The 72,089-nt window shown below is 39.7% G+C and overlaps 1 long non-coding RNA gene across 1 annotated transcript; it reads left to right on the top strand.

Annotated features, from left to right (window-relative positions):
- The first annotated feature begins 15,402 nt into the window (after nt 1–15,402).
- Nucleotides 15,403–63,484, top strand: LOC118563163. Its single transcript, XR_004931061.1, has 3 exons — nt 15,403–15,577; nt 39,236–39,421; nt 63,312–63,484. It is a non-coding gene; the product is annotated as an uncharacterized LOC118563163 (long non-coding RNA).
- Nucleotides 63,485–72,089: the final 8,605 nt, after the last annotated feature.

Genomic DNA, 72,089 nt, shown 5'->3' with positions numbered 1-72,089 from the left:
TTGTGTGCAATGAGCTATGTAGAGCTTCCATGTTTAATTTGATAAAATACAAAATAATCCGTGCCTGTTAAGATCATGTCTTCCGTGTTTTTTTGGTGAAACCTGGGTGCTTGTTTTCGTCTGATCAGATGAAATTGCAAACATCCCCGCTTAATAATTTCAAAAGGCATCCTGTTTTGGAAAACGCTGCTCTGCAAAGGAAACTGAGCAATGGCAACAACAACATGCTTCCCATATGGTCCTGCTTTTCCCGTCTTCTTTTTCTTTTTTTTTTTAGATCAGATCCAGATTCCTTTTCTTTTTATGAGATCATGAAGTAAATGTCATTTAGGTGTTGATGGCAAAACGGGAATATTGGCTCTCATTTGAAGTGCTTGTGCGTATCAAATGTCTCTGGTCCTCATTAGCTGGTGTCCTTATTAAGAGTCTCCTTGCTATACCCCCGGAGAAGCCTGGTGAGTCGTCCCCCTCCCCCTCCCCCTCCCCCACGTCTCCCACTCTTTCCCTTGTATTTCTCTGACGTGCCCTTTGAACTTCCCTCAGTCTCTAGCCTCACATCAAAGCTTTGATAGAAGCTTCCTCCTTCCTCTTCTCAAGGTGAAGTACCGGGTACATCTGCAAGTGCGTGCTTTCAAGACTGAAATGGCCAAACCATGTGTTTGGATCCATTCTTAACCATTGCCATTCTTCATTTTTGTGATGGAGATGATTGTTCTTTCATTTAAAGGTATGTGCCGTGTAGCCCACACATCTCATTGTTCTGTTTGGGAGTCTGGAGAGCCCGGAGGATTTTTGATAGACAGAAACAAAAGTGATTCTTTCGTTGCTCCATTAACAATGACTTGGCCGACGTGCTGACATTCACTGTAAGATGTTTTTTTTTTTTTTTTTTTTACGACGCTTCCTGTTTGCTGTTATTGTCATTTGCTGTTATTTAAAAAAAAATATAACACCAATTTCTCCAAATTTAGCTTGACGTTGAAGGGATAGTTTGGATTTTAGTGTGGAAAGTTAAGAGGAAGACAGACACATTATTTATTTTAGTAAATTGTCAGCTGCACATGCCTGATGGGAATCTTTGGTTTCAGCACATTCTAAAGGTGCTATGCTAGACTTAGATTTAGAGATTGTGGGGGCCATTAGGGTACAGTAAACTGACCTCTGTGCCATTATCATGCTGCAAGAAACCATCAGAAGATAGGTGCACTGTGGTCACAAATGGATGGAAACTGTTTGCATCAACAATCACATTGACCACAACGGTACTAATGAGCCCAAAAGTGTGCTTTAGATACATGCCTACATCATCATACCGACACCAGTTTGAACCATTGCCACAAGGTAAGATAGATCCATGCTTTCAAGTTGATAATGCCTACTCCTAAGCAAACCATCGGAATGTTACTGAAATAGAAACTCATCTGAGCCGGAAACAAAGCAATCTGTTGTCCGTTTTGAATGAACCCGTACCAATTGTATCCTCAGTGTCCTGTTCTCATCTGGTGGGTGTGGCATTTGCAGTGGTCTTCTGCTGCTAAGGTCCATTTGCTTCAAGATGGCCATTTTCTCCTTTGGCATTAACAAGGCATTTAAAAAGTTTGGTCTTTTTCATTGTATTAGACACAAGATATAATGAATTGGAGGCTTGGCTTGTAATGCAAAATAAGCTTTAAGGTTTGGTAGCTTATCAACCACACATTTGACTTCCATCAAAGTTTCCCAAGCACCTGCAAAGTCAGCCTCGAGTGACAGTTTGTTGGGAACAAGGTGCTAAATCATAGCTTATAGTTCACTACCAACGTGCCTGTGTTTCTAATTTTTCCCACTCAGTGACATGAGACACCCATTGTCAAGTGAATTCACAGTGAAGAAGGGGTGACAGCGAATATTCTAACTCCTGGGTAAGGATAAATGTAAGAACTGTAAGATTGCGTTGTTGCATCCACACCTGATTTAACCAGACAAAAGTCACTAAAATCAATGTTGGTTTTTGTGGTTAACTGTCCAGAAAACAGCGGCAGACTCTTTAATTTTCTCTATGCTCCTCATCCGGCCAATGCTCAGTTTGATTAATGATGGCATGTTTAGCCACATGTCATCCTTTAACTGGTAGTTGTCTAGGTGGAGTCAGGGAAAGCAACTTGGGAAAAACAGCATTTCTCCCACTTTGGATGAAGCAGCTCTCATTTCAGAATATTGGGCCGATTCATTTTCATTAATATGACATTCAGGGCCCAGACCAGGAAGCAAAACTGTGATTTGACACTGTTTGCTCCCAAGCAGTTCAAATTACAGAAGTAAATTAAAAATCTGCTCTGCAGGTGTAAAATCCCTAAATGTAATCAAACTTAATACTACATTTCTATAAGGACAAAGAAACATGACATTTCACCATGGACTGTTAAACACTGAGTCTGTGACTCCTTATTAGTACATGATTTAATCATTGACCAGCATATTGATTTATTCTGTCTCGCAGAGATCTGGCTGTAGCAGGATTAATCCGGTGTTAAATAGTCGACTATGTTTAATCATTATTAAATATGGAGCTTTACTCTCCATCCCCTCCTGCCCTGGCTGTGGATGGGGAATTATATGAGGTTACGATTCTGTACTATCTTCTGGTTTCTTTAATTGTTTTTTATGGAACCTAATTTAGATTAGATTGAATCAAACTCTTTGGCTAGAATGTGAACCTGCCTGTGAGTGAGATGATGGAAGTCCAATGAGATGGATTTTGGTATGATTTGCCTCCATATTTTGAAAGAGATTTGGTATGAGCTTAATTGCCTTTCCATTGCTTTAAGAGATATATTGCTAAATCCAAACTTGCATGTATGCTGGCATCTTTAGAACAAATAACCCAACTGTGAAACGTGGATAATAATAGATTTCTGCATTTTTACCCTCAGTGAGCAAAGTTTTACAGCCCTGTCAGAACCTATTTGGTCCCCCATGCAGCTGCAAAGTGTATGCACACAAGCTTTTAAATTACAAATGTAGAAATGATGTTCTTTTGATTCTAAAGTAAATAAACTGGCTGTGTGGCGGCTTTAGCAGCTGTTGCCCCTCTCTGATGGGAATCGCTATGAGATGTGCATGCTAAGATGAGGCTAGATTATCTTCGAGATTTACTTAGTTAAACAAATACAACCTCAGACGAGGAACATCCCATGGTACAGCATGTTTTTTCTGGTAATGTTTATGGAAGGAAATCTAAAGCAAAGATAAAAGGAAGTGTGTAAATCTAAGTTCATCCCAGTATTTAGCAGGTGTCTTTAGCAGCAGAAAGTCTATCTACTGAAATCGTCTGTATAAGACCAAATTTACTTCAAGTTAGGTCAAGCTTTTACTTTGGCATGTTACTTTGGTTTTTGAGTTACTGTATTTTCTTGGACTTCTGTTTTTGGGATCGTTTTTAAAAACGTACAATGACCAAACTTTAGCTGTTGGGAAAGATGAAATGTTGTGATCACATGCATTGGTTTAAACCAACTGTAAACAGAGGAAGAGGGCTCAGGTTTCAACAATCAACAACTTACAACACAGCAATAGGTTTGATCCCTGCCATGTTCCACCCCAATTCACACCTCCATGCATGTGACCATGTCCAAGCTCTAACGAGGCCTTTCTGGCAGGTCTATAAAGCTTGGAACTCCACACTACTCCAGACATTTTGAATTGAGAAAGCTTCCTGGATGGGAAACGAAACATCTTCAGCTGCAGAATAGAAGTCCAGTTGTTTTATTTTTTTAAACCTTTTTTTCTGGATTGATCAAGACCTGGAAGACTGAGAATCTTCACCAACATATAAGCTGTTCAGAATTCAGCTGCTCGCATTATTATCAAAACCCCCTCATTTCATCACATCACCCTTCACTGGCTCCTGGTTAGATTCACAATAGACTTCAAATCCTTCTGTACACATTCAAAGCCATCTACAACCTCACTCCTCCAACCTTTCTGATGTTCTCAACATCTCTACTCCCTGTTGCACCCTTAGATCCTCCTCTTGCGTTCACTGTACTGTTCCTCTTTCCCGCCTCAGCACCATGGGGAGCAGAGCTTTCTCCCTCTCTGCTCCCAAATTCAGGAATTCTCTCCCTCAAGACATCTGCAATACCGACACCCTCTACCAGTTCAAGTCTAAACTTAAAATATGTCTGTTCAAGAAGTGCATACTCTCTGTGATTGCCGGTTCACTGTAACATTTATTGTTTGTTGTTTTATCTTTATTGTTCTGCTTGTTCTGTACAGTGTCCTTGAGTGTGCTGAAATATACTTTTTAAAATAATTCAGTAGTATCAATTTTGGGAAAAAAAGTTTTTGTTTTTATTTAATTTTATTTAATTAAAAAATGGCATGCCCACAACTATTTGTAATTTTCTCAATAAACAATAGAAAAATCTTTACTGGCATTACAGGAATCAAATCCTTCTTATAATTGCTGACCAGCATTTTATATGTTTCTACTGCTATATCCTTATTTTGTACCTTTGTTCATGAGCTCTCTGTCTCTATCAGATTCAAGTGGAAAAAAAAAAAATGTTAATGCTACTACCAGCCAGAGGAAACATATTGTTCTGGCTTGCAAAATAAGTTAAAAGACTACTGGTAACCTGAGTCTACGAGGGGCATCAATGGTTTGGAGTGAAATGCATTCTAGCTATTTTTCCTTTTTTTCCCCCCAATTGTTGCTTTTTTCATTTTCATTTATAGAAAACTATAAATGAAAATGAAATAATTGCAAGATACAACTGACACTGACGTCTAACTTAAACGTCCTGGCAAACATGCAAACCTGACTTGAAAACAAACACAGATCCCTTATTTGTGGGCGACATCTTATGAAGTTGCTTGCAATTATTTAAACAGTGCTGATTGCAGATGTGCAGCTCAGTATGTCTGTTAGTGTTTCATACAAGCTGAAATCTTTATCTCTTTCTGTCTGCGTTTAAACTTGTGAGGCAGAAATGCCAACCTCATGTCAGTGCTGCAGAAATAGGTTAAGCAGACGCACGCGCGGGCACACAGATAGATGAATTACTCATTCTCTTTCATGGTCTATGTAGATGGAGGAAGCGGATGCCAATGCAAAAAGATCAAAACCCTCTCTCGGAGAAACAAGTGTCCTCCTCGTAGCAGCTGTGCGAGAGGAAGGAAGAGTCACTCAACAGGTTCGTGCCACTGCTCTAACTCTGCAGCTCCTCTCTTGCCTGTCCTCGTTTGCATCGTCCTGACAGGAATTTGTTTTTGGATCCTTTCGATATGTGAAATACTCTGTTATCAGTCTGGAGCCCCATTCCCTCTCCAAGCGTTTGTGGAAAGTGCAGTCAAAGAGAAAAATCAATGTATCCTGAAGCAATAGGAAAGTCAATAGCTTTCATAGAATCTATGTATAGCATTGACTGAGGTAGTGGCGCTCTATTCTGTTGGGCTGAAAGTTGGAAAATAAAGCTATTTTATACCCTTGTTTATTTTAACTGTTTTAATTTTTTCAATTTTATGATTCATAACCTTATAAGTGCCATTTCTGTTTTCTTATTAAATGGAGGCATATACATATATGTGCATAGATCTGGGCAGGTTTGTGTGTGGGAGGAGTTTCTACTCACAGTCTATCAGTTTCTGGAACAGACTGAATGCTCATACCAATTATAACCTTATCAACATGGCCAGGTTTATTTCTATTTTAATTAGGTGAGGTATATTACATCCTAGACTTATCTAATATTAGTATCACCTAATCTTGATTAATAATCTCATTTCATTTTGCTCTGTGATTAAAGTATAAAACCCTGATTATTCTGTATAATATATGCAGACAGCAGCTCTATTGTTTGGAGATAAATTGTTTCTTTTAAAATCCTAGGTTTTATCTTAAAGCCTGTGAGAGTTTCAGTGTGTATGTATTACAGCCAAGTCTTCCTCACTGAGTTAAACGCTTTGACCAATCACTTTCACTGCAGCAGAGAGGAGTCCTTAGCAACAACAGTAGACCTGTTGGCTAAATGGCAATGCTGGCTCTCTGCTCCAAGCTGCAGATTTTGCCCCATCCATCAAATACCTCGCGACCTGATGGAGCATCATTTATCAAGTTCTCTCTTGCCCCCACGATCCAGCTACTGCAGCACAGCCTTGGTGCAGAGAAAAAGAGGAAAATCATCTAAAAGCTTTCAAATTGAAAAGTCCCTTTGATGGGAAGAGGTCCGGGGAGTTGTAGTCTCTTTCCAAATTATACTTCAGATCTGACGCCAGTTTATAATTTCTTAGTAATAAGTGTGTCAAATTGTTGAATTTAAGCCAAGTCAACTTCAGGGCTGAATAAATCTGTGAAGATTTTTTTTTCTTTCTGCATCCAAACTCAGAGAGACATAATTATGAATCTTTATTTATGAATATATCAACAATCAAACTTGTAAAAGTGATAGAAGTACGTTAATCATTTCTGATAAATTCATTTTGATTTATTTCATAATGATCATCTTAACTTGGGTTAAAAATGTATCAACTACATCTTTATGCTGGAAAGTTTTGATGATTATAGTGAGGGGGTGTTTAATGAGCTTACTTTATGCACTGTCTTTGGAAAACCTCTAAGAGGTGATGATTTAGACTAATAAATACCATAGTTTTCAGTAATCAACTGTGACTGTGATGAATAAATCTATATATTGTGGCTGTTAAGGGAATGTCTTTAGTTGACTGATCAAATTAGTGAAAAAGAGCTCAGATACTTCTTTTAAAGTGCTGCCTTCCATTATCATTTATCTTGTTCCCTTGCCATCACAGTAATTTCCTTTTCTTTGACTTCTGGACCTGGTTTTGTTTTGGAAGGGGAGAGGGTTACTCATGTGGTTTGAAAAGGGGGAAATTATGCAGCAATAGAACATAAGTTATCTACTGTAGGCTTTCTGTGATGAAGACTCGCTGTTTAAGAGACTCTACCAGATGAGCTACCCTGCAGCCAAAACAGTATTTGATGTTTTCAGCTCTATTGATAAGTAGAAGCATTTACATTATGAACTGACATTAAGGACTATGTACAATGCCTTGTAAAACAATTTACATTGCTTGAACCTTTTCACATTTAGCCCTGTTACAACCACAATTTAAATAATTTGTTTTTCAAATTTTATTTAAAAGAGGCACCATGTAACTTTTAGCCACTAGGGGCGCTAACCTTCAGGTTTAGCACCCCTCAAGGCCACTGGCAACACTGCACTGTCACAAAATAAACAGTCTCCCTCTGTGTTTTAGAATCTGATAGCTGACCACTTTGGACCAGTAATTTGATAAATCATGAAGTCACTTTTAAAGATAAGGTCACACTCTACCCTTTGAATTATCCTCAGAGTCTCCCATTGAAATGGAGAGGGAGAGGACGAGGCAGAACCAGGTGGAGAGGGAGGGGAGGGGGAGTTCCAGGAGCCGTGGGAGAGGAAGACGGAGTAGACAAAGTTATCTGACTATGAAAGGCTGCAGAAATTTCAACAGAAAACAAGAGCTGCTGTGCAGGTTTGTAAACAATTTTTATTGTATTTTGTAATAATAACCATGGCCAAACTTTGACATGAGGATGAGAAAAGTAGAAGCACTTAATGTTAGTTCTCGTGTTGAAGGGAAGCTAAGACTGCCTTAAAGGGCCGCTCTAGGTCACATGACTCATTCAGAGCAGGATCCGACCCATTCAAGTTACATAGGCAAGTTTTTGAGAAGGGCAGGGCGCACAGTTCATCTATACATACCAAGTGCTGTATATTGACTCAAGTTAAGGTAATACATGGGCCAAACCTTACACAGTGCGGCTTTAAAGAGAGACACAAAGTACTACAGAATGGTGAAATGGAGGGGAAATGACACATGGTTTTGTAAATCTGGAAAATGTACTGTGCAAATCTATTCAGTCTTCTGGGTCTGTGTGTCTGCTAAAACCAAAATATTTGTCCATTCTTCTTTGCAAAATAGCTCTCTAGATAGGGAGTGTCATGGAAGATCAATTTATCAAGTCATGGCACATATTCTCAAATGCAGTTGGTCTGGGCTTGTTTTTTGTTGCTGAGGAAATGGTAGACAGTTTTAGAAAGTCTTGAATCTGTCTTTTTTCTAAGCAACACAAATGAAGTTCTGCTCACATTCATACGAAAACCAGAAGCTTTACAAGACAATACATTATTTATCACTTTTAGAGATATGCCTTTGCAAATTCTATTAGAGATACTTTAAGTTAATGTGCAATATTTTTTTAACATCTACTGTCTAGGAATTTAAAAGGTGATTCTCAGTGCAATTTCATTGTGTACAAGATGTGAATGAAAAAATTGGGACTTTTAGACCCACACAACTGCACATTTTATATGCATATAAAAAAACAAAAAAATACTCTCTGACCCACCCCTCATACTCCTGGGCAGGGTGTTTGGCTCTTCGTTTCTCAAGCTCCGGTCCTCTACCAGAGGCCCAGGAGCTTGAGGATTTTTCTTAGGATCTTAGCTGTTCCTAAGTTGCGCTTTTCTGGACTGAGTTGTATGATGTTTCCCTAGGTATCTGTTGGAGCCACTTCTCCTAAGTGGGGGAAACTGCCCAGAGTGCTCAGATTACCACGGGCACTACTGTTGCCTTCACCTTCCAGGCTCTTTCTAGTTCTTCCCTTAGCCCTTGGTATTTCTCCAGTTTCTTTTGCTTGTTTTTCCTGATGTTTCCATCACTTGTGACGGCCACATAGATCACAACGATTGTCCTCTGCTGCTCATCAATGATCACATTGTCCGGCTGGTTGGCTATTACCATTTTTTCTGTACCTGGAAGTCCCACAGGATCTTAGCTCTGTCATTCTACACCACCTTGGGAGGAGACTCCCATTTTGACCCGGGGGTCTCCAGTTGGTATTCTGAACAGATGTTTCTGTACACTATACAAAACTGGATAGTGTACAGAAACAGAGATGCTGGATGGTTTCTGGGGCCTGCACCTGGGATCTTGCCTGGTATGGTAGATCTAGGCCTCTATTACTCTGGTGTTCAAGGCCTGCTCCTGTGCTGCCATCAGTGCTTCAATTCAATTCACTGAGCGCTACATCCCTTGGGGCCATCTTCCTGATATATTCTTGTAGCTTGGAGGTTTCATCTTCAGTGGTGGCTCTGATGCTCACTAGGCCTCTACCTCCTTCTTTACGCTAAGTGTATAGTCTGTGGATAAAGGATTTAGGGTGTAATCCACCACGCAAGGTGAGTAGCTTTTGTGTCTTAAAATCAGTGGTCTGGATCTCCTCCTTTGGCCCACTTATTATCCCAGCAAGGACTGTGTATCTTAGTTCTCCCTTGCTCTAGTGGTGCAATTATCTCTTGGATCCCCAGTTGTAAAGCAGCTGCCGTTTGTGGATGTTGTAACACTGATTTACTAGCTATTTCGCTGTTAGTCTAGACTGTGGGTATCGAAGTATCCATGTTTCCCACAGTCTTTTCATGTAGTCCCACTGACAAGGGTTACTGGAGTAGCAGCATTTGAATAGTACCTTATTGTCTTCTCGAGTCCATTGCCTTTGTGTTCCAGCAGCCCATTTGTTGTCAAAGTGTCCTGGTTCCATTTTTATATATATATATATATATATATATATATATATATATATATATATATATATATATATATATATATATATATATATATACACACACACACACACATAAAGAAATAAATGGATGACACTGGTGAAACCAATATTCAACAAACAGATTTCAAAGGTTTATTGAAGGGGATGAGCCGTGGTAGGGGAGGCAGGCAAGCAGAACCAGAGTTGACAGGTGAATAATGGCTAAAGGTGCAGGCAGGCAGGGATGAGCAGGAGACCAGAAGATGCAGGTAGTGACAGACCAGAAATGGCGATGTGGACCGGACCACCAGAACGGGCAGATCGAGCGGCTAGAACTCACAGTGAAACAGATAGACTTGTGCAGCATGCATACACAGGCAAACTTTTATCAGAGGAGTTCAGCTGGCTGAGCACACAGGAACTGGTAGAGGCAGGGCACATCACACTAGACGAAACAAAATGAGACGAGACGTTCTGGCAGTGAGTGGATGACTGAGGCAGGTATATGCAGGCAGGTGAACAGGTGACCAGAGTTGACAGTAATTACTGGCAGCAGGTGGAGTTGATCTGGGCTAATTGACTGGTGACCGAGCTGATTGGATACTGGCTGAGTGATGACAGGCTGATAGGATGGAGGCTGTTCAAAATAAACACAAAAACCTAAATCATGACTATATATATATATATATATCTATATATATCTATATATATATCTATATATATATATATATATATATATATATATATATTTATATTTATTATGTTATTATGTTGTTATGTTAAGGATATTTTATACCATACCTGACAGTTTTTTTGGTGCAGAGAATGTTGAATCTAGTCTGTTGAAGAGCTGAGTGGATATGTTTATGTTCTTTTTGGGTCATATTCAGTTTTCTCTGTTTTCTATGAATTTTTTGGAAAGAATTATGTCAAAAGTATTTCTTGCAGCACTGCTCAACAAGGAGTACCGATTTCTGGAATCCACTATTTTTATTTTTTGGAGTGATCATATAGTCCATGTTGAAGGATGCTGAATCTCGAAGTGGATAGGTTGGATTGGTTTTTCATTATACTGTCCCCGAACATGCCACAAAAATGGTTGAACAGGGTGGAGTGGAAAGCTCTGTGACCTGTAGGGGGGCGGGGTGTGACTTAGATTTAAAGACACAACATAAACGAGTTACTCTCAGACACACCTCAGAACGGGGGTAAAAAGGGGGAACTTGGGGATAAATCAATGAGGAATTTAGACCGCAGCATTGCAGCGCCACTTTATGTAGACCACAACTGAATGTTGTTGTTCAATGTGAAAAGGAAGAAATGAAAAGCTTGATATGTCCCCTTTATGGAGAAGACTTGCTTCTTTTTGGCCTTTTACAAAAGAGAAAAATAGAATTATAGTAATGGTTTTGTTAAAATGTTTTTATATGAATTTAATCAAGTGGAATTTCTTTAAAGATCAGTTTAGTTAGTAATACTCTAGACATACAAGTTGTTCATTAGAGTCATCGACTAACATACTGAACATTATGTCAGTCATTGTATTAACTCTAAAAAACTAGCAGACTAACAACACATCCAGCTCAGGACAGAACAGTACGCAATGTTGGGCTGATGAGAATGATACCAGATGAGACTTTATCATAGTTATTAAGTAACTGCTTCAAAAATAGAGAAAAGTATTTATATATCACAAACTGAGTTTTAAAGAACACGTAATCATTACAAAGAAGTCTAGGTTGGACTGGTGTATTGCAGTTTTAATGCTTATTTAACTCTAATCTGTGCAGCATAAAATATCGGCTCCAGCTTTTATTAGTTTATGTATTCTAGATTTTGGACTAGAGATTATTAAATGTGGTCCCAACCCCTTAGTTTAGTTTTAATTAGATAGTCCAATACAGATGGCAGCTTCAGTATCCTTAGCAGGAAACTCTCAGACAAATTTTTATCTTCCTCCGAGTGTGCAAACCTCTACCAGCCCCAGCAAGATGTTCTTATTAGCTCTGTGAAAAACATAGGATAGCTGAATGATGGATGTCGTTGATACAATAGAATGTTAAGCTGGAAAATTTCCTAAAAGGGTTTTCTCTTCTTAAGATGTGTTGCTTGCTGTTTGTTAACTGACCATTTAGCTGCTGTTGTTAAATAGCCAACTCATGTTAACCAATTAGGTTTTATGGTCAAAATGTCAACAACTTAGATTTTTTTTTTTAGCAGTATATCAAGTAATTTAGCCTTCTGTACAACTTCATCCCTATGTACTCTCAAGCTGCAGTCATTTGTGGTCTTTCACTGCTAATAGCCTCACCCTAAATGAGATCCCATTTCCTCAACTCATCTGAGCGCAGCATGACCCACAGATAGACGGTTGTAAACCCCCCCCCCCCCCACCACCACCACCACTACCACATCTACCACCACCAACACCCCCATCTGGCTCCTTTTAAGTCTATGTCAGACTGTCCATAATCACTCTGTCAAAATGGCATCCCGTCACCACCCCTTGTTATGAAGTAGCACAGCGCAGGAGGCTGAGACATACCAGAGTTGGAGCAGTCTAGCGAGCCTGCCAGCCCCCATCATGTAACATGAGGAAATGAGTTTGTGTCAGGACTATTTTGGAGTTGCTTTGAAGTCTTATTTTACCCACTTTGCCTCCAGGGGGACAGCACAGAAAGCAAAGGGGGGTTGGGTCGTACAATGTGGGGAAAACTACTGAAATGCCCTGATAACCACAGCAAGTTCTCCTGATCTGCGCCGGTGCAGTCGGTCAAAGTACATAGAAATGCATCACTATTTGGGTTAACTATGTATATATCACTGTGTTGCACAGACATGTTTGAGTTACAGGTTTTATCTTTATATCGCATGTAAAACTAGTCATTTGATCAACATGCACAACCATCTCCTAAGGGAAGAGCTTCATTATCCTGAGGCCTTTTACTATTTTAGGTTTTATTTATGTATAATTAACTTTTTGTACTCATTATTTCTACATAAACTGCAACTTTTGTATGGCTTTGAAACATAAGGTTGCCTTCATACAGGCTGATGAAAATGTTAAAGGCCTTATTGCCTGTTTAAGTAAATGTTCTATTGTATTTTGCTGCTTTTGCAAAACGATTTTAACAAAGACAGCAGAGATCATGAAAAAAAACTAGATAAACAGACACATCACAAACCCACAACTAGAACAGACATGTTGTTATTATCACATTGTACAAATTCACAGATCAATAGGCAGCAGTGGATCTGTCGATATGAGCCCCGAGCAACAGACTCCTCAGTGGAAAGTATGAAAAGGGGAATATTCCTCAGGCGCCACAAACAATGATTTTTATTCTCTCTCTGGCAAAAAGAAATGTGTACATACACACAAGGGACTGTCTTACAATTGTTTTACACACTGAGGCAGATGCATAAAAAAAAGCCCAGAAGTGTCCAGTCAGCGGTGCTTTGACCTAGTACACAAGTTTATACAGATCAGTGATCAGAGTTTCTCGCCAGGGTCCGATTTGCTGCCATGCATGAGGAGGAACAACAAAGTTGCAATGCAAAACTACATTGGAAATCACACATGCGCAGACGCCGCACACAAGCACACAAACCCTTTTGCTAAAGATGATGGATGATTCGCACCCCCGTAGGATCCCCTGCAATGTTCCCGGAGCGAGGACAGCGAGCAGGGCATCCCGCAGTGCTGTTTTGGGCGTCCTTGCCAGCCTGAGACAACTTCACTATCCCTGCCCTAGCAGGGGGCGATAATCACATCAGGCTCCCCCCGAGGAGAGGCATTGAATTCAACTCCGGTCCCCTGAAGATTCTGGCACCCAGCAGTCTCTGCCAAAATGCTGTTGACATTACAATGACAAGGTTTGTGCTTTCTTCCCCTTTTTATTCGGTGATTTTGCTCAACTATCTTTTTAATTCCTTTTTTTTTTTTAAATCCAAATATATTCGGCAACAAAATGGAATTGTTTGCCACATATTGGAAACCTGAATGGACAGAAACTGCACCGTCAGTGCCCGGTGTGAAAAGTGTAATTGTGTTGCTGTGTTCTGTTGTCATGGCTAGCTTTTTATAAACACCTACATTTTGTCAGTTTATCCTCCCAGAAGATTTTTTGAAGATTTTTTTATCCCCCCCCCCAGAAGTTCTCATGGGAAAAACATCCGAAGGATTTGCAGACATTATTTTGAAGTAGTCATCAAAATCAGTCAGTTACTAAATGTAAAGATACTAAACTCTAAGACTTGAGATTACCATGACATGTACTTTGGAGGTTGGATTCAAGTCCCCAATACATGCTGAGCAGAGGCAAAACAAAAAGGGCCCTATCACTTTCAGATATTTTTATCTTAATTTTCATTACCGATAAGGTCTTCTTTTTTCTTGCTATATACACTGGCAATTATTGGTTTGGTCAAAGTGAAAGTAATGTACAAGTTGGTTGGTATTTATCTTTAAATTGTTGTATATGCTTATGTCAGATATCTATATTTTCAAAAAGACCAAAAAAAAAAAAAAAAAAAAGGCTAAACACATGCATGCTTTTGGGTTCTTCTAAAATCTATGAAAACTTCTAGGAATCCGAGAGAAACTGGTATAAGACTCTTTGTGGGCCTGCAGAGCTCCCCTGCTACCCAGGGAGCCTGGCTTCCAGCAGCTATGCCCCATTCATCACCTGCTTTCAGTGGCCACCGCCAAGCTGCCTCCGGCTTGAAGGCCAGGTAGGGTGCCGGGTGGGGTACAATGTTTGGGGGATTAGTAATCAAAGTCTTGAGCCCTCTGTCCTGCATCCGCCTTTCACTCCATTGCGGGGGGAGGAGAGCTCCAGCAGCGGCCAAGGTCATCATCTCCATCTCGGCAGGAGGTAACTTGGAGAAAAAACCCTGGGAACTGGCTAGCTATCATGGGCTAGCAGGCTAACGGCACAGCGGGTGTCTCAATCACAAAACATTCATCTGCTTGGGCGGAGGATGGCATGGCTGACAACAGAATAAAGCTTTGCTTTTACTTTATTCTCACTTTCCCCCTCTTTTATGTCCTCGCTTTATTTCTTTTGTTGCCCTTGATTTGTTCCTGTCTCATTCTGTGGGATTTAGTTTCCTCTTTATATTACTGAATGGTATGTTAAGTTAGCATGATGATAAAACCAGTACGATAGTGGGTTTAGTGTTAAATAAATTGGTTCTAAATGTTTATTTGAGGGAGAATGGTTGAGTTTGGTATTAGTGTCCACTTGTTTGTTGAAATTTAAGATTTGTAATCACTATTATCAAGAAAAAGCTGGAGCAACTCCTATTTTCTTTGATTGTTTGCATTCTTGCATGCAGGCTAAAAAGAAAGAAAAGTAAATCCTTTAAACTAGTTTGACTCAGAAGCCCAGTGGCGAATTTGCGATCCACCTCCTAAATTTCATGTGACAGCATAATGATTACGGTTATCGTTTTAAGCTGATTTGGCATCCTGTGGTGCGAGACATTGGGCAAAGAAATCCTGCCGAGACAGCTGGCTGTAGACTCATAGGTTCAGAGCAGAATGGCCCGTAAATTCACAGAGATCGCCGGCTGGGCAGATTAGCTTAGCCCGCTAGGTCTGTGAAAGGGGAAGAAACCAGCGCTGTAGTAGCGATGATGAAAGATGAGTTGTCTGCTTGTGCCAGTCGAGGCGAGAAAGCAAACATGACCCGCCACCCCACCCTTCTACCAGCACACCCCTGTTGGGATATCGCCAAGTTGTCATGACAACAGGGATGTTCTCCTGATGAGGTCTCGCTCAGCGCTGTCCAATCAGATCGGGGAGCTACAACCGCAGCGTGAACAGGGGAGGACGCACCTATTCCAGTTGCACAATGCTGAGAGAGGATAGGCGAAACCCTGGACCACCAACGGGAAATTGGCAATCTGTGGGAGGCTGTGAATGGGCCGCTATGGTTCGACAATCCACAAACAGCTGGGGGTCGTGGAAACAGGGGCTACCAGGTAGGGGGTCTGTGTTCTATATGAAGCTGTTAGCGCTGCTACGGCTGTTTATATTTCTGGAAAGTATTGAATTGTTGTTGTTGTTTTTTTTTCCTTCTTCGTTGACATGGATTTTGAGAAAAATAAATCCCCATTTGCAACGGGATTTAATGACGTTACTGGATGACGGACATAGCTATCGCATTGTCCCAGCTGTACTTCAGGAAATTGTTCAATAACTCCTGCAGGTGGTTTTTGACTACGAGATGCGAAAGCGACGGCGTGTAGAGGGAAATTGTAATGCATTGGGAGGATATGTCACAAAGAATTAACTTAAGTGGAATTTTGCATTAATTTCTCTGCGGGATTTGACCTAAGTGAAGATGAGGCTAATATGGATAAACTGCAGGAAGTGCAGGCGAGAAAAAAAAATTTGAATGGTGTTTGTTTGATCCAGGCCTTTTATTTCAAGCTCCTGGGAGGATTTTTCTATGCAGTGTGTCTTCGATTGACCAAAAGGAGGAACTGAAGTCCTAAAATGACAGGAGGCTTGGAAGGGATATAGTCCGCTCTTTGCACTGCAGGCAACCATTACGGTCATTGTCTGCTAAGGCTTATTTCTTCAGCCTATCAAACTATAGCTGACCACAATTGCTATTCTTTTTCTTTACAAGTTCTAGCATGTCCATGCAATGGGCATGATGGCTATTGATTTAAACACCAACCGCCTGGCCTCTCTTTAGACCGACCTTTTCTCAACTAGAGTCCCTCTCTGTGGGACACCATTTGATAGACTGGCCCCTGGTTGAGGTTGTGTTTGACTCTTCAAACTTGAGAATGAAATGAAGGTTGTCAGCATGGAACAAACCACTTTTATTAACTCCTGGCTGGATATCACCACGTTTGTTTCCTTGAAATCCCTACGACAGTTGAATATTTTTACAAGTCTTAGTGCCAAAGCAAAATAGACACCCAAGCGGGATGTCTCTAAGGGGGTATGATGGTCAAAATATAAGGGAGATTACAACTTTTACTGTCTTAAAATCCTCCAATTCCTTATTGCAGGACTGCAAGAGAAAATGGTTTTATGAACCTGATTTATTGCGTCTAGTTAATTTTATTGGTGCTGTGATTAGTCATCATAATCAATGACATCAACCTTTATAAGGTGTCACCAACAATATTTTTAGGTGACAGTTTTCATTTTAAACAAACATTTAAATTTTTTAAGCTTTTCAATAAAAATACTGTGTTTCCTTCACCGTGCTGTGTGTGCGTAGAGACTCCTGCATGTGAGCGAGTACCTCAGTCAGACTTGACCGGTCATCGCCAACCAAACTGTAGTTTCAAAACAAAATGTTTTACAAATAATCTCCTTAAGTATTAAATGAGCCAGATTATAAATGTTTTTTCAAAGTTTTCAAAAGATGACAGGTGAAAAGTACTTCATATAAGACCATTCACTTCAGATTGAAGACTGATCAGTAAGGTTTTTTGGTATACTGCTGCAGCACAAGGGTGATGAACATGCATCCCTCGAGACGACACCCAGGGCTACTGATGAGTCCACAGAAAAGACAGCCGTTGTAGGTTTTGGAAGCCGTGAATCCACTCAGAATTTAGACAAGTTGTTGGTCTTTTACATTTTCCACTGAACAAATGTTTAAGGAAACTTTCACTATTTAATCTGGACACACGTTTGATAAGTTATGATAGTTTGCAGACTTTATGCAACGTACTGTATCAGCTGATTCAAGAAAAGACCACATTCAAGAAAATTTAAAAAGAGGCTCAATTTTATTAATATTAATATGATTATGTCCTGCTGGAGTTGGCACTTTATACCTACACTTCCAGCCAAACACTTAGAGACACCTTCTGCTTCAGCAATTCGTCTTTATTTTTAACACTACCTCTGGGAACTACTACTGTTTATAAGCCATACAAGTTGATTCATAAAGTTCATTGAGAGAATGCCAACCATCTGCAAAGCAGTAATGAAAACCAAGGGGGGTGGGAGGATTTTGAAGAATCTAAAAAATAAAAAATGTCTTGAGTTATTTCACAATTTTCTGTAGAAAGTAATAGAAATAAGGAAAACCCATTGAATGATAAGGGTGAGTCCAAACCTTTGACTGGTAGTGTATATTTTCTTTACTTTAAACAGTCTTACAGCTTTGTTTACACTTTTATGGTATGCTGTTAATGCGAGATAGCTATTGAAAAAAACATTTGTTGATTTTTGGAGGAAAATTTAATTGTTTAGAGTAATTAATTAGTTCAAAGGAAATTTTTAGTAACAACCCTAAGATAATTCAGATTAATAGCATTTTGTTTCAGATTGGTGTTAGTAGGTTCTGAATCCGTACCAACTCAAAAAGCCAAGGTACTTCAAGTCTGAAACTTTGCTACATTGTAAATGTTTCTTGCTCCTCATCAATATTTCTCCATCCACATGAATAGAGCATTTCTGCTCATCTGAAAGAGCTCTAGACCATTCCTTGTTGGATACGAGACACTGAATACATTTGGCTGTTGCAGATCATTTCTGCCACAGCTTAATAATAGGAAACTGGATGCGGCCTAAAAGCTGATTACTAGACCATTATGTGATTTGCAGTGGAAATCGTCATTGCTTACTACATGGGGAAAACAAACAGTGGCTAAGATGCAAATAGTAGTCTCAACTGCTTGTTGGATATTTGAGTGGGAGCTTAGAAAGGAACACAACAAATTTATAGTAATCCTTGTTTGGTCTTCTTTTGCGAGTTTAGATCTGGTAACTCCTGCCAGATTGCTGGATCTCTCTACAATCTTATCAAGGTGATTGTTGCTTTGCTCAAGAAACAAAAACAAGTTTTTTTTTTTTACCTAACATGAACATGAAACCAGCAAACCCAGCCAAAAATTGCTTATTTAATCAAATTATGCTCATTCGTCAATTCTGAGTTGGTGAAAAGGGATTTCCCTATTTCTTTGAAGTTACACTTCAAAAGAGTTGCGGCGAGTTTGCGGATGGTGGTGTTAGATTGTTTGCAGAACGAGAGGCTTTGTAAATTGAAAGCACAACAGAGATATGGTTTCCTTTTTCTGCTTTAGTAAGGCAGATGACTGGGATAGGATGTGGTGAGTGCTACAGCATCCTGTTTACTTCTGACCCTGAGGTTTGGGATGACATCGGCAGAAAACAAGATTTATGCATAACAAGTCCTTTTGTGCAGACCGTATTAGCCTTCGATGGTATGTTTTGCAAAATAGTCTCTCTTTTTCATAAAGATCAGAAGTTTCAACAGGATCGGTTTAATTAAGATTTAAAAGTTAACCACAGAGGCCCTTGGGAAACCCATGGCAACTTGCTTGGTATTCATTTATGTCATCTTGTGATCACGAGTCTCTGAATTTCAGATAAATCACAGCCTGAAACCTCCCAAAAGAGAGGGTGTAAAAGTTGATGTTTCATGGAGTTGAAATTAATTGCTAGAGACACATGTGTTAGTAGATGTCATCATACGGCTGATTGGACCACCCGGTGGTTGCCCGTTTAAAGCCATGTGGTTTCCATTGAAGAAGTTCCAGAGTTGCACCCAAAAGGGTTTTCTCTTCCTCCTGCACACCAACCCAACAAATTCAGATGCTGTGATCCACAGATGGGCATCCCGTACGCACATTACTGCTTTTAAAAAGGAGCAGAGCATTTATGAAAGAGGAACAAGGCCCTCAAAGTGCTCCGGAGAAAAAGGTTATTCCAGCCAGTCAGCCGGCCTTCACCCCAAGAGCAGAACAGGCATTGAACAAAACTATATGACTTCACACTTCACTTGGACCTTGGGCTCGTAATGTCTATTATGACACTGTGAAGATGGAGGGGGGGGGGGGGGGGGGTAGCACAAATTAATTGCCCATCATTTGTCAGTGCAGTGCAGATTAAACAAAAGGCACTGCGAGAAACTGTCAGCCAAGGACAATAAATGCATCACATTTCTTCCCCCACCCACCTACATTTGATCTAATCGAGATGGACGTGGACCACAGACAGAGCTGCAGCAGAAATATGGTCAGGTTGTAAACACACAGACATGAAGAAGAAGTGCGGGATTACAAACAGGTTTGATCTCCTCGGGGCTGTCCAGACTGGCTGACAGTGGGGAGGAGGGGTGGGGAGGCAGGGGAGAGCTGATTCGGGCTCCGTTTATTCACTTCTCGTCAGCCGCCTCTCTCTCTCTCTCTCTCTCTCTCGCCGACAGCGTTGTCATTTGGGCTGTCCAGATTTAACTGAGAGTTCGACATTGAAAGAAGCAGTACAATGAAGCTGAAGACATGCAAACAGGCAGGCGAATGTACCTGCAGGCGGAAGCGCAGGAAAACAGCTGAGACCCACCAATTTGTTAACGGCACAATTTTCGGTGGAGTCATAACATTAACCCTCCCTCTCCCGAACTCCTCAGTCCACTTTATTGTTCATTATTTTCAAACACTGAAAGGGAAGCTCCATCAAGGCCTTCCCACAGATTGGTCAGACTATCTGCACCAAACTAATCAAATTGAATTCCTCATTATCGCTCCTCTTTTTAAAACCATCAAACGCTTCTTTTAATTCCAGTGAAATTAAGTTTCATTATATCTCTGTCCAGTCGTAATCTTATCCTCTTTGTTCTTGTCCTGGTACAGGAATGAGCAGGAATAGGCAGATCATGAGATAACGATGGGACTAGCCTTTCTTCTCGTAATGTGCTGAAATGTGAGGAAGACACGGTCTAAAGATGAAGAAGCGCTCTCTCTGGCCAACTTAGACGAGGGGAATTAAAGGTCCAGAAAAGTTAGAAAGTGAATCACGTCCTTCACATTAATGTGTGACTTCTAATATCACTTGTAGCTTTGAGGCAGATGTCTCATCTGAAAAGAATAATTGTACATCTGCAGGAGGAAAATGACCCATCGGTTGAACCTCCTTTAAAGGATTTGTGAAACCAGAGCACAGTGGGGATGAATTTTTATTATTCTTCAGCGCTAAACTCAGTTTCAATGTAATATTTGGTTTTTCCTGTTTTCACAAGTTTCTAAGCAGTTATCTTCTTACCTTCTGTAGTTAATTCTCTTGAGGTCTTTATTGATTATAGATCCGGATTAGATTGTCTCTTGGGATGAAATCAAGGGATAGACCCAGCGGGGGCAAAAACAAAACGGACTGCTGCTTTCATGATCGTCCTATTAAACAAATACTTAGAGCTGAATATGCAGCATTTCTGGTCAGACAAGGTTCCTGATATAAAAGTAATAGCGTCCATAAAGCGAAAGAATTTAATCTATTTAGGTGAACGCTTTTTAAACTACATTAGCTTTGTATAAGTTATGCATGTACATGGGTATAAGCCTAATTTATACGTGTGTCACACAGGAAGGTCATTGCTGGTGGTGCACTACATCCTGCCTTAAATTGTTGTGCCATTAATCACTGGCCTCCATAAAAAAAATAACTAATATAAATGTACACACATTAAGCATGTTTTGATGTATTTAACATTAACCACCATTACGTTTTTGAGATTGGAGGTTTTCAGCTCAGCCTCAATTTATTTCAGAAAACCCTTATTTTCAGCTGGCAGGACTAATCTTAACTTTGTGTTAAATAATGACAATACAAGAGTTTTCTGCAACTTTTTGAAGTGAAGTTGTGTTAAATTCTATTAGCAGTTAATGTCATACCTGAAAAACATAACTCTCCAAGTCATTGTTGATTACAAATCTAGTTTACTCTAGTTTACTAAGGCTTAAAGGAGCATTGCACAAGTTTAAAATTGACATTTCCTTTTCCTTTACCATACATATCCTAACAATTGCATGATGTGTAAAGTGAGTTATCCTCTATTTACCAGTTGCCTCTATAGGCTGGATTAGTCAGTACATGAGAGAGTGATTCGGGTTGTATCCTCTGGGCGTGTGCGTGACGTGCATTGCGCTTTTGTTCAACCTGCTACTTTGTTGAGTCTCCGCCGCCATTGATACATTAGTGAGAGAATATGGGCTGACTTCAGTACTTATAACTTTCTTACCTCAAAAAACATTACGCCTCTAAAAAGAGACACGTGCAGTCGCAGCAGGGTTTCCTCTTCTCCCATGCACGTGTACAACACTGGTGTCATTTAAACTTGTCGCCAGAGGGGGCACACTTGACCAAATGGGTCTTCAACCTATTTACGTCCTTGTGCTGAGAACCAAGCATGTAGATCATTTCCAATTAGAGTAACTGCCTCATATGGAAAAAGAGATTTGAAAAGTAAAAGTATGATAACACTTCGAATTAAAGGTATTTTATTGATTGCTACACCTCCTTACTTTTTTGTAGTTACTGTGACAATAAATGCTTCACATGTCTTGTAATTTAGTCTCACGAGAAGGTCATTGGTGGGGAGACACTTCCTGCTTCCATTTCCAGAAGGTGGTAAATACCCTCCCAATTCAAGTGTGGAGATGGTTTAAATGAAAATAACATAACTAACATAAACCACTGTGACAATATTGGGATTGGAGCATTTTAGGACTGTAAAGGTTCACTTTGGTCTTGGCCCTTTTTAATTGGCTGCAAGTTTTAGTCTACCAATCTGAAGTAGGGTTAGGGTTATGTGCCATGTTTTGCAGAAAGGTTATGTTAAGAGGTCATTAGCACATGATTTGCAGTAGATAATTGCTTGGTCATTTCTTTTCATATAAATCTAGATTAGCTGGTCTCAGACCAGTCTTAGAGTAGCCAGAAACAAAGCAGGCTGCTTCTGTCAGGATCTTCATGAGTGAAGCACTGAGAACAGAACATGTGACCCAGAACTGCCTGATTATGTATAATAATAAGAATTATATTACTTAAAATACTATAAATATAGTAATTTAGGTGAATTTAAATGTTTTAATCTTTACGCAGCCTTATGTTTCTTTGACAGGAAATGCTTTACATGTTCTGGTCTTTGTACATTTTTCACATAGAAAGATTCTTTGTGGTCGTACCACCTCCTGCCTCCTGTTCCAGTACAACAGCTCGTCAGCTTCTGTGTAAATAAGTGTCCAAAGCAAACATGGCGATTACTTAAAATTGTGAGAATCTTTTTAAAATCGATGTTCCCCAAAAGGGTAGACGCCCATTGTGGTCTTGGCCCATCGCAAAATAGTTGTTAGCTTCCGTCGCTGGTTCCAACTCTCCCGGATATATACTTATGTAAGATGTCAAGAGTTATTCTGAAATGATTGGTCACTTAAAGGGTTCTGTGCAGTTAATTTCTTACCTGCATTTGATAATTCCTTTGTTGTCGAAAGAGTTCCCAGAGGCCAATGCTAAAAGACGGGCCAAAGGCAAAACTACAATACATTCTTAAAACAACTTAAAAACGTAAAAGTGGTTTACATGGCTGCTATTTTCAGAACCTTTATATGGTTGCAGTGGAATGATCTTCCTGTGTGCTGCAACAGATAGGGAGCTTCTGGCCTGGGTAACAACTCCATCAAAAGGTAATGCAGCATAAACATCAGTAAAACAGATCACTTTTGCAGCGATAATATTTTTCCTTCACTTTTGTATCAGACAGTTACTTCTGACTGGCTTTAAATGTTCTGTTCTCATGATGTGCTTCGCAAAAGAGCAGGATGGCTGAAGTCCGCTTTGGTTTGGGTTCCTCTCAGCTATTAGTGTGAATCTCCAGGACCAACTAATGTGGATTTACTGCGTAAAATCCTGTAGCAGAACTTCAGTGCAAAAATCCTGAAACATCTTATTTATTGCCGAAAATTGTAAATGTTTCTATAAATGTTTTAGGACCTTAAATATATAATGATTTAAAAGGGTTTAATGTTGAAATCATAAAAGATGGAATAAATATTTATGCATATCAATTTGATCCCAACAGATACTGGGGAATCTGGGTTTATTTTGCAACAAAAAGCTCTCTGATCATGCAGCAAAGGATTTTTGACCATTTCACTGAAGGAAAGGCAAATTGAGGCCTTATGAATACCAGAGCTCATGATAGGTTTATGTCTGTAAGTACAGGCTTGATGGATCTCTGAAGATGAAGTAGAGAGGGAAATAAAACAATAACGTCCTGCCTGTCAGAGCAGACACACAGGCTCAAAGCAGTGTGTTGAGAAACACATGGGAATGCAGAAGCGCACATCAAATGGAGCCGGAACATCTGCCAGCCACCGGACCAGTGGTTTAGTTAAAAGATGAGGAGGGGTCTGGTGAATGTTCTGCTATTCATTTATCTCGCATTGCTGCCCATTGGTTTTAATTACGGTTGACTCTTTTAAGTTGGAAACAGGCAGGCTTCAAAAACCCTTCTTTTTTTGTGTTTCACCATTGTTTCTGTGGCGACTCTGCACGTTGGAGGGGCTTTACGGTGTTTTGTGTTTTTACATGTGTCTGTGCATCTTCCTGCCTCCCTGCACACCCATCTGTCTGGTTGCATTTGAACACATGCTGCGATTGATGAGCATTTCTTTTTTTTTTGCATGTGCATGTTAGCTCTCCGCCATGTGTGTGCTGAGTTGGACACGCCGTCTTTTCCCGGCACAGCTGCAGCAGGACTGGATTGATGTGTAACCCAAGCCGGCACTTTAAAGGGCGAGAGGCCTGGGCAGACGTGGTCTTGCTAGTATACCAGATGGGGCTTTATGATGAAAAGAGCATAATCCCCATCCAGGCATCACTTCCATCAGTTGTGAACTACAAAGCAATTCACAGCATTTTATTGCGAGAAATAATCTCTTTTTTTTAACCAACAGCTCCAAACTGAGCACATCTTTTTACTTTTTTTTCCCGCTCTTGCTTTATTCTTATCTTCTTCTTTCCTCGTAACACTTTTTTCTCCATCTCTTATCTCCCCCATCTCCCTCTTATTGCCCATCCCACCCCCACCCAGTCCCTCTTTGCTCTTGAAGACTTGCAAATGTGGCATTAGCTAATATTCTGAGAGCCAGGCAAGCAATCCCTTTTCATCTGCCAGGGCCCGTCTGATTGAGCTACAGCGTGTGCATTGGAAATGAGTGCTGCGCCTGGACCGCCAAGCCCCGGCGCCCCTGATTGGTATTCACCATACATGTCACTGCAGGACTTGCTGGTTTTTGGAAATGGATTCACTCCATTTCTCTTTTTTTTTTTTGCTTTTATGTGCTGGGTCTCTGTGTTTCTCTCATCCTCTGCTAATTTCTGCGACAGAAAACATTTTTTCTCTTTTTGCTTCTGTCAATTATAAAGAGGACAGCGAGTAGTAGGCGCAATTAGGAGGCTGAGCCAAGCTTGTGCTTTGAACGTGCTTGTGATAATTATTTATTTATCAACACTGACAAAACAAACAGTAACTCACTGATGAAATTATTGTAACAAATTGCAGTCTGTTCTTTGGTAGACTTCAAATTATTAGTCTGGTAAAAAAAAAAAAAAAATCCACCAAATTTTAATGCTAAAAAATCACTTGTGTGAATTTGTGTTAAATTGTATTATACTGGGGTCCAACATAGTCTCAACTATTTGTTTTGATCATTTTGCACATATGGGCCAAGTATGGGAAAAAGATTGTGAACTAAGAAACATTCTAGGTTTGCTAGACATATTTGTTTATTTCATTTTCAAAAGAGAAAAAGTCTAACAATTCATAATAAAGACAATGTTTTTATATTAAAATATAAGAATCTGGCCTGCTTTATCTTTTATTTACCAATTCCCACCTTGATTATACCATTTTATATGTAAATATGTGTTTTTTGACTTAGTAAATAATCACACTCTCATTTGAAAACCCAAACTGTGTGACTATGTTGAGGTGTCTGGATTTTGGTTTTCTTGTATGTATATACCTTTTTTTTTATCAGTTCCTTGTTATATTTTCTAGTTTAGTCATTTTCATGGTTCTTTATTAGATGTTGTCTGGTTAGTTTATTTCCTTTCCTTTCCTTCTACTTTATTCTTTTTCTTTGTTCATTTTAGGAATATTCTTGTTGATCTCTTCTCCTTGTTTGATGTGTTGAATGTTTCTGGTCATTACAATCAAGCGTATTCAGCACATCTGTGCCTGCCAATTATGCTCATGCCTCTCATCTGTGCCGCCTACTTCTTAAGCTCACTGGTTCTCTTTGCTGGAATGCTTTGTGTGTTTTATCCACTACCATGTCTGCTGCTCTCGTGCTTATGCTTCCTGTTGGTTCCCTTAAGCAGATATTTTTATTAAGTTAGGTTTTTTTCCCTATTAAGCACATGGACTGGCATGAGTCCTGCTTTACATATGAGTAATTTTCTAACCAAATAAGGAGAAAAAGGACAATTTTACAATTTGCTTTGTCTCTGGAACACCTAAAATCCAGGCTGAACTGCATCTTTCGTTCTTAAAGTAGTTCTAAAATACCAAAAAAGGATTGAAGAGGGGCCTTTTTGGGAGATAATTGCAAACTACATAAATGCACTAAATATTTAAACTAAAGAATTTGTAAAGAAATTGCTTTATTGTTCTTATTTGACAATTCCAAAAGTGATAATTTAAATGTAGCTGGAATAAATAGGTCCAGGGGCCACAAAGGCAATTCAATATTCTTCAAAGTTTTTGTGGAATCTGCAGATAATAACAAAGCTGCCTGAACTATTATTCAGTCAAGTTTAAAATTAATACTTTGTTCACCAAAAATATATTGTGGAAAATATCAAATTTCATCTAGAACATGTGAAGGAGCCCTGAATATAAAATCATGAAGAACAGAGTATGGTTCTCATTACTTTGGTATATTTACTTTTTTTTGTGCATCTTTTTTGTTGATGAGTTTTAAGTCTTTGATGTTGAAGGCCTCCTTACCATTACCTTATACTCTTTAGCTCCCTGCACAGATTCCCTATCAAATTCAATTATGGACTTTGACTGAGCCAGTTAAGAAAGTTAACATTTTCAGTCAGAAGGAACATGTTAGTAAAATTAAAAGGTTAAATCTAACCTGCTAGGAATATAACTTATTTTGGGCTTAACTACACCCCCAAAAGACTGTAGCTGGAGTGAACAATAGTTCTACAAAGTTTAGACACAAGAGTGCTCAATCCTACTGCACGCCACACGTTTGATATGTTCAATTGTAAAAATCTGTCATGGATCTTATTTCTTTTACTACACATACATGTGTACTCCTAAACCGATCAAATCCTAATAAAACACACATTTGTGGATGTAACATGGTAAAATGTGAAAAGGTTGAATGATTTTGAATACTTGTGTGTTTTCAGTTTATCTTTGCATAACGCAGTAGGAACTGAAAGCAAGGAAGATAGTGACTACTTATACTCCACAAAAAACCTACTTTGGAGGATCCAAAATCCAAAGTATGGCTTTAAATGTTAAGAGCCTTGGGGTGGACTTTCTTTATCCACTCCTGAGCCTTACATCCACAGATCAGAACAGTCTCCTTGTGGCCCATCTCAGTTACAACAAATTTGGAGCACAACTTGTACCATTCCACTGCTGAATCTTCACCCACCCTATTATTACGTGACACAAATCTGCTTTTCTTGATTTATCAAGTGAGAAATACTTCTCCGATTTGCTAATACAGAAATTTGGGACAATCCCCAAAGAAATCACTCTCTAAAAAGCAAGGATTTTTGTACCTCTTGTGCCAGTTTTGCATTTCTCTCTGAGAGTGGAGCCATATACCTCTCCATCTGTGTTTTTTAGCCATATTATTGTCTTCTGTGGTATAAAACTCACAGTATCTTCTCTTTTTCCTTTCAGTTGTTTTTCTGCTTCTGTAGAATTCCCTGTGAGCAACAGGATTGCTCTCTATTTCTGACTTACATCATGCTCGCCGAATATGTCAGGGTTTTTACTTGCATGTACATTAGTGAAAGTGTGCCTGAAACCTGCCAAGGCAGAGGAAGACGAAGAAGTAGTGCAGCTTAGGACGAGTTAGTGATCATATCCTCTGTGGGAATCTGATCTGGCAGTGACGTAAACCAGAGCACCTGCACGTCAGAGCTGGATTGGCTGCTTTGATTTCAAGCAGCAGATTGAATTTATGGAAGCCGTAATGGTTTTAAATAATGTTATTCACATATGTTCCAAACAGAGAAAAAGTTATCATTCGGGATTTTTCCATTGATCTGTTTTAAATTAAAACATTTTATGTCCCTTCCCCCCGCGTCTTTTTAGAGGAAAAAATAAATTAAGAGAATGTGGGGGACTTGATACTTCAGACCAGTACGCAATCAGCCCTCTCGATCTGAAATCTAAAGGCCTATCCTGCAGATTTCTTGTTACGGGCCACGATCCAGGTTCGGCTGGCCCTGATCCCATTGTGGGAAGTGAAGTGTAAACAGTTTACAGAACTGCTGCATCTGGGGAGGGTTGAGGGCTATTGCGGGGAGAAGTGAAAGCTGAACAACGCTTCACAGGCAAGCAGCAATGCAAGAGGGAGCGTTCATGCATATTGTGTTGTGAACCAAGAGGAAAATGACCCAGCAGTTCAAGGGAAAGTTGGCTAAAGAGAACGATGGAGGATGTCAGCGATCATATGGGGGCTTTCTGGGAAAGGCATGAAGTTTTTTTTGCCCTTTTCCCTGTTTGCGCTTACACCTGACAAATTATGGGTTATTATTAGACTAATGTGGGTTACACATCTATCTGTTGTGCCATTACACAGGTTTTATGTTATTTAATGTTTATTAGATAACTCTCGCTCTGTTAAGAATTGTCCAGTTAATATCACCCGAAACAGATGAAATTAGGACAATAGTTTAGAGGGTGGTTAGAGCACTGGCGTTTTTTTAACGGCAAACTCTGCACACTTATAGAATAAATGAGTGACAACTTCTCTTCAAGTTCAAGAATTTATTAATAGACATAAATAATCATCCAGGGAATATCACTATAGAATGCTGTTTATCTGAATTAATACTATATTTCAATCAGCAAATCAACTTTTTACTAGGCTACTGAAACTTAACTAAACTACTAACTTAACAAGATTAAGATTAAAGAAACTAAGGAACTACGTACATACAAAACAACAAAAGGATAAATAAAGATAGTTGAAAACCATCATGAGACTGATTCATTGAATCCTGATTCACTGCAGATTCAAGTTAGAGAACCAAAGTTCATCTTAAAGAATATGGAATGAGGATAAATCAGCTTAACTAAATTAGAACCAATGTGTTCAACCCATTCACAATGCAACTCCAGGTTAGATAAAACATTATTTGAGGACATAATTAATCATTTCTCTTGGAAATAATTAAGACTCAAAGTGGTAACTTAAGAAGCTAGAGGGCACTGTAGTGGACAATCGCCCAGAAATGACCATTAGCTTGATGAGTTAATCTTAAATTACACAAAAACACCCTTAAATTGACATTAACGTTCCCCTTTTAATTAGGGTAAAAGACATCCCCGATTTACGGGGACAGTCCCCGAAAATGTTCCCGATTTCAGTGTATCATGATGGAATACAAAAGTTTAGCGCAATTTACATGTCCTGATGCAGTAGAAGAGCTGGGCCGAACGCGTCTTCCCGCCACATCGGCTGTGCAGATCAGGCAAAACAAACCAACCCCCAGACAGAGATTCTGCAGCGGCGTTGGGACGCCGGTGGCTTGTCTCCCCAGTGTAGACCTGTTCCTCGTGAAGGCCCATGGACATGAGGGAGTGAGCTTAGCTTTATTGCGGTGCCACCCTGCTGTGACGGGCAGTTTCCTTGGTGCCTGTAACTTACAGCTCCAGATACAGTCTGAAGGCACAACATATGCAAGAAACTGTTGGTTCCTCAACTATAAAACAAAAATAACCAACAAATGTATCCCAAATATGAATCCAAGCTTATTTTTATGACTTTTGATCACATTTTCTAACATGACTCACATATGTTGTCCTTTAAGCAGGGCTTTTATCTGCTCATATTAATCCATAAAACCTTTCCCCCCTCAGATTTCTGGAAGGGTACTGGATGTCAGGGATGCAATTGGACTCAGTATCAGTATTAGGTTTTGTTCATATGTGTAAAACCATACAGCTCTGTCAATATTTGTCATGCTTTTGGTTGAGGAAAGACCCAAATACCGGTGAGTGTAGAATTTTAATCAAGAAATCAAGAAAAACTAAAGGAACAGGGCAGGGAATATAAGCCATAAGGATGAATGACGGAAAAAAAAAAACTGCCGAAGCCACGATGCAACAGGAAGGATGAAGCCAATGGAAGAAACCAGCAAGGAAAAATAATCAGAAAATATACTGAAGCAGAAACAGGTGAAGGAAATTAGGAGGAGATGAGAAACAGCTCAGAGCAATTATACAGATGAGCCGTGGGAAGGAGTGCAATGAAAATTTGCTGGTGAAGATTCTCAGTCATCCAGGTCATGGTCATTCCAAAAAAAGTAAAAAAACAAATCAACTGCACTTGTTTTCCGTAGCATCTTCAACTACGGAAAACTTTTTTTTGGAAAGTGCAATGAAAAGAAACTGAAAAGAAGAGAAACATAGTATTATTACAAGGAAGTATTACAAAATGTACACAGAATGAACTTAGAACTAAAACCACTAACAAATCCACAATAGCATGATCTCAAATGACAATAACTAGTAAATATAAACTGATACAAACAACAAAACAAATACATAAAGCAACCAAAATACTCAAACATCTAAAAATGATAAGCATAAGGAGATAACTAAAGGAAGCACAATCTGGGAAAAATAACTGCAAAGAAAGTCACAGACATAAACAGATCAAAACGCAAACACCTGGAGATCATGACAATATTACGTTTTCACAGATCAGTTTATCCAAATCTGAATGAAATATGCATTTATATTTACACCTACAACCAGTTTCTGTATGTGTTATGAGATCAGTTATATTTCCAGTTTCCATGACACATCAGCAAATTCAAGAAACTAGAATGGGTTGCAGTCAGACTTGATTCTCATTATAAATGAACCTTTTGATAATAACAACCTTGAATAGAGGTATTAAACATACTTTTCATTAGGTGTTTTGGGTTTAAAGACCATTTTGGTTTTAAAGACATTTTTCTTTCTCTAGTTTGTGTAATATTCTAATGTAAAATGTTGTGTTTTTATTAACTATAAGTAGAAAATCATCATAATTAACAGAAATAAAGGCTATAAAACCGTCTGAGTGAAAATAATCTGCATAACAAGTTTGACTTTGTGAATCGAGTTACTGAAATAAATCAAACTTCTCAATAATATGATTTATTGAAAGTGACTGGATGTTTTAAAATATTAATGTGCTTATTGCATTCCCTCTCTGACAGTGTTGCAGAATCCACAGGCAGTTTGCTTGTATGTTATGTTGTGGCCAAAAGAACAAAAAAAATCCATTTGATGTTGTTTATTGGAGCAGTTCTCTTTTATGGCTTTTGTTGTTTTGCAATGAGAAGAGATTGGAATTTATCCTAGAAATTCACATGCAGCTTTGTAAGTTTATTATAATTTCAACGTTTAAAGCTCTAATGTAATAAGAAAGAATTACTCAATTCTCTAGGAGACTCAGGTGTGATAGACTCAGGAGGTGACAAGAAATTACCCATTAACTAAATATATTTCAAAATTTTATGTGAAAAAGTAGATGAAACCCTCCTAATACACAGTCAGATCAGCTTTATTGGCCACATTTGTGCCCACAAGCAAGTGTTCTAACTTTGTTTTCCACATGATCTAAGTGTACACAGAGTAAAGTAAAAATGTATGAACTTGGAAAGAAATTATTAAAAAAATTCACCTTTGCATCTTTTTAGAACTAAATCCACAGAAAATAACTGTGTGTCAAAGCAGGGTCATGAACCATGGGCATGTAAAACTACTTCTAACCTTTTTACCTTTAACATTGTCACATTACAGCCACAAACCTTAAATGAGTTTGTTGGGATTTTATGTTTTATACCAACATAAAACAGCACACAACTTGTGTAAACAAATGTTGAAAGCTTATAGTTTTAAACATTTAAACATTTTTGCACATAAAATGGCAACAGTGTTTTGTGCATTTGTATCAGAAACCCTTTTGTACGGTTGAACCTCTAATTAAAATCCAGGGTAACCAAATGTCTTCAGAAGTCTGGTAAAATGAGACTAAAATCTGTGTATTAAGCTAAACTAAGGCTGCGCATCTCTACAGTAAAACATGGTATTGGCATCACCATGCAGTAAGGATGCTTTTCTTAAAGGGGACATATCATGCAAGCTCCACTTCTTTAGCCCTTAAATAATTTTTTTGTGTACTTGCTTAGGAGATTATTGGCCCTCCAATTGTTTCATGAGTGCACCCAAGATCACTGTTGATGACTGCTCCATCCACTGCACATGCTGAAGCATCCTCTTATGTATCTCTTGAGCCTATCCCCACGTTTCCCAATTCGTAAAACACTTTAAAACACTGTGTTTAACCATAGAAAAGCCCAAGCAGTAAAGACCAATCTAGAGCCGATTAAAACACGGTACTTGGAATCATGAAAGAAGAAGAGAGATGGAGCCAAACTTAGCTTCCGGCTGACAAATGTAGCTCTCCATGTCACTAAAGCCCCGTTTACACTACCCTTGTTAAACCGATCCGGGCTGAGCTTGGTCCGAGCTTGGATCAGTTAACCAAGCCGAGCCTCGTTCTGACGACCGTTTACACACCAAGCTATCTCGGTTCCTTGGTTTCCTCTCCTCCTAGTGTCGATCTGCGGTACTACTGCTCTCTGGGTTTGAAGGAGGAAATCAAGCAAATAAAAATGGCGCCGCCCGTAACATTCAGGAAGTTATGCTTGGTTATATTTTGTTGTTTGCGGAGATTTAGGCAAAGATGGGAGCTTTTGGTGAATTTACTTGACAGAGTCGGCTTTTGGGAAGTGGAAAAGACAAAGGAACGTCTAATAAGGATTTACAGACGCAGGAAACAACGACAGACGCTGAGGTTCATCACACTGCTAAGCAGAATCATCACTGGAAAAAGTGTGTTATGGTAGGGAAACTAGTATTTTTATAAATGTCTGAAATGTCAGCTGACTGTAAGGAGATAACGCAGTCTGCTCATGCGCTCTTTGTTATCTGAGAACCGGGCCACTGAAAAACCGAGCCGAACCCACCTCTGGAACTGGGCTGCATTTAGCGCGGTCCGGTTGTGTCTGGCACGATTCAGTTCAGTTTGCATTCCATTTACACTCGATAGTTATCTCAGTTAACGAGCTCGGACTGGTCTCGCCACGGTTAAAAAGGTTAGTGTAAATGGGGTATAAATCGCATTCTTAAAATGCCACAAAAACTGTGAGTTGCACCTTAAAAGAGCCCAAGCACTAAGGACTATAATCTAGAGCCGATCAGACCATGGTACGTGAAATCATGAAAACTGCAGAAGAAGAAAGAAAAAGCCAAAGTTAGCTTCCAGCTACCAAACTTAGCTCTCAATATGACAAAATGACATTTGCAAAATGCTACAAACCCTTAGAAGAGCACAATCAGTAAAGACTAATCTAGAGCTTACCATGAAATAACTGGGTTGGAGCCGTTTCCCTACTTTCCAGCGATCCAGTCAACTGATGAGCAGTTTGGCAACCTAAAATCCTGTCTAGCTCCAAGTAAATTTCAGAGGAGTCACCCTGGACCGGCCCACAGCTGACGCCACAGGTGACGTTGCAGTTCTGTGATGACACCATGCATTTTGTCGTGCCCAACTCAAACGACTTTTTGCGCGTCAGCAAAAAGTCGTTTGAGTTGGGCAGTGGACAACCACCACTGCAGTACAAAAACACGGATGGGGACCGGAACGGGCTCCGAGCTGATGGAAAATATAGGACTCCTATAGGAGTCCAGAACATTTTTACATCTGTCCAGGAGCTATGTAGACATCTTTATATTTTTTAGGTCATATCTTTTCAAGCTGTTCTGTTTTTTTTTTATTTTCTATTAGTTTTTTATTATTATTATGTCACAGTACTTGCTGCAGAACTGCTAAACAAGGTCATGTACTTACACCGTCCCTCAACATACTACAAAAATGGCCGAACGTTGGAGTGCCCTGTGACCTGCGGGGGGTGAACTGCCTTCTTTAGATTTAAAGAGACAGCACAAAAACAAGTTGCTCTCAGATGAAACCCAGAACAGGGGTAAAAAAGGGGGGACATGGTGGTAAATGAATGAGTAATTCAGACCAAAGCATTGCAGTGCCACTTTATATAAACCACTACTGAATTAATTCAATGTGAAAAGGAAGGATTTGAAAGCATGATACGTCCCCTTTAAACCATGATTCATCAGGAAACACTTTGTCTAACTTGATGGGGAAATTGATAAAGTTAAATACAGGGCAGTCCTAGAGGGAAAAAACAGGGTAGAAGCTTCGAGTTGGAGGGCATTTCATCACATAACAGATGACCAGAAACATGAAGTCAAAAATATAATGAAATAGCTTAGATCATGAGTGACTTGGTGTTGGTCAAATCACACACAATCTTCCAGGGAACTTTCAGGTTGCATTCTAGCAAAATATGAAAAGAAATATAGCAGTATGGATACTTTTTCAAGGAACCGTGTCTAACACAAAATACACACTGCGCATTCAGTTCTGAGAGGATACCTTGATGTTCTGCATATTTAGCATTGCACATGCTTAAAGCCTCCTGGTGTCCCGTGATGTGGCTGTGGCGTCTCTGTTGTCTCAGCCTGAATGCAGCAGAGTCTGCTGTTGCTGTTGTTCTAAACCTCAGCACAGGAAAATGAGGTGCTTTGAGGAAGTAGACACATATCTCCAAGGACACATACCACCAAGCAGATCAAAGGACTTTAGAGGGCACGTTTGATGGGGAAACCACACTGGCTTTCAAAGCAGTACAGTCCTGCATCTCACCAGCCCATCAAGGCCCATGAAAGAAATTATAATACGTCTGCCTGTCAGTTAATTGAAGCCCTGTTCTGTCCCTTGAGGGGAGATAGGAGGCTGGTCGTTAGGGAGCATCTTTGTCCTGCTGCATAGTCGCCATTAATTATTATTCCTCATTCACCTCCTCGGCAACACGGTTTATTGTCTGAGCATGTTTGTGTGCCTTGTCACCAATCTCTTGTCTTGTGAAAACATACTGATGTCTGACAGAGAACAAGATCATAGCTATCCACATATTCACTCACATCGTATCAGCCTACCTTTGGGGGAGTTGTGTGTTTGTCGAGGAGATGTTTGGTTGTCAGCACTGTTGCATTTGATCATGAGATAAGGGATTTCAAAGTCAGTAATGGTGTTATTCTGCATCAGGATAGCAGTACACAGTAGAGGACAGAGGCCTATTTGAAAGTAATCATAGCTGGCAAAGAAGGACCACTATACTAGTTCGCTGTAGATTGACAAATGCACACAGACAGAAAGTAATCCTGTCAATCCAAAGACCTCTTCCCCGGAGAAAGGCAATCTGCCAGACAGGAAGTCAGTCTTTTCTGTTTGTGAAGCGCTGAATGTGGGAGGAAGTGATGAGCGATGGCAGCCGATCTGAGCTCAGCCATGAGTCTGTGTATGGCTCGTGCGGTATGTGGTTTAAAGTATACACTTGATCTGCGCAAAAAATATACACTGCTCAACCAAACAAGTGTGTTTTAGAGTTATCTTGTCAGGGATCACATTTGATATGCAAACTGGTGCGTTTTTTCACAGCTTAAAGTTCATGTTTAGCCAATGATGGTGCATTCCACTGACGATCCTGACAAATTATATCTTAAACCCCGAAGAACAGCGTTAGGTTTTAGTGATATCATGGTGTGTCTGCAGCTGTGACTGCCTGGAGTGCTCAAAGAGTTTTCTGTGTTTTTACAACAGCAGTTAGTTTTCATACACTCATCAGCATTAACATCATTAATGGTTCCACATCATGCTTAATAAGTCTTCCAAAATCAGCTATAGGCATTTTTATGAGGCAACATATTAAATTCTGTACAGCAGAGTATTTATTTGAAGGTTGTTCTCCTTCTTAATTGGATACAATAATTTTGCTTGTCCAATTGTGCAATTGTTCTTGAAAAGATAGATTGATATCCATTTTGTGCAATGCACAAAATGGATATCAATGCACCAGTGAACTAGTCCCTTGCCACGATGCTGCAACTACTGTGCTTCACAGTTAATGCAATGTTTTTAATTTTGTAAGCCCTAGTTTGACTCCTTCAAACAAACTTCTTGTCACAGCGGTCAAACAGCTCATTCCTTGTTTTAACTGATCCTTTGAACCTTTTTTCCAGAGGAGATTTGGTTTGTCCATGGGATTAGCTGAAAACTGTATTTGACAAACCCGCTTATCCTTTTAGGGTCGTGGGTAGGGCGGTATCTATCTCCAGCAGTTAGTGGGTGAGAGGCAGTACACCCTGAGCAGGTTGCCAATCATCTACAATGGGGCAACACAGAGAAACATAGATCCAACAACTATGCTCACACACATTCATCCCAAGTGCAATTTAGAGGGGCCAATCAAGCCATCATGTTTATCTTTGGACTGTGATAGGAAGACAGAGTAGAGAACCCAAAAATTTCAACATGAGACAAGAAACAACATGCACATTTTATTCAGAACAGCCACAGGTAGGATTCAAATCCAGGAGTTTCTCCAAAGCATTAGATTATGATGGTGAAAAAAGATTAAAATGAAAAATGGTTATGAAAAAAACAACAACTAGTAAATAAACTATTCTAGAGATCTTACTCCTGATTTTGAAAATGAACTAAGACACTTAAACAGTACATATGCCTTTAACCCCCCCCCCCCCCCCCCATCCCCCCCAGCTTGTCTCCTCTTGAACTCCTCAATGCAATTTATCAGCTGCAGCTGCATAGCATCTTTGGAGAAGTATGCACTGTTTTGCGGATGTTTTGCACACTGCCAGTTACTGTTGCTGGTGGTGTGAGGACTTTCAGTAAGCTTATTTAAAAAATTACTAAAGGCCCACTATGTCTCAGGGAAGGTTTTGCAGTTTTGATCCATCAGTGACTTTGCTAGTGAGAAGGCTTGACGTTGGGCTCTTTGTGAGAAAGACTGAGCAAGGGCCAGTGAATGTAAATGGGGTTACAAGAGAAAGTTCTGCTTTTTTGCATTTATACGTGAGCCTATTTTACGTAAATATTTGCTGATAATTTTATTATTTGTTTTATTCATTTTTATTGCTTGCCTGTTGCATGCTGTTCAATACACAACAATGTTCAACTTACAATAAACTGTAATAGGCAATTGGTCATTTTCTTATTGATGATGTTATTAGCTGAGATGGTAAGCGAGAAGGCTTGACGGTGTCCTGTAATTGGAGAATATGAATTATGTAGATCCTTTGTCCAACATATCCACTATCCCATATCTAATAGTTTTAAATAACTGACTTCAAACTAAGCACCTGATCCACTACTTTCATCTTTAGTCAATAAAAATTATAATTACACGTACCAGATAAATACCTGATAGTATTTACAATAATTGACATGGTCATAGTCTTGAACGTAAACCAGATGCTGTCACTTATTGACTCCTACATGCAGTAATTAGATGCCACCTGGTTATTGATGCTATTTCCAGCTTTAGATTATGTTCGGTGTCCTTACGGTGAGGCATACTCTGTTAGAATAGTTGCTTTTTTATAGCTCCGTCTGTCAGTTCAGTTCTGTTTTTATCAAAACAGAATAACAATGTATGTGTAGGAGTATGCAGTTTTGATAGATGATTGTTTCCTAAAAAAAATGCAGTTTATGAAGGGGGTGTGCTGTTTTGACAGATTTTGACATGTTTAATCTTGACCACTGTGGAGGAATGTGCTAAATGCTAATAACCTGATTCAACTCAAGAGTGAATGATTTAACACAAGATGAAATGATTTTACGACTTTCACTTGTAAAAAAAAATATTGAAAACTTCAGTGTACATCTCTTGTAATCATACAAGGGATGCAATTAAGTAATGTGTAATTAATATGCGATATAACACAGAAACACCCTTGGAGTCGGAAGTATGCTGAAATGATGGTTGGAATTTAACATATGCACAATTGTGCAGGTTTAATTGCAGTGTATGCACATTAAACGACAGTATGCCATTATGATATGTGTGGTGAACCATCAGAACACCGGTAACTACATTAAAACTTAAAAAAAAAAACACTAGCATGCACCACTGTCCAATAAAGATCAGCATATTTTCATCAAACTCTAAAGCCTTTTTTAGGCAATATGAACCAGTTAATAAGCCATTCATCGAGTGCTGCTCCTTCCAGAGTTTGGTCTTTAGCATCACTAAGTGGGCCTCTCTATACATGTAAATACATATTTACTGATTGAAAGGAAAGAAAAGTTAATCTAAAGTGTACTTAATTAATAAAGTTTTTTAATGATGTCCTCTGACAAAAATACATGTTCTGCACATTATCAGATATGCCGGTGAGTTTAATAATTATAATTTCCAAGTGAAGTTACACCAAATAGTTACATAGAGAGAGAGAGAGGGTAGCTGTGATTAAAGCTGATCAACATTTAAACTTCTAATAAACATCTAGAAAACATTCTAGAAGTCTAAAAACACAGTTTAAACCAAATTTCTGCCCTACTTGTCTGAGACATTGTTTAGACATATTTACAACAAAAATGTTTACTGGGGAGCACAGGGAGCTTTTGGATAGATCTTTGTCGGTAATTGCCATGGCGTGCAGTGATCCTATGGCTCCCATTTGTTTCTCTGTGACCTCCTATCTCCAGACCAAATGACCAGTTTGGATACTGAAAGGGAAATAGCTTGCATTCCTCCATAATCGTAAGAGGTAGTTACATATGCTCTTTACATGATTATGTGGTCCGGTTAGGAGCATCCAATGAATTTTTGACAAAAGCACTTTCTGCTATTTACATTCCCAAAATATAATGTGGTTTACTTATGCTGCTGGATGGGCCAAATCAAAGCATTTGATCCCAGGGTGCAGGCAGGAGGAGTGGGAAAAAAAAAGAGAACTGGAAAGGGGGCCTGAGGAAAAAAAGTTCAAAGCTAACAAGGTCAAGCTTAAGGGTCAGCCTCTCAGCACTGTTTCACAGTCTGTGTGAATACATAACCGACAATTGACTTTCTAATTGTGAGGGGGGGGGGGGGGGTGGCTCATCAAATATGCGGTTTAATAATAACAGTTATCGTGGATCCTTTTATTCTTTCCACTTTGTGTTTTGCTCCCGAAGCATCTAAAGTGACCCACGTATTAAATAATGATGAAGCAGCAGCTGCTGCTGGCTCTTGATTCTTTTCAGCTTGTTGTTGTGGCCCTGAAATACAAAATGACAGCCAACCATTGTCCTCCAGCCCCCCCCTCATAAAAAGGCTCTCCCTGCTGGATTCATTCTCTGATTGGATCAAAGGTTTGACCTGTGTTGCTGGGTGACCTTTCACGATTCCTGCTGTCCCTCCACTGAGGGGACCTTTGCCAGGGCACCTGAGAATTACCTTGACGGCGGCGTTGTCGGTGGCTATCCCAGAGCTGCTGTCTGTTTGATGTCACCTCTGACATCGGCCTCTGTAGCAATCGTCAGGAAGATCTGACGGTCATGCTGGGCTGTGAATAATAGAATATATCCAGCAGCCTGAGACCACTGCTGTCACCGGTGCTCACCTATGATAAAATGTCCCCGTACTTACCTACAGGGGTGATGTGCTCTTCCTGTCTCTTTCAGGGTACAAAGCGACGCATCAGTGGCCAACCATGGGAAAGAGCTGTCAACACACTGGCCCAGCTGGCAGCGCACAAGGTTCCCACGGGACCCACAGTCGACTGAAGTGGAGAGTTAAGGATGCTGAGGGATGATAAGGGATACCGGCAGGAGCAGCCAAATCTTGACTCTGATGAACCTCTGTCGACAGTGAGAGACACCAAGAAATGTTCATTGTGCTCTGTTTTCCCATCACTCAATCACTAGCCTCCCAAAAGACTCATTACAAGTTTGTGCTCTCATTTACTGTATTTAAAAATATTGGGTGTACAAAGTGGGTTGCATAAGGAACTCTTATGCTTTTATATATTTTTTTTTCTTATAAAAATCTATCAACCTTTGGATCGTATTTTCTAATATGGTCTTAAGGTAAAGCACAAACACATCAGTGAGTTTATTTGAATTTGTCTGGTGTTATAAAGCAGATTATTAAAGAGCTGCATTAGAGACAAGACTCCATACCAAGTAATCTTGTAATGTGTTAACCCTTAAGAACTAAGAGCAAAAACGTTTATAAAATACATATTACACACACCTGCTTGTCTAACATAAATGGACACCCTTAAAATTTTAGTAGTAAGGTCCCCTTGCTGAAAACAGTAATAGTTGTGAAATTTTGGTTTGTGCTTCCAATGAGGATAAAGTAGTGCCATCCGGTGGTGAAAGTTCATGGTCTGAAATGAAATCAAATCCTTGCATAAAGAAATTTAATAGTTCATAAGAAGCTTTTTCTTTGTGTGTGTGTGTGTGTGTGTGTGTGTGTGTGTGTGTGTGTGTGTGTGTGTGTGTGTGTGTGTGTGTGTGTGTGTGTGTTAATCTGATTTTAAAAAACTGTTGACAATTTTTAAGTAGAAATCTGGCAAATTTGAGCTGTAATCATTAAACCAACATTGGCATAAAAAGATGGCCCAGAATGTCCCAATGCTTTCATTACGGTTACAGTGTTTTTAATCCCTAAACCAATACTGATGCCTCAATCAAGACTTAAATCCTTCAATCAGAACCAATGTAGTGGGAAACAAAAAAAAATAGTTTTAATTTAGTCGAAAGATGCTCGTACTTAACCCGGATCTCTATTTGTAGTGATGGAGTTCAAGTATATGGGTGTCCTGTTTATGAATAATGGCAGGAAGGAACATGATATAAGTAAATAGATCAGACCCTTATCTGCAGTAATGTGGTCATTGAGCTGGTTTGTCACGTGAAGAAAGCTAAGCTGAAAGCCAACACTCTCAATGTACCCATTGTTTGAACCTTACCAATGACAATATTGATCATGTCAGAAAGAATGAGATACAAAATGCAAAAACGAGCCCACCTACCAGCATGGCTAGGCTCACTCTTAGATATAAGGTGCATGGCTCCGTCGTCTAGGGAAACTTAAAGCTTAGCTGCTCGATTCCTTCCTTTGAAGGTTTGTCAGACCGAGAGGAAACCCTTGGGGGAGACCCAGAAATCACCAGAGGGACCGTAAATCCTCTTCTACCCAGGGTATGCATTGGGATATCCTGAATTAACGGGAGAGTGTTACTGAGGAGATAGTTGTGTTGGTTTCTCTTCTGCACCAGTCACATTGCACTGAACCCTCCCTCCCAACGTTTGATATTTTGATAGGTAGTAAACAAAGCGTGCATGGAAAATTAGCCTTTGAGCCCCAAATATGGAAATTTTAAATCTGTCAGATCCTTCATGGTAGTTTTCCTAAATGCTATGAGACAGCATTTCTGGTGAAAGATCAGTTGACCTGTCGGCACTTTCCGTCTCAATAGTAACACCAGTATTACCGCCATAGTGAGTCCTGGTCACTCTGTGTCAGCTACTCCACACAAAGAGAGGTAGCAGGTGTGACCACAAGTTACTATTGAGGAAATATAATAACCCTGCCACCCTTATGCGTATCTGACTCACGTGTCAATGATTTTAGCTATGGTAGCTGAGCTAAACCACGCTCACAGCCTTCCTACACATCGTACACTTGTAGCATAAATGCTACTTAATTTCCAGATGAATTGTCACAACATTATTACGTTCAATAGTTGAACCAGAGTTAGGGCAGCATATTGAGGTTGACATGCAGAAATCTGCTGATGTCAGGGAGAATGGATAGAAGGGACCACACAGTCCAGAACGTCATTGGTGAGGGACCTATGTGTGGCAGTATCATGATACTAAAGTAAACATTTTAATAATGATAGAAGGTAATTTATTATTACATTGCATACCTTATCCATGGAATTTATTTTTATGATATCAGACAGAGACTTAGTACAAGAAAATGGTCTTAAAAGACTTTTAAAGGTATGAAGGGTAAAAAAAAAGAAAAGAAAATCAAAATTTAGACATGTGTACCTTTACTAGGTGCATTCTTCTGCTATCAGGATGTTTTTGTTTTCACAGTCCATGGCAACCACACATGTATCATAGACACAAATACAGTGAATCAGTACAGGAAAATGGTGATCATGTCTGCCTGGACACAATCTATCAAAGTCACTGTCCTTGTGGAGAACACGTGTGTCAGGCATCATCTGCTGTGGATTACTCAAGTCTGGGAATTTCTGTGGGTTCTCTCCCACCCCCACAACTTCACCATATGGGAATCTCAAACTTACATCCCTTTGAATACTTTGGATATACACGTTGCCTTTCAAAAACGTTCATACTAGTAGAGCATTTTCACATTTGGCCATAATACAGAAACAAATTTATTTGGATTCCGTACAACAGATCAACACTAAACTGAAGTAAAATTGAATTGATTTTGTGTGTGTATTTTATTTGACATTATTTGGTTTAATATCCCTGAATAAATCCCAGAGCAACATTTTGCCTTCAGAAATTATTTAACATAATCGAACAGACAGCATAGCGAAAGATTAGGGAAGTTAGTTGCAGGGATGGGTTATAAAATAATAGTCTTTGCAGACCTCATAAACCAATTTATAATCTTTCATCTAAAAAGTTAAGAGTATGACAACTGCAAACCTATCAAGAAATGGCTTTCCACTTAGTTTGAGAAGTTGACCATAGAAAGCTTTAATCAGTGAAGCGTCCAAGAGGTCCGAGGTACTTCTCGAGGAGCTGCAGAGATCCACACACAGCTCAGGTGAGTGAATCTGTTGTCAGGACAACTATTAGTGCACAGGTCTTTTTTTATTGCTGTTTTTTCACTGTGAAGCAAACAACAAATAGGACAAAAGTCTCATCTGACAAGAGCACCTTCCTCTATATGTTTGGGGAGGTACACCTTTTCCTTTTAGCAAACTCAAAACACATTTTCTTATTTTCAGCTCTAAATAACATCTTTGTTCTGTCCATTCCTCCATGCATCCCAGCTCTATGGGGTGTACGTCTTATTGTGGTCCTATGGATAAGTCCTCCAGTATCTGCTGTGGATCTCTCCAACTCCTTCAGGGTTACCTTTGGTCTCTGTGCTGCTTCTCTTATTATTGCCCTCCTTGAGTTCTGGTGGGCGGGCATCTCTTGGCAGGTTTGTTGTGGTACAACGTGCTTTCCATTTGAAGATGATGGCTCAGATGGTACTTCAGGTGGAGATCAAAGATTTGAATAATTTTTTATAACCCACCCTGACTTGTACTTCTCAACAACATTGTTTCGGACCTCTTTGGAGAGTTCCTTGGTCTTCGTGGTGTGATGCCTCTGGCTTAGTGGAGCTGCAGCCTCTAGGGCCTTTTAGAAAAGGAGTATTTATACTGACAGATCATGTGACACTTTGGTAGCACATAAGTGGACTTCATTTGACTAATCATTTTTTAGGGACTTCATAGCAGTGGGGGTAGATATATATGCACATACACATTTTCTGTTTTTTAATATTTTGAAATTCTATTTTTGATTATGTAGTACATTTGTGAAGAGCCACAGCAAAACCAGGAACAAGTCTCCGCAGGGCCGTTTTGAGTTATGTACAGATTCTGAAAGAGTCGAAACAAAGCTTTCCAACCCATTGAACAAACCACTGAAGAAGATATGATCATTTGAAAGTTGGTACTCTTCAAAGAAGATTACTGAGAAAACAGGCCTCAAAATCACCACCAGCCAGAGGGCTGTTTACAAAAGCTGTCAATTTGAATTACTTCGCATACCTTGCAGAAACACCTTCCACCACTTCAATCCCTGTCCAGATGAGCTCACAGCACTATTTTGTTCATGTAAAGTTAATTTACAGCTCTGCATTACAATATTTGTGTTACATCTGTGCATTACACACATACAAAAAAACTAAGTAAAAAACGTAAACACTTGTCATTTACAAAATTGGTACATTTCAAACTGTTAAAGGTTTTTTAATCTCTGCATGATTTTATGTCTGCAAGTTGCATCATGCACAACGGTATTGATGCTCTTAAATAGCTCTTTCTGTTTTTTTATAGGAAATATTCTAAAATGTGTTTTATGGGCACTTGTTAAGATCACATTTCTCATTTCTATTACAATACAAAGAATTCCCTGGAGCAATCTTCCAGGTATAGCAGCAATCAAGCATATGAAAGAAGAAATTATGCATTTCTAGCTCAAAGACCACAGTTTAGGTGTTGGTGATGTGTGTGTCTGCTGATAATGCAGCTATGAATGGAGACGCTCACACCTATACATTTTTCGTACTATTGAGCAAAGCCAACGGTTGAAACACAAGAAATATATATACATATTTGTCGTGTTACATTAAAACACAACAAAATAATCTGCCACTTAAATCCCGTTTGGATAGTAAAAATGAGAAGTTGAATGATACACAGCTTTAATTTCATAATGATGCATCACAACAGTTTTTTAAAACTTCTCAAACATTTACTCCCACAGCGGAGTGCTGTAGAGCAGCGGTTAAGTTATTTCTGAGGCACTGTAAACGTGGAACAAGGTGCCCCTATCAGTTCAGACCAAAATGACCCCTTTTGGCCTACATTTTAAACACTATCTGAAAAGTGATACATGATGGTGGTGGTATTATGCAGTTGGGATGCTTTTCTTCAGCATTGACATGACTATATATATACTAGAAGATCATGGAAGAAAGCCCTGGAAGATGGAACAAAACACTTAGGAGACTTAGGTGAAGTTTCAACTTCCAGCAGAACAAAGACCATCAACATTTAGAGTTACAATGAAAGGGTATAGATGTAACTGCAGGAAAATGTTCTGCAAATAATTGACTCTAATAGACCAAATATAAATGCATGCCATATTTTTTTGTTTTTCAATTGCAAAGATAATGTAAATGCATGTATTGTTTTCCTCTCATTTCACCATTATATACTACCTTGTATTGGTCTGTCACATACAATCCCATCAACATACTATAAAGTTTACAGTTCCAGAGTGAGAAAATCTTCAAACGTCAAGGGTAGGAGCATTTTTGCAAGACAAAGAAAAAACTTAACTTCTCCACTGACCAGTGAAAATGCAACTACAGAAACACCATTCTCTTTCTCCTCTAAATTTCTTTCTCAATCCTCATCCATCTCTATTTTCTGTCTCTCCATCTTCTCTCTCTTTACTCTTTCCTTCTCTTGCTGTCTCTCTGTAAGCTAGGATATAAATGCATTCCTCATTCCTGGAATGCATATAGAAATGCTGGGTTTTCTAGTGTCAGCTCTTCTTAAAATGGGCTGCCACAGCAGACGCTCCAGCTGAGGCAAGATGGGAGCAGAATGAAAATCCGCTCAATCTGCTGAACTCAGGAATGTGTTTTCTGTAAAACAAGTTTGTTTGAAGAGATTGAGAAGGTAGAGGATACAGCGATGGCGTGGCAGAAGTAATCTGACCAAAGCAGGGGATAAGGATAAACTTGGTGAGGTGATTCCTCGGCTTGGTTTGAATTTGCTTACTGTATGTTACTATCAAGTTAAAGACAAAGTGCAAATCTAAAATTGGCATTATTTTGCTGTTAAGAAGGAAGATTGAGAACAGGTATTTCAGGATGTATGAGAGTTAAGGTTTGTGAGCAGGCAGTTGTCCTTCAGCTAAAAAAAGGAAAAAAAGAAATGAAAACTATGATATGATAAATCTATTATCTGGCCAGCATATGCCTGAATTTGTTTCTTGCCCGGGTCAGTGTTGAGGCGAGGGAATTACCAACCAGTGAAACATGGGACCACCTGGAAGAGGCTTACCAGAATCCACACACTGTCCATTGTCTTGAGTGTAGCTTGAAAACAGAGATTTTCCATCAACATTTATTTAAGCGCATTTTGAAAGGTTGATGGAAACAGCTTCTGATGAAATTACACTTTGCGTAGCCTGGTTGGTTTGCTCCAAACCAGTAGATTGAAACATAGCTGATTTGCATATTCTTTTCTTTTTTTGCACCTTTTTGAAATTTTGCTGAAAATTCGCATGACTATTGGCTAGAATTGTAGCTACAGATACTTTATTCTCTTATTACCCTGAAACGTTTGGGGACTGATTTCTCTCATGCTCATGTGGCTGTTTAGGTTTCATATCAGTAATTGTACCAATAACCGATAGCTTAATATCAACTTGTGTTTAGAAGTATAGTCATACATCCATCTCATGAAGAAGACGTGATGCGTAATTCTATGTTCAAGGGAACATGATAACACAGCAATTTAGAAAGATTTTTTTTGTTTTTAAAAACAGAGCAAAGTTTTCACCAATCATAAGTTTAGAAAATGTGTAATGATCAAGTCCAAGTTTACCGAGTGTTGGTAGTTCTCTGTTTATCTCTAAGTGGGGTTCCACACTAAAAATATTTCCTTTGTCCTTTAAAATATTTTCTCACGGTTTTCTGCCCAAAAGGAAAACTGTGATAGAGGTTTCTTCAGTGCTTCTGCAACAGAGCATTGTTGGCCTACTCAACTAGCACCCTTAATTAGCTGACTCTGCCAAGAGAATAACCTACTCTCTTACTTCAAAGTGAGAGTATTGGTACATTGGTACAGACTGTCAAGCTTAAAGTGCTCACCTTCATATCTATGACTCCCTCACAACAATAACTGGGTAGCCCTTTGTAAGACAGACTTCATTTAATTTGATGAGAAACATCAAAACGTTTTATTATTATGTACCCTTTTGCACAAAATTTAGTCCCACCCTTACTTTGTTTAGCATTTATGTTGTGTACTCACAACATAAATGCTCCAAAAAAATTAAGAATATAACATAAATGCTCCAAAAAATTAAGAATCCTCCAAAAAAATTAAGAAATTATCATCATTTGTGCAACGAAGCATTTGTCCCTAACCTTTATCGGTCTTTCAGTAAACTTAAAGCAAAATGCAGAATTTTCCTCTTTGTTGGTGCATTTACATATCAAAAGTCTTAAGTCTTAAGTTTATAATTATGGTGCATTCAGTGAAAAGGAGAAAATGGAGATTTCTTTTCTATGTTTTGAAATTTGTACTAAGGATTTCAATTAAGTAGAGTATAGGTTTATGTCTAGATTCAAACGCAGAAGCTCAAACAGCACTGGGAATGTCAGCAGCAAATGCCACATCTCTCAATGCCCGGGCAGCAGAGATAGTTGCATAAGAAATTGGTGTAACTCCTTGTTTGTCACTAATTCTCCACCAGCTGCTTACCATGCATGCATGGTAAGCAGTCAGTCAAAGTATGATTTCTATTACCGTTTCAAATCTTAGCTCAGAGTTACACAACCAATCTAAGACAGCCAGGCGATGTAGCAAAAGCATGTATGAAAGGGCATTAGCTCCCAACATTGCTAATCGATCCAACCCCTATCAAGATGGTCAAAAAAAGAAACAAAACAGCAATCTTACACTTGCAGGTGTATATAATTTGTTTCCCGCAGCAGTAAGAAATGCTACCACAACTCAAACATGAAAGGGAAAAAAAGCAATAGTCTAGTTGTTTCCAGCAGTAGATGTGCTTCCAGCCTCTTTCTCCAAGCACACCACCTTCTGTGAGTCCTCACTTTTCTTAGACATATTTTCATGTTCCCTTCCTTGCACATGAATAAATTTTGATCATATAATTTCTACTTGTGAGCAAATATACAAGGCAATGAGTTATAAAGAGTTAAGGAATAGATATTGCACAGATCATATACATTAACATTTTTTAATGCCAAACAACAAGAATATATGTTTTATGTTTATTTTTCCCCCCTCTATTGCAAGTCTGCAGCTTTATTTGAAGGAATAATTTCATTACTTGCTAATCTAACAGCTGAAACTCCTTAAATAAAACCCAACAAAATGTAATTTATGATGAACCAGACATATTCTTTAATACACAAGCCAGGATTAGATGTTGTCATTTCACCACGGGGCATAAACATCCGTTCTTGCCTCATGCCTCTCGTTTTCTGTGTGTTTCAGCAGTTAGTTATCTGTCTCAGATATGTCCCTCAGGGTGTATAGGATCACCTAACAGTCTGCAATGAGGAAGAAAATTATCAATCAATATCATTTTGTTCTTTTGGTAATCCCTGCTTGTGTGTAATAGCTTGGCTAAAATCCTCTTTTTTTCCTTCCAACAAGCTGACTCAGTCAGTTGAACAGACCCACCAGGCCTTTCTTTCCCCTGTGCTCCTCCCAGGATGGGATGCACATGGGGACCACCCCCGGATAAAAAGAGCCCATTGCTTCTCTGATTAGTGGGGATGAACTCTTGCATGCTTCTAATCATAGGAAGACACATAGAGAGAGCTACATGTGAGCATGATTACACAAATTGAACGTCATATGGAAGAATAATTTGAAATTAGTTTGATGATACTAAAGAATATACAAATGGAAAAGAGCTATGCGCCACCCAATTTGTGCTCACATGATTCCTGTATGCAAAGAAAGATTCAAATGTTCATATGTCAAAGAGAGGGAAAAAACAGGGGGCATCCCTCCTTAAAGGCAGTCCAGGAGCATGTCTTTTAATTTCTTAGATACATTCAACTATGCTAAAGTAGCCATACCAGGGGAGCTTTTTCATATTTTATTACAATATAACCACTAACTTGATAGATCAACACAAAGCACATGCACGATTGTGAAATGCAATAAATTATATATAGATATATATATAATCTGAAAAGGACTTTGTGGGCATCTGTATTCAGTCCCTTTGGTCCATGAAGACCAAAGAACACAGCAGACAAATCACCCCAGTTCTAAAGTCCTTACACTGGCTCCCTGTATCTCAGAGAATAGACTTTAAAATACTCCTGTTAGTTTATAAATCCCTGAATGGTTTAGCACCTAAATACATCACAGACTTGTTATCGATGTATCAACCCTCCAGACCACTAAGGTCTTCTGGCTCCAGCCTACTCTGCATACCTACCTATGCACCTTTAGTTAAAATTCAAACCCAACTTTTCAGACTTTAATTTATAAAAAACATGTGCTACTGTTGTTGGTCTATCACATAAAATTAGAAATGGAAGAGAAAAAAAAAAGAACTTCTTTTTTTTTTTTGCCAGGCGAGTGCCTTGATGCTGAGATGTCGCTGCAATATGCGGGCCAAATGAGGTCCATTTGCTTACTGTCACCATGTAGAGTAACTCCCACAAACTTTTCATAGAAGCAAGCTGTCAGTCGATCTCTGTCTTCCTCCTCCTCACTCCCTGTCTTGACTGTTGCCATGAGGCTCAGAAGGGTGATGATGAATGTTTGAAGGCTGATGTAGAGGGATGGTGGTGGTTGAGAATGGGGGTTAAAGAAGGAAGCGAGCAAAGAAACACAAGGATTGAAGGAAAATCTCAGATAGAGAATGAAATTACGAGAGTATTGGAAAAATTATGATTCAGGAATACCAAATAGTCTAGTGATAATTGATGTTTTGCCTCTTTTATTCTTACATCTTTGTAGAATTTTTCACAGTCTCTGTGATTGGCTGATAGCATGGCCACTGGCACATGAACGCACATCATGCACATGCACACACGCACACACACACACACACACACACACACACACACACACACACACACACACACACACACACACACACACACACACACACACACACACCCAAGCCCCCATTTGCTCATTCTACATGGCAATCACCATGGCAACAAAATGTACAGAACAGAGTCAGGGTAGGATATTTTTAAGTTTCAAAGGACTGGAAACAACAATGGAGACGACAAAGGAAGGAAAAGACAAGAACAGTTCAGAGTGAGGGAACGAGAGTGAAGCTGATGAAAGTGCGAGCAGATGCGTGAGTGAGTGCGTTTCTGGGAGTGTGTGTCCAAGGTCATGCAGCTCAGAGCCATATGTACCCGAGAAAGGAGAAGGATTAAGCGTGGTGTAAACGAAGCAGAGGAATCCTGACATTGACTGGTGTTTCGTGGTATTTAGTAGTTATGTCTACCTATTCTTTACAAGATATACACATGATAAGTATAATGGCAACTTTTGATACATCAGGATTTTCTCCTGTGATTTCTGTCATATATAAAGTTTTTTGACTGTGTATTTTTATTTTTTATTTTGGACTGATTGACCATTTCCCTCAATTCTATGCTTCGCTCTCCTCAGCCACTGCCAATCAGTTCCACCTGTTGCTGCTAATTGGCCCAGGTCTTTGCACCTGTGATTACTCCGGTTTATACCTGCCCTTCACAGTCACTCACTGCCAGAACGTCTGGTTATCCCTGCCTGTTTGCTGCTCCCAGCTTTGTTTGCTTAGCCTTCCAGACCTTGTGTTACTGTTGGTGGCCTGCCGTCACTGATGGATTCTTGTCTGTGATGGTGCGCGACATCCTGCTCTGTTTTCCTGAGAGGATCTGTTGCTAGCTCTGTTCTTTCTGGAGAGCCATCAGCCTGCTATTCTGGTCAAGTCTGATAGTTTTCTCTGGTCAGTGGAGTCATTTATCATCACCTGGTCAACCTGTCTCTGCCATCGCCTAGTCAGCCTGCCTCAGTCGTCATTATCGTTTTCAGCCTGTACTGCCTGCCTGCCTTCTGCATCTTTTACAATAAACTTTTTAAACACAAAACACTGTGTCCGGCTAAAAAATCGGGCTCCCACAGATCCAGTCGGTACAGCTTTCTCAAAAATAGTAAAATAATTGCAAATTTAGTGAAACTAGCTTGTAACAAACATTAGAAAGCAAAGTCATTTCATATTTGGGGTGTTACAATGGAATGATGTATGATTATACTTCAATGATTGGGCCTTTTTTTTAGAGGCAAAGGAATATCCCCTAAAAGCCCATCTGTGTCAGTGCCCAGAAAAAAGCCTTTACACCCCATTAACTTTTCTACATGTCATCATATCACTCTCTCAAACTGAATCTATATCAATCTATATCAATTTTACGTGCTAGCCAAAGACAAAGTTGTGCATAATTGTGAAGTGGCAGAAAAAGTACATATTTTAATAAATTTTTTCAGAAATTACAATCTTTAAACGGTGTATATGTGTTCAGACCCCTTTAATTTTTAGTCAGCAGATTGTCTTAAGCGATATCTTGTCAAATCTTGCCACAGGTTCTCATCTACATTAAGGACTGGACCTTCACTGGGTCATTCTAACGCACAATGTACGCTTTGACCGAAATAATTGCACTGTAGTGCCTCTTTGTACCAGGTTCATTCTGAACTTAGCTCCATGCATCTATTCATCAAGTCTGACCAGCTTTCCTGTCCCTAACGAAAGCATGTCCACCATGTTTTACTGTGGACATGCAATATTCATAATGGTGTGCGATGTTAGTTTTCTAACACAGTGTTTGCATGTAGGTAAACAGTTTAATTTTTGTGTCAGATTCTCAGTTGCAAGATCAGGACTTTAACTGAAACATTCTAACGCCTTACTATGATTTGATCCTAATCCTCTATTGCAGCTCTGATTGTATGTTTAGGGTCATGGTCCTGCGTGAAGATAAATCCTCCATACCAGTCTCAAGTCTTTTGCAGCCTTTAACAGATTTTCTTTCTGAATGGCTCGGTATTTAGTTCCATCTCTCTTCCCATCAACTCAAACCACCTGTTCTGTCCCTTGGCATCATCTTGTCACCATGACGTTTCATGGTGGATTCAGATAACTAACACGCATGGTGTCGTGTAAGTAGACCAAAATGTTGGATCATGGTCTCAACTGAGCAGGGCACCTTCATCCAAATGTTTGTGGTGTCTCATTTACATAAAACCCAGATTGATGTAGTATGTAACTAATAGTGGGCCAGGCAACAGTTTCCAACACCTGATCTGTGGATTGCTGAAGCTCCTCTAGACTTAGCTTGGACCTCTTGACTGTTTATTTGATAAATGCTCTTCTGGCAAAGGCCTGTCAAGTTAGGTGGATGGCCATTTCCTGGTTGATTTGCAGTTGGGCCATGTCCATTCTATATTTGGATGATGATCAGTTGAACATGAGATAGTCAAAGCTTTGGATACTATTTCATGACCTTATCCTGCTTTATACTTTTCCACAACTTTATCAGCTGACCTGTCTGCTGTGTTCCTTGGTCTTCATGATGCGGTTTATACACTGCTTCTCTCAAACAAACATCTGGATTTATATTGAGATTAAATTACACGCACAAGGACTATGTTTACTGCGATAGACTGGTGACCTGTCCAGGGTGTACCCCGCTTCTCGCCTATTGACGGCTGGAGATCCCAGCCGTCTATCCCTCGCGACCCCACAAGGGATAGACGTGTTAGAAAATGGATGGATGGATGGATGGATGGACTATGTTTATTTAATAGGTGACTAATGAAGGCAACCAGTAGGTATCAGGTCTTCACTGAACTGCTGTATTTAGACTCTCTAAATTACACAAAGCTTAACCATATTAACTGATATTAATAGGTCTTCTGAAGGCAGTAGGTTGCACAGGAATTTTATTTAGGGGAGTCAGAGTATAGGTCGCTGACTCCAAATTCTAGAAAAACTGGTCAGATTTTCCTTCATAAAAATCTTGAAATCCATGCAGTATTTTCCCTCTACTCACCAATCATACACTACTTTGTGTCACATGAAATACCTGTTAAATTTGGGAGTTATAAGAAGACCAAATGTAGCAAAGTGAAATGGGTGTGAATGCTTATGCAACGTACTGTACCTTTTCATGCATAAGGACACAAGTGGTGGTCTATGTGAGCTTTTGTTAAAAAACAAGTTTTTTGCATCTGTAGGTCTGTGTGTTTGGGATCTCACAGCTCATCCCTCTTGTCTGGGTGTGGATTTAGCGGGGACAGCTGAGTTAATTTCAGAAGTTGAAGCAGGTCAGAGGTCAATCCTCGGTGTAGGTGGCCTCTTGTAGCCAGACCACCATCCAGCAGATGCCAAATAAATCACAGTCGTGCTGAGTGGTTTGGCAAGCATCATCACATGCCTCCCTCGTCACTGCCTGTCCGTAAGTGTGCCTGTCTTTCATTTTTAGGCTAGCCTTTTTTGTTAAAACACACAAACATAAACACACACACACACACACACACACACACACACACACACACACACACACACACACACACACACACACACACACACACACACACACACACATATCCAAGTAGATTAGCAGCAGCAGCTCATAAAGGTACATCTGGTCCAGAAATCCTCACTGGACATGATAAACAGTGACCTTGAACAACTTCCTGTTTAGTGTCTTGGCATCTCTCCAGACCAGAGTTAGTTTTCATTTTCCAGTTTTTCTGTGATAAGTTAGGATTAGGTTTACTGTAGTTTTATTTAATTGTGGGAAAAAATATAAATATCTGAATATCCTGATTAAATGTAGGTTGCTTGCATTGGGATGTACACATTTGTTGTTTGTCCATACTGACACATGTTCAAAAGAACAAACAACATGGTTATCTCTCCACTGGGTAGTCACTTATGTAACTCTCCAAAGAACTTTAATAGTTAACCATGGCCAACAATTATTTTTCACTAAATAGAGTTGGGTATGCTTTGTTACCAGAGCAAAATGAAGCTTTTTTTCTTTTTCTTAATCTTATTTTCACATTACTCAGCAAGTCTTTTGTAATTGGTACAAAAAGATCAAGAATGAAGTAATGCTTTGAACACCATACTACCCTTATCCTTAACGTGATATAGCTTTAACATGTTATTACATTACTATTGACAATTTCATTCATATCATATTATTAATATTTTGTAATCTGGCATTTTCAAGTTTAAGCAAAATAAAACTGTGACAGTGCATGAACAATCGTGGCAGAATTTCATTAAAATCCATTCACACCCTGACGGTGGTGAGCTATGTAAGTAGCTACAGCTGCCCTGGGGTAGGCTGACATACAACGGTGCCACCAGGCGCTCTGACCACCACCAGCAGGGTGGGTGAAGTGTCTTGCCCAAGGACACAGAGACAGTCAGTGCAGGGGATCAAACTTGCAACCCGCCAATTGCAAGACAAACTCCCTAACCTCTGTGCCACGTCACCCTTGGTAAAGTTTTACTTGGTAAGTACAATTTCAATGAAATATGTACTAAACATAAATTAATACTATAAATCTGAATTAAAAATAAAACTATTGTTTGACAGAATGCTTCGAAAAACTGAGTCTAAATTTCAGTAGAGTCGAGCCTGACCTTTCATTTGATGTCTGCCACCTTGAAAAACTCCAGCAATGAAAATCCCGGAGCGGGTTGTGTCAGTGCTTTTTAAAATGTGTTTACATTGCTGTCACTTTTACATTAAATGCATTTATTGGAGTAGTTGTTCCACTCGAACCGCTTGTTGAAAAATAAACCATTATGATCTTAAATGGGAACAGAAAAGTAAGACTGCTTAAAAATGAACTGCAACTAAACAATGATGACGTGAAGCAGTAGCTCTTGGTTTTTCAGTGCTGTATCATTCATGATACACCACTGTGGGTTTGCCACTGTCACACCCGAATTTCTAGCCTCGTGAGACCATCCTGATCTCGCGAGTTTTCAAGGTTTCACTCGCAGATCAGTCTGGATACTCTCCGTTGAAGAAAATTTGGAGCCGTTCACCAAACGAACGTCCAATCAGCGTTGGCTTTGAGGCGGGTTGAGGTGTGACGCAACGGGAAGCGCGTCAGTTCAGTCTTAACAGCATGGCGGCTTCAGCCGATGAAACTAGCGTTAGCGTGGCTATCGAGCAAGTTTTATTGGAATTACAGAGTATTTCTTTGCTGAGCTAACGAGCCTTTACCTGCAGCAGCAAGAGTAGCTTGGCTTGTGGTTGTGTTTTCGTCGTCGCGCGACGACGAATCTGATTGGTTCATTTGGCCCGTCTATCACCAACATAGGCCAATCAGCTAACCAGTATTTTCGCCCCTTCCCAAAATTACTTCAACGGAAGGTTTCCAGATGGATATGCGGAGCAAATCTATCTGGCGGAGTCAGGTAACCGAATTTCCCCATTGAGGGACATTATTCTTATTATTAGATGCTATCTGGGTATCAACTGCTTTTTAAATTACTAGAACATTTTGCATAAACACCCACTGGAATTCAGCAGTAAACTGTAAATGGGTGACTGCTGCGTGTTTCAGCAAGATAATGATCCAAAACAGATGACTAAACTGACACAGATTCACCCAAACACAAAGCCTTCTTCCATGGACATTACGATCTCCAGGCCTTAACCCTATAGATATCCTCAAGAGAAGACCTGGGACTCTAGAACCCCATTTCCACCGCCTTGGTTCGGCATTGTCTACTCTCCTCCACTCGCTTGCAAGTATTTCAGCAAGTCTTTTTCAGGGCCAGCCTGGGTTTCTCTGGCCCTGCTCAGGAGCAGGGTCAAACCAAGTGGACTTGAGTGGAGTTTTGACGTGAAAACACTGCTTTTCAGTGATTGGCCAGGAGAAACGAGAAGGTTTTTCTCCGAGGAAGTCCAGGAGAAACTGAAGAGCGACGGCATTAATATTAAGGACCACCATGAACGGAGTGGATCAAATCCAAATATAATTTTTTTATGTAAAATTTAACAATGCCAGAAAGAAAAAAGAAAAGAAAAAGGACACTTCAGCTCTCTATACACAGACTCACTGAGTCAAATTCATGAATTTACCAAACCGATCATTCATTTTACGAACACTGAAAGCCGTTAAGTTTGGTCTCTGAAGACTGTGTGGTTCAAAAATGTGTTCATGGCCAAGATAATCTTGCTTATAAAATTATACAAACATTTTTATTATTGGAGACTGCTCTGTTTCAAGATTGCACGTTGAACCTGTGCAATCTTGATCAGTCAGTCATTCTAAAGTTGCCTTACATAAATTTAAAAAGAATGTCTAAAAGGTCTTGCTTAAAACCCAAACACTTCTTCTAGACACCTCTTCACCACATCTTATTTAATAGAGGCAGATTGCTGTTTAAGGGTGATTGTTACTGTCTGAAATGAGAACTGCTGTGAGTGTAGTGGGCCTGAAGCAGCAGTTTAAAAGGCTACACCATTCATCTAGGTGACAGAACTGGCTTTCACAAGGACCCACATTTGAGCATAACCTCAGCTTAACTGCTGTCCTGTTGGCAAAAGGGGGTTGTATAAAGTACAAACAGCAGTATTACAAATAACTGTCGGCTGCAATTTTGTACAAAATTGTGAAATTTTGTTTCCACAATAAAAGATCAATTTGATTTGAAACTATTTCATCCATCCATCTATTTTCTAACACCTGTATCCTTTGTGAGGTCGCAAGGGGAGCTGGTGCCTATCTCCAGCTGTCAATGGACGAGAGGCGGGGTACACCCTGGACAGGTCGCCAGTCTATCGCAGAGACTATTTCACTTCTTTCATGTTTTTACTCGAGATGGCAGTAGAATTGTCTGTATCTGTATCGATTTGGAGGATAAAAACCTACGAGTGTCAATGTAAGGGTTTGCTTACTATATATTTCACTCTTTCTGTAATCATTGTGGTAAATGGTGCAACAGGACCAGTGGTCTAATTTGTTCCAGTCTAAGAAACTATAAGTGGCAAAACGTGTCGGTTCACCATTCAGTAATCAGGACTCCTAGTGTGCTCTGAGCATGAAGAAAGAGACACCTTTGTGTAGATCTGGGATGATCTGACAGAAACCTGGCACTAGGGTCTGCACAGGTTCTCTTACGACATCAGCCTTTTTGTTTGCAGTGGTGATCCAAACAGGAGACGACAGACCAGCGCTGTGTGCAGCCGGAGATTGCGGGGCAGGTTGTGCTCTGTGTGTGCATGGCTTTTACCATGAAGGTATGCCTCATAAGATAATTTGGCGATCTCTGTGTTTTGCTGCCAGGTTAACGCGTCGCCTCCCCCACGGCCCCCCTCCTTCTTCCGATTCCTTCATTGCCGCAGTAACTTATTAATTTCTGTCAGCTGGTTTTCCTGCCATTTAGAGATACTACCAAATCCCATTATGTTTGTCATGGATGAGGCGTATGGGCAATGCACCTCCTTAAAGAAGAATGGGGAAACGGGGATTGCATATGTGCTCACAATCACCTTTAGCTGATATGGGAGGAAGACGGGTTTGTCCGAATTTATATCCCGTAAATGTTTTAATGGGGAACGCAGACATCATGCATCATAATCGGCATCTTCTCCGTTTCTTAACCGGTTGATCACTAAACACTGTTCAGAGATCTGCGGGTGAAAAACTTAGAGGTCGTTCACGGCGGTTGAGATGGACGCTGCAGGTAGTCCCAAACTAAAATAAACAATGATGTTAAAATGCCAGACGCCACAAAGCCACAAACACTATATCTGCTGGTGTGTGCATGTGTGTTGTTTGTGTGGCAGAGGATTTAAAAGCTGTCACTTTGTAATTACCTCAGCAAATACAGGCTTGGAGAGAGTTGACTGAAGTCTACCAGTAAGACAGTCCTGGGAGAAAATAAGAAGTGACAAGCCACATAACACAGCGTGGGACGTAAATAACTTTTAGCCCCTTCTCTCTCTCTCTCTCTCTCTCTCTCTCTCTCTCTCTCTCTCTCTCTCTCTCTCTCTCTCTCTCTCTCCCAGTCTTCTTCATAGAAATGCGGATGATTCTTCAAGGATTTTAAAGGAGTGAGTGAGGGAGAGCTGAGCTGAAATGAGAGAATATCCCTCGCTTTCATCTTTAGAAGAAATCTCTGACATCCTCTCTCACTTGCTTTGATGAAAGCCTTTGGTTTCTTCTTTTGGGGGGGGGGGTTTATCCTCTTACAGTATAAAGTGTAGCTTGCATGCTTCAGTCTGTGCTCGACTCACACATGCATTCATTGTGTTGTCATGAGGATCGGCACACACCTATCTGGTTGCGCTCACCGTGAGTTGTGTAGGCGGCATGGCGAGTCTGGCCTTGTGTTTTTATGCATTTGGAGGACTTTTCAGAGCCAGCTCAAGTTGTAGGGCTGGACTTTGGTCAGACCTGTCACCCATCACCTCGGTCTGACTGTGAACGCGCTGCCAGATAGTTTTCAAACATTTACCAAAGAGGAAAACAAAAAAAACATTAGGATTATTTTTTTTTTTGTTTAGGAAAAGACAAATTTGTAACAACAGCTATATATCCTTATTTCATTCTATGTTGTCACAGTGTGTGTTTTTTTTCTCGCACTGTGTGATATCTGCTCTCATTCTATGTTATTGTACACACGTGTAACTGTGGGATTCTTACATTATAAACTCATCGGGAACAAGGCAGAAAGGTGTTTATTCCTTTTCGAATTGTGTTCTTAAGTTCTTGGGTTTTTATGACAATTGCAATTTATTAGAAAGCTCAGAAACAAATTGGTGCAAATTAAAATTTTCTTTCTTTTTATGTTGAAAATGTGTTTTTCCAGAAATAGATTAAAACCATTTTGCCCATCATTTTCATCAACTTCATTAGATTTTGTTGCGGTTCTTTGTGACAGTAGGCCTTTTGGGTTATTATGAAGTTTGAAGCTGTAATATGACAAAATATTGAACTGTTCAAGGGCTGTAGACATGGTTTAAGACACTGTGCACGTTTTCAGTCTTAGACCTTTTTGATATACTCGACAAGGACAGACGTCTCGACTTTAGTTGCTCCGGTCTTAGTCTACTTTCTCATGAGCTCCAGCTGGGTTGTTGCTGTGAAAGGACCGCGGTTGTTGCTGCAGCATGGTGTGAGCGTGAGCTCAGCACTAATCGCTGAAAAGGCCTTTACATGTGCATGGGGAGTGGTGACATGTTTTCTCGCCTCTTCCAACTCTTAGCGTGTACATTTCCACACAGACATACATTGATTTGCATTATATCCTTCAAGCTTTACTGTTTGGCCTCTAGCGCTACACCACTAGCAGCTTTCTATTTTTTTTTTCCCACCTTCTTCTCTCACAGCCTCCACCACTCCACCTGGCTGGAGTCCAGCAATAGATTGTTAATTATGGTTTGCACGTGATGCACGGTCTTTCCCTCAAATTCTGCAGCAGCGTTCTTTGGCAGACATCAAAGTGTCGGTGTTTCATTCCACAGGGATTAGTGATGGGAGTGTGATAATGCCCTTGCCTGCTAGGCGAATTAAACGCCCATGGCTGGGTGCAGGTACTAAGAATCAAATGAACACACAATTCATACCGGCAGTCATACACAGTGCATGCGCCCGAACAATGGGAGGAAAAAGAAAAGACATGGGTTTGACAGATTCGGGCATGTTGAAAACACAGCTAGACCAGTAGCCTCATTCCAGGGAAATACACGGTGATTAAACTGCGGACTAAACATCCAAGCAAACTCTCGTCTCTTTCATCTAATTCCTTTTAGAGAAAAAAAAGCATTACATTAGTCAGTGTGTCCATAGAGAGAGTCACAGTACATTGACTGTCCTTCACTCATCTCTCATCTCTCCCCCCATGGCAAATTGGATTTTTAAACGGCTCGTTTTTTTCATCATTCCCCCGCACTCATAATTGACAGCAGTTTTCTTTCCTGCTGTCCATTTTCTTCTACTTGTTTCTCTATGCCTTACCAGAAAACTTAATGAAAAAAAAAAATGTTGAAAACGTGAAAAAAAAACACAAAGATTTCAGAAGTCCAGTCTCTATAGCAACTCTCACCATCATTCGCACAAAGGACAAATGACAAGTGTTTAAAGGGCTGCGGGGCATTTTAATGTTCAGTTTGTTTTTTTTCTCGTCGTACGAGTAGGTCTCGGGAGACGGGCAGGAAAAACAGCCATGAAAGGGAAAATAACGGCGTCAGAGGGAGAGACACAGGCAATAGAAGCTCGTCCTTGGTGATCAATGCAGGCGCTGTTGTCTGTTCTTACTTCTTTGTCCACAAGGACGAAGGCGTAGGAGAAAAGGCAAGTGATGCATATGAGCATTGTTTATAGGCCTCATACCAAACACCTGGCGAAACGCACGCCGTAGGTGTCTGTGCCCTGCTCACACAGCAAAATGGACATTTTCAGGCTGCTGGAACGCAGGCCTGGTGACATCAGGCGGACATGTGTCTCCAAAAGGACAGAAACCAAAGCGGAATTCATCCAAACAGCTGATGAACAAATTTGGTATTTATGAACTGATTTTCAAAAAATGTGATCCAGTGTTATACAGGTTGGTTGCAAACATCTCACTTGTTTTCATTCTGTTGAAATGCCAGGGTTTCAGTTTCATCAGATTTCTGCTGAGGCTTTTGTGATCCTTTATATCATTCTCTGAGACTAATGAGTAAAATATCAGCACATTCAATGCACTGGAAAAATATGGACTATCAAAATTCAAGCTACCGAGTCTTTGCTCCAGCCACCTTCTTTATGTTTGGTCTATTTCAGTGACTGTACAGCATCACCCCATTAAGGCGTGGCACAGTCACTTTACCAGGTCTTGTTTTTGCATGGATTAAGACATTTTTAGAAATGATGCCATTTTTATAAGGATTATTTTGAAAAGAACAAATACAAAGATCATTTTAGAAAACTCTTTTTACATGGACAGGGCCAAAAAACCTCGCAGTCAATGTATGAATCTACTGCAGGAGTCTTCAACTCCAGTCTTTGTAAGACACTTTTCTGCTACTTTTAACTGTATCTCTGCTCTGAAACAACATGCTAAACAACATTTCTTTATTACCACTTCAGCATGTCATCATGTTCTGCAGTTTCTTAGTAATCAGTCATTCATTATATTTAGAAATTTGCATGCATTATTGCTACTTGTCTGTAGCTTAGTGGGTCACCTCTTACTAATTTCAGCCCAGGAGATCAATCCAAATGTTCTTCACACTTTGATGTGCCGTTCGGCACGGATCCAGACCGGAATCTGTGCATTGATTAAGATTGGGCTTTATTATGGTTTCTGCAGTTTAAACTTTACTTGAGTAAATTGTAACCTCCACTTAGCACAAACACTAAAATAAGTCCAGAATAAAAGTACGACTAAAATAAAATGAAATGACTGAGATAGGTAAATGACCCTACAAATGTTTAGGATTTTTGTACTCTTCTCAACCAAATGTTTTTTTCTGTATATTAAAGCTTCTACTTTAATGTTTAGATCTCAGAACATCCAGGAGAAAATAGTTGTTTCCATTAAAATTTTTTAATGTGCATTTTGAAGTATCGCATTAAACGGGGTAAATTTTGAATTAACTCACTAAATTCGGCAAAAACCTTTTTACCCCTGCTTGAGGTGTTTTTTTTTACTTTTTTGAAAAACACTAAATGCACTACAGAGGAGATGGAAACACATATTGTTGAATCAGTTCTGATGTAGCGAACGTTTACCTCACATGACTGATCAGATGTTTCTGCTGCTAGTGTCTGCTCGGTTATTCCCATAACCCTAGAAAACAGGTCTGGAAGCAAAAACAGGTACATGTGGACCGACGAAGAGACACAAGCATTTATAAGTCTCATCCATAAAAAATAAAATAAAAAAACTCGCCACATTCACAGCCTCTCTCCATTACTGATCTGTGGTCCGGGCTAGTTAGCAAAATCTACTTCCTGTTCATTACGGTCAATGTCAACAAATGACAACGTTACGCCGTGCGTCTCCCAGTTAATTTGCTACAGACCAGTAAATTGTGAGCATGTCTAATGTGTATCCCTGCAATGGTGACAAAATATGAAGCAGATTTTATAAAGATTAATACAAGTAAACAAAATAACAGATTGTGCTTGTTAGGTTAAGTCAAAGTTGCTGCAGCGGTGTAAACCTGCAACATTTATGTGAATATATTTGCTCTCCTTGTTCTGTAAGAAAAGCACTTTTTCTCACTGACAACACTTTAATGCTCTGCTCTCATTGTTGTCATGATCTCAAGCTTGTTTAGATTCCATGCTGTCACTCTGTGTTTTCTGTCTTACTTGAAACAGTACACGACTGTACAAACTTGCAATTGGGCAATGTGACTTCCATATCAAATAAAAGTTGCAACAGCTTTTAGTTATCTTGCTATTTCTTTGAAACACTCTACTCATAAACAGTTATACAAACGTGCTTCACTCTTGGTTTTTTTTTTTTTTTTTTTTTTTTTTACAAAATATGAATAAAATCTGAATTTGATCACATAAACACAGTAGAAAACCTCTAATCATTTAGGTATATAAAAACCTGTTCAATAGAGCCTCTGGTATCTGTAACGGTTGTGTGAAGGTTTCAGAGGTTTGTCAGAGAACATCAGTTAACAAACAGCACCCTGAACAACACAGCAGACAGGTTGGGGAAAGAGTTGTAGAGAAGTTTAAAGCAGGGTTAAGTTATAACACAATAAACCAGCTAAATCTCACAGAGCACTGTTTAATCCATCGTCTGAAAATGGAAAGAGTATGGCAACACCTGCAAACCTACCAAGACATGGCCGTCCGCCTAAAATGGCAGGCCGAGCACAGAGGGCATTAAATAGAGAAGCAACCTAGTGGGGGAGTTGCAGAGATCCAGAACTGAGGGGGAAGTATATGTTGGCAGAACATATATTAGTGACACATTCAAAAAATCCGGACTAACGGGATGAGTGGGGAGAAGAACAGCTTTGCTAAATTAAAAAAAACATATCTTCCATTTAAAGTTTGCCACCAAATACGATGCGTGGAGGAAAACTAACACTACACTCTGAACACAAGATCACCAGGAAGAAACATGGTGGTGGCAGCATCATGCTGTGAGAATCTGTTTCCTCGGCAGGGACAGGGAAGCTGTTCAGAGGTAACAATATAATGATAGTGTGTAACATAAGATAAGAAACACCTTTACTGTACTACAATTGGGAAATTCAGGCATGGCAGTGGCAAAAACACTTAGAAAGGGCTACACACTAAATCAGTAATGAATGAGCAAGCTAATCTAATCTAGAGTTTATTCTAAACCAACAGAGAATGAAGTTATCAGAAAGACAAATATAAAACCCAAGTAAGTATTGCAGAGTACATTTAATATGTATGTGAAATATCCAAAATAGTGAACGAAGTAAAATTTGCTCCAAGGTGTCTATGTAAAACTCTTATCGGTCAGAGGTTTGGAATAAATCCTTAAACACCAATTTCAATGTTTACGCAAGGCCAATGAACTTGTCGTATTGTCTACATAATTTTATATAGAGTTTCTCTCAGCTGTGAAGTACAGTATGTTTGTGCTTGTTGGTATGGTTAGTGCTAAAGGATTAAAGGATAAGTTGCAGACAGACAGATCAACACAGACTGAAAGCTGACCTTTATTTCTCCTTGTACTCTGGTTTAACAGCCCGTAGTGGCAATGGAAAGAAAGGCAAAGATAAGGGTGGCAACAACAAGGGGGAAAGAGGGAGTCTGAAAGAGATTGTGAAAGAAGTAAGGGTAAAAAGATGAGAGCATATAGGACCAAAAGAAAACACAGCAATAACAAAAAAGGTTAGCCTTAGCAACAGACAAATATATCTCTCCACCTGTAATCGCCTCCTGCAGGTCGGCCTCTGCCTTGCCTTGACTTGCCACAATCCTCCTACTAACACCAAACCAAGCCATCAAACAGCTATCGCTTCTTCTGCCCTCCCCCCCCCCCCCCCCCACCCCCCTACCCTCCCTGTTTTCTGTTTACGCTCACACACAAGACCTTGATGTTTTTCCAATAATTGGCAGCAGAGGTTGACTTTTTCTTTCTCTCCACTCCTCTCACCCCCTCCCTCTTTTTTTTCTGTTTATCTTTTTCTCTTTTTTTTCTGCTCTTCCTCTTCCTTTAGAGATGAATAGTTGGCCCTGGATCAAAGGCAGACTCCAGCCGGCCATTCTGACCACCACAAAGGGGCGTTGGGCTCTGGCGTGGGGCCAGGTGCTACACATGGTCACATGGGGACAAGCAGTGCAGATGGGCCCTGCGGAGGCCTTGTCGCCCTCCACCCCCCATGGCTGCATATGAGAGGTCAGCGGCTAAAGTATCAGAGCGTGTGCTTCCTGTAATGTGATCTGGTTGTGCAACTGATTCCCTTTTGTTTCCATCTGTTTTTTTTTTTTAAACGCTTTTGTCTCTCTTATTCTACTTCCCGGTGCAACGGTTATTCATACATATCTTTTTATTCTTCCTTTTTTTTTTTTTTCCAGTGTACAGATCTAAGACTTGGGCCGCCTGTGGAACAGAACCAGCTGAGGTAAACAATTTCCCCTCATGGACAGACCAGCGTGTGTAAATGTTAGGGAGAACCCAGCTCCAGTTTAGTCGAACATTTCCCCCTACCTTCAACAGTCCTTGTTCAAATATATAATCAGAGCAGCCAAGACCTATGCGGCTCGGGCCAGTACAAATAAATCTATGTGGAGGACACAAGAATGTGGTTAGATAAAACAAATGAACAAGTCTCTGTACTCCAAACATATATGTAATATCAGGCCTGGTTTTCAGCTCCTTTGGCTGATGCGCTTGGAGAATTTTTCTGTGGATGGCAGGAATGAAGTTACTGAGTCGATCTTGATTCTTGATTTGAAAGCAACTTTTAGATGCTCTACCTTAAACATACAGTCAGATCAATGTTTTTTCCCCCCCTTGTATCAAATTTGGGACAACTACAATTTTTAAAACAAAACTTAGAACCCATTCCAGATTTGTTTATGTCTGTCCTTTGCTTTACGTCTGTTTTTTATCTACAAAGTTGCTCTTTTTGCGAGTTTTATACAGCATGATTGTGACATATAGAATGTAAGGGAAAAACTGAAAAAATAAATATATATAAAAATAAAATAGATTTTCTAGAGAAGTGCACATACATTATGGGTAGCGGTGGCCTAGTGGTTAGCGCAGGAAGGGTGTTCTGGAAAGGCTGCAAGTTCCTCGGTTTGAGTCCCACAAATTGCCATTCTGGGATCCTCAGCTCCATAATGCTGCCCAGGCATCAACACAGTGATAGTTTACTACTCCCTACGGAACGGGTTATATACAGAGGACAAAGTTCACTCCAATGTGCCAAAGTTGCAATTACAAATAAAGCTGATTATTTATAATTATTAAACAGTATCACAAAGAACAACAGAGGGCAAGGATAGTATTAAGTTGAGATGCAGCCAACAAGATGATGGCATCTCTGGGGATCAGGTAGCAGATTCAGTTGACAAGACAAGAGGGAAGCTGGCCGGAGTAGATGGGAAGATGGATGGAGCTAAGTACAGGATCATCCTGAAAGAAAATGCTCCAAAAGACTGGATGAGGAAATTCACCTTCCAGTGGGACCAAGATATACAGCCACAGTTACAATAGAAGATAGGTATATTTAAAAAAAAAAAAAAAATACGTAAAAGTGCAATATTTTTTCCAGTTAACTCAGGAAGTGAAACTCGTGCTATATAGAATCATTACACATAAAGTGATATGTTCCAAGCCTTTGTTTCTTGCAATTTTGATTGGAATACTGCAAAAAAAAAAAATATTATCGAAAACTCTTGAGCCTTTAAATGGCATCTCATTCTGGGTCAGTAGGCTACACAATCATGGGGAAGACTGCTGACTTGACAGACGTCCAAAAGACATTAATTAACACTATTCAGTGTTGATTGATGCTGTAAGCCACAGTAGGTAATTGCTGAAAAAGCTGGTTGTTCAGAGTTCTGTATCTCAGGGTTTTACCAGAAAATTGAGTGAAAGGAAGAAGTATGGGAGGAAAAGGTGCACCGACAAAAAGCAGAACTGCAGCCTTGAGGGAATTGTCAAATTAAACCCATTCCAGAATTTGGTGGAGCTTCAAAAGGAATGGACTGAGGCTGAAGTCAGTGCCTCAAGAGCTGCTACACACAGACAAATCCTACACATAGGCCACAAGCATCTTACCTGGGCAAAGGAGAAAAGGAAGTGGACCATTGCTCAATGGTCCAAAAATACTAATTTCAGATGAAAGTAAATTCTGCATTTAATTTGGAAATCAAGGTCCCAGAGTCTGGAGGAAGAGTGCGGAGGCACAGAATCCACGTTGCTTGAAGTCCAGTGTGAAATTTCCAGTCAGTAATAGTTTGGGGAACCATGTCATCTACTGGTGTTGGTCCACTGGGTTTTCTGAAGTCCCCTGTCAATGCAGCCATCCACAAGGATATTCTAGAGCACTTCATGCTTCCCTCTGCTGATAAGCTGTATGGAGATGTGGATTTGATTTTCAAGCTGGACTTGGTGAACCTGGCCACACTGCCAAAGGTACCAAAAGCTGGTTCAGTGACCATGATGGGCCAGAAAACCTTTCTGTAAAAACCCATAGAAAATCCATGGGCTGTTGTCAAGAGAAGACAGATGACCTGAAGGCAGCTATCAAAGCAATCTGAGCTTCCATTACAGCTACACAGCGCCACAAGCTGATCCCCTCCAGGCCACAACGCATTAATGCTGTAATTCATGCAAGAGGAGGCCCTATCAAGTATTGAAGGCATAGAAATTGACAAACCTTTCAGAAGCCTGACATTTGTGCTTAACACATAATTTTGATTGGTCTAATGTGATATTCTAAGTTTCTGAGATTCTGAACTTTGGGCTTTCTTTATGTGTAAGCCATAATGATCAAAATTATATCAAATAAAAGCTATAAATACTTCTCTCGGTGTGTAATAAATCTCAATAAAATAACCGTTTCACTTTCTGAAGTGACATTTATTTTAGATGTACCTGTTAATTAGATCCCATCATGATGATGTGTTAGAATGGCCCAATCCAAAACCATATCTTAATTTGGAAATGTGAGTTAACCCATTCTTCATTCAATCTGACTGAGTTTAAGCTATTTCTTTTTAAGTAAAAATGTCAGAAAATAAGTCTGTAGACATGAATAGCTGGTAAAGACATAAACCTAAAATTTAGCTTTTATCGCAGCCAATTTGAATCCAAATGTATTCCCCCATTTTTAGTTTACACTGACAAAAAATGTTCTGCACATTTCACAAATTTGCACTCCTTTTTCTCAGTCTATCACATAAAAATATTGATAAAATAAGTTTGCGAAACAACTAAATTTTAAAAAAGTTGTTCTTGCAGCTTTGGTGGGAAAAGAACAATTGAAACAGGATGTTAAAAAGCAGACATGAATTTCAATCTTATCGATAAAAAGAGGCAACAGCAGTATTTCTCCTTACACTGCCTGCTGACATGCATAAATCTTCAGCGTCAGCCACATGTTTAAGATTAGATGTTCTCCTCCGTCAGATGAAAACACAGTCAACAGAATTCAGGCTGAATCCCTGCTGTTTATGAATTAATTTACTCCACACACACACACATTTTCTCTTTTGGGGTTTACAGTCTGAATCATGTCCATTTTAGTGGAGAATGATGTAGCAAACTGAGTTCATGCAAATAACAGGGTGTGGTAACTTTGAATAAAAATTCTCATAATGCAACACAAATACTGTTTCCATGTCCAAAACACACAGCCATTTTTTTAACTAATTACTTCTTAAATATTAATTTCTGTGAAACGTGTTCCTGTACTCCAGTCAAAAACAGATTTAGATCTAATTTTTCCACAACTCCTCTCTCTTGTTAAGAGATTTACAATCTTTGTCTAACTTGTGCAATTTTCCGGGCACGTCTCCAGAATTTCCATGTTTTGCTCCTTCAACATTGATTGATGAAGCTTTTAAGAGATATCATCTTTTTATTCTCAAACAGTCGTCCTTTTTAGAATTGGTCACATCTAATAAAATTGGTCGCCTTAAATTTATGTCCCCTGTAAAGGATTTACACTGGGAGGCAAATGGTTTTGAGGAAATGGTTATCACAATATGTCTACATGTAACGCCTGCAGCAATGCTACACGACTCGTGTGCCTTGGTGGAAATAATCACTGGCTTCCTTAGTGGTGCTGAATATCTCTTTTGTTCTTACAAATACTTTTAAAGATTTTATTTAATAAATATGTATCCTACACACATACACATTGTTCTCTCTTCATTTTAGAATTGCCGCTCTATTGATTTAGAAGCTAAAGCAAAAGTTCACTTTGTCTGCGTTACGTTTTTATTGGTAATTTGTAATTCTAGGCAGTCATTTGTTTATTCAGCCTTTATTTGCTTTGGCCTCTATGAGGTAACTTTAAATAGAGTTTTAAAAGAAGACTTGTAGCTTTAGCGCTGAGATAAGGTTTTAGCCTGAATTCTAGCTTGAATTTTGGTCTTTTTTCCCCTTATTTTAATCAGTTGGTGATGATGCCGTTAGTATGTAAGGAGATTCTTGCTTCTCTCTGACAACAGTAACTCCTGGGTTAAAAGCCTTCTGAAATCAATTTATTAATATTTTTAATAGCAATCAAATATATTCCATAATTTCAATTTCATTCAGATATCATAAATGTGTACTTTTCCAAACAAAATTACAATACGTTTAATAAGAATAAATGAAATTGTAATATAAAGGCACAGTTCTAGTGGCTCGTCGGTTTTCGTCTGCCCTACTCGGCTCCTCCACGCTCAGATAATCTTTGCCTGGTTTAGTGATCTGATCGGCCTAGAAAGGCCTGGAAGAGGGAAACGCCTCCCAGGGGGGCAGCAGGGTGAGCAGTCCATGATGGGGTGGGAGGGGTATTCTATAGTTGTCTGAGCCCTGGTCATGCAGCATCTCTGAGCAGTGTTATGGATGGAGGGAAGCGCTCTGCAGATGAGCTCTTCGTCCTCATCCAGTGGCGCTACCAGGGGGGTGGTCAGGGGTGCCCCCCGCCCCCCCCCCCCATGCCATGTCCTGGCCACCCCACTGGCCAGTTTAATTTGCAGTAGCATCAGTTTAGCATTTCATCCCATGATGCACAGCCAGCAATACTGTTATTTGAATCTGCCAGTGTCTACTTTCCCCTAGTAATTTTTTTGTTTTTCAATATATTATTAAATGTACACCTTATTCCTAATATAATCACACACAAAGTAATTGTTCAACTCAAAATGTACTGTTATTGGTCTATACATATTAGATCATTAGTAACATTAAAAATCAAACAATAAACCAAAATATGTTAGTAGCCGTGTTTACTTAAGTCTTTCTGATAGTTTTCTAAAGGCAGCTTTACTACAACAGCAGAATAAAATTCTGAAATTATGGCTTTTAGGTTCAGTGTGCCACCCCAAGAGTTTAAGTGGCTCCATCTGGCCCCCCCCTCCCCTATGAAAGGTTTCTGGAGGCACCACTGTCCTCATCCCTCTCTCTACACTCTGAGGCATTGCAGGCCCCAAACCAGACAGAGATGCAGCTGCTTGTCAGTGCGCCCTCTATTGTCCAGCTGTAGTAAATGGTTAGGATGGGACAGGGGGAGGTTTGCTCTTCTCATCTGATGCAGGAAGTGTAGACGCTGCTGTGCTTCACAAGAGCAGAGGTGTGGAGGAACATGGTCAAGTGTCTACGATCTTCACCCCCAGGAATTTGAAGCTGCTGACTAGCTTCACTGTGGCGCCCTTGATGAGGAGGGGTGTGTGACTTGGTTTCTTACATCAACAATGATTTCTGACTGCTGTTGTTCTGAGTTTGACAAAAAGGCCTTTAATAGACTATTGCATGTATTGAGGGAATTAGAATGGCTGATGAAGAAGCAAAGGTGTTTTCAATAAAGTCCAGTGTTACACCGTTTTCCACCATTCTAGAAGGGGCTGTTTTGCTGACCCAGGTGTACAAAATACGTTTATCTCACAGCCCCAAAAGGAAAAAAACTACTATACAAACCATAGGGCTCAGTGACCTAACAACTGTTAACGGAAAGATTATTATGTTATTTGACATATTGTCATCATAAATACGTAATTGTATTACATACCAGATATCCTACATTAGCTTCTTATAATTTGTTAAAAAGTATATGCTTAGTGCTTTAAATACAATCAATATTTGTACTAATTATTAATATATTAATATATATAGCAATTTAAGTAGCTCCAAACAAATGTGTTTTCCTTTATAATAGCAGCAGCAGCGTTTCCTTTCTTGAGTCTGATGTGTTTCAATTCTTTAAAAGGCTCCATCAGCAGATGTTGCTTATTTGGTGCTAAGATTGGCTCACCCAACTCATCCATTTTAGTATCAGTGAATCTTTGATTAACCTCATAGTCTTCTGTAGACAGCCAGGGGTGCACATTTAGCTGGATTACTTACAACCTGGCTTGACATAGTCACGTTTCCTGAGCCTTGATTGGGCTTTGTGAAACGGATAAAGCCAGAATGCGCTGATCACGCTATGTCAAGCCTGGATTTCCAAATGTAGGTTTTGTGAAATAGGCCCCAGGTGTTCATCTCCCCTCTGTTGGCCAGTTTGAGGTGTCCCAACACTCACACACGTTAGTGTTGTTCTTCTTCAGTCGTTCCAGGTTCAGATGGAGTGCAGAGGAGACAGCATCCTCTGTGAAACGGTGGGAGCGGTAAGCAGGCTGGAGCAAAACAATAGAGGAGGGGAGTTTGGAGATGATGTGGTCCTTCACCAGACTCTCATGATTGACGTGAGTGCGACAGGGCGTTGATCATTCAGCGATGAAGTTGTGAGGCTTCTGGGTACTGTTATGATAGTTTCAGTCTTGAAAACATCAGTCTTCAGCAGCAGAAGACTGATGTCTTCTGGCTTCAGCCAGCTGATCAGCACAGTCTTTGATCGCCCATTCTGGTATGTTGTTGGGGCTCACTGCTTTCTGTGCATCAAGTCTTCTTAATGTTCTCTGGACATCAGCTGTCTCAAGTGTGAACGCCTGTTCACCTGGGTGAGATGTGGATTTCCTTACATGAGTGTTGTTGGGAGCTTCAAACTGAGCAAATTAAGTACTGAGTATGTTGAGAAAATATTTGCTGTCCTCACAGAGGAAAGGAGCAGCCTTGGTCTCTGTGATGGTCTGAATGCCTTGCCACATGCTTCTGGTGTTTTCTGGCTCATGGAAGAATCGCTGGATTTTCTGAAAATAGGTACACTTTGCTGTTTTTATGGCATGGTTCAGGTTGGCTCTGGGTGAAATGCGTGGTTCTCTGTCGCCCACTTGAGAGCTGCATTCCGTGTCCTCAGCATTATGCATAAGTCATCCTGGTCATCCAGGGTTTGTGAGTTCCCCCTGGAATCAATTAAAAGGTTGATGAAACTTTGTTCAGTTTAATCATTGTAAGTGTACACATTACATTATTCCTTGTTATATACTATATTTTGCTAACAGTAAATAACATGAATTTGGATTTTTTTTTAACATTTGATGATTTGTTCAGAACCATCTGGAACAAATACATAAATCTAGATTTATTTCTTTAAGTAAATTACCATTAGTTTTAGCTTTACCTTTCAGGAACCACTTCCCTCAGCATTTTAATGATTAAAAAAGGGTGTTAAATACACAAGCATGGCATACTTTTCAGATCCTTGTTTGTAAAAATCTTACCATTCATCATTTCCCCTCCCACTTTACAATAATGCGCTATCTGATTTTTGTTTATCTTTTACTCACCATGGTTTTTACAATAATGACTCTTAAATCAGTCTGCGTTAACCCCTAATTGGTAGTTTTTAAATAGTGCTGTAGAGATAAAATGACTAGAGTTTATAATGGTCTGTCTATTAAAACCTCCAGTAATATGCATTCTTGTTTGCTACTAACATGATAACATGTGAAAAAGAGACATGAGTACTTTGGCAAAGTGTAATATCGCTAAGTAATGGTTAGTCCATTGTGTTTTTCACAAGCCCCCCTAAGATCTCATCATCTAGCATGAACGGGGAGTAGCATAAAGTTATTTATTTTTTTTCTTTATTTAAACATAAAGCCTCACTGAGATCAAAAATCTGTTTTGTAGGGAGACCGGGTTACAAGGAAGGCCTACAAAAAGATAATTAAAGTCGGGATTAGGTCCTGCTCAGCAGAGAGAGACAAGCAAGGTTTCCCTGTCTAAGCTGTCTGACACTAAAAAACAAGCTGTGAGGAGTCACACCTTCCTTTACAAAAGTCCATTGGAGGTAAGATAGTGACTCCTCATAAATTCTTTACACTACACCACTTACAAAAAAATCTCTTAAAAAATATATAGATTCACTATACAGTTCAGCCTACCGCACAGAGGTTAATAAAAAAGTAAATGAACCCCCCAAAACGGGCTCAACCACAATGAAAAAGTAGTTCCAACTTAGATAATAGCTCACTTACCACAGAGAGCCTCCTAATTAAAAGAACTGGGGGGAAAAAAAACTAATGAAGTCACCTAAATAGGGTCAACTATTTGGTTGTTTAGCATCAGAGGTAATGTCTTTGCCGTTACAGAAATTACAAGCAAAACCAGGCTGGTGTTGTTTTTCTGTTATAATGGGCATTATTTTCACTTTTATGTGTTCCTCCTACAGAGAAAATAGGCCTGATCTCTCCCTTTGTGGTTGCTCCAACTGTTCACTTCCACCTCCCACACAACACATTTTCCCAGGCAACAGTGTTCTTCCAAAGTTTACACACAATAAATAACGCTATGCCCAAAGCAGTTAGCAGTGGCCCCGCTCTCTCCCGTTTCCTGGCTGGAGTTGAAATGAAATGGTAATTTTGACTTGAGGAGGATTTCAAAGGGATGG

Source organism: Fundulus heteroclitus, chromosome 5 (assembly GCF_011125445.2).
Source record: "Fundulus heteroclitus isolate FHET01 chromosome 5, MU-UCD_Fhet_4.1, whole genome shotgun sequence".
In the NCBI taxonomy this organism is placed as follows: Eukaryota; Metazoa; Chordata; class Actinopteri; order Cyprinodontiformes; family Fundulidae; genus Fundulus; species Fundulus heteroclitus.
The sequence above is the reverse complement of the archived record's forward strand: the minus strand, read 5'-3'. Positions and strand labels throughout refer to the sequence as shown.